Raw genomic sequence first — 72,089 nt, 5'->3', positions numbered from 1 at the left:
ATATTGTGTATTGTTGAGTAAAACTTGATGGTTTCATGTTAATGCCAAATAATTACTGCAAAGAGCCACTTGGCCCAGAAGTGTTTTATTGAGAGCTGTAACATTATTTTACAGGAACGGGAAAAGCTCTGTCAATGAACAAAAAATGCTTGTAATAATCTTAGAGTGCTTGTGAAGGACATTTACCTGTGTAGAGCAGGAGGTAACATAATGTACAAATGGAGTTCATTTTGGCCAGGAGTTGTACATGGACTTCTAAAAAGCATCTTTTCCCAGAGATATGAGTTTAATCAGACACCCTTTCTGAACTGTAGGAATTAGGACAATAATCTTGTGACCTTTAAGGCGGACCTGAACTCAGAACTTCTTCTCTACTCTAAAAGATAAGCAACTGCATAATTACCTTGTTACAGCTTATACTTCCTGGTTTGCTAGGAGCACAAAAAGGGTTAAACTCCTGTATTTACATTTAAACTCTCAACTCAGCTGGGATCTAAAATTACACTAGCTCATTACTTGCAGAAAAGGGAGAATTAAACATGCTGTTCTGTATAAACACATGCAGGTTGGGCACAGAGTTGATTTCTCTGTGGAGTCCTTCTCTCCTGTGCAAGAGTTCAGATCCTTTAAAGAATTGATTTATTCCTTTAAAGAATAAAAATCCAGATTAGAGGGAGTCAGTCAGGCCATACAAACTTGTAGAACTAAAATACATCAACTCAGTAATGTAGTTGTATGAATAACCTTGGAGTAAACATAGCCCAAACTAGGAAGAGAATGCATATAGTACAGATAGAGCTTAATATTACAGAACCTGTTTGCTTACCTGTGCTTTAGGTCTTGTTCGCACTAAACATTAAATAAATATAAAAAAGAGGATATTAGCCTTATCTGGAATATGTATAAACTGTTCTGGAAAAATAATTAATATGTTTCCATAATATATTTAAGCAACTTAACTCTGATGGGAAAAGAAGATGGGTTAATTGTTAAATTGTCCTATGAGTACAACCCCAGTATTTATGCACCAGACAGATAGCACTTTTTAAAGAAAGAACGTTTCGCTAAGAGCATCTTCTGAGGCTAAATGTGTGAAACAGTCATCAAGCTGTGCAGAGCCGGATTAAGGCCAAATGGGGCCCTAAGCAAAGTGGCAGATTTGGGCCCCCCCTCCCTCAACCCCCCCTCCCTCAACCCCCCCATCCCCCCCCCCCCCACCCCTTTGTAGTAAACCCAAGGGAACGCCTTCAGCTGCTCATGGAAGAATAACTTTATGCTGGTAATACACGGCTCAATTCTGAGCCATTTAGATGGCTCGAAAGATAATTTCCGACTTGTCCGATCTCCCGCCCGATCGTTTCCGTGCTCGATTCTGAATTGGGGACAATGGAAAAAGATAAGAAAAACGAGCAGAAGATAGGAGAATCGCCCGCAGAATTGAGCATGGAAAACGATCGGGCGCAGAATTGAGCGGCATAATCAAGCTGTGTATTCCCAGCATTAGTCTGAAGCACCAATGTGCTATATACTTGATTGAAATTATTTGACACCTGCTGACTGTGGCTGTTGTGTTGCCTGTCTCCTCTCACACTGACCTGCGCTGTGCTCTACACCGAGCTGAGGCTGAGCGCTAACTGAGAGGAGGGAGGGCGAGGGGCAATGACGTCAGCAGCAGCTGACATGATGAAGAGGGCGGTATGTACGTACAGGGAGGCATTCGCTGAGGGCTTGACTGGAGAGCGTCTGTTTGCCATAGCAACAGCGATGCTCAGCCAGCAGGGTCGGACTGGGACCTTTGGGGCCTACCAGAGAAATTTCAGTCTAGGGCCCACCCAGCCCATGACTCGGAGGTGAAGCACACATACCCAACCTTAAGCATCAGAACACTGTAACGTGCTGCAGAAGCTGCCAGAGCTATAAAAATACATAAAAGGGTGGGACATTAGACTGCGCCTATTGTAGGGATTAGATTGTGAGGACAGTCAGTGACATGACCATGTATTCTGTACAGTGCTGCAGAAGATGTCAGTGCTATATAAATACGTAATAATTATATGATAGGACACTAGACTATGACTGTGGTAGGATTAGATTGTGAGCTGAGTTCCCCTGAGGACAGTCAGTGACATGACTATGTACTCTGTACAGTGCTGCAGAAGATGTCAGTGCTACATAAGTACATAATAATTAATACATTCAGAGAGGGAAGTTTTGCACAAGATGAGGGTTGGTGGACATAAATATATATTTATTTTATTGTATTGTATTTATAAAGCGCCAACATATTTGGCAGCGCTGAGAGTATAGAATTAGAGAAAGAGAAATGGTGAGCAAAAAGTCCAAGAGTAGATAGAAAGTTTGGTGGACACAGGGAGCTAGAGCAAGAGGTTGCCAATAGCAAGAAAGGAGGACAGCAGGGGTTGGGTCCCCGGGTCTAATTTCAGCTAGGGCACTATCTGCATGGAGTTTGTATGTTCTCCCCGTGTCTGCGTGGGTTTTCTTCCGGGCACTCTGGTTTCCTCCCATATCCCAAAAACATACAGATGAGTTAATTGGCTTCCCCACTGAAAAAAATTGGCCCTAGACTATGATACATACGCTATATGATACATACATAGACATTAGATTGTGAGCACCTCTGATGGACCGATAAGTGACAAAACAATACACGCTGTACAGCGCTGCAGAAGAGGTTGGCGCTATATAAATACTAAATAATAATAAGAGAAGGTTAGAGAGGGACAAAATGTGGAGGGAACACAAGAGAGTGTGAAAAGAGAGCTAGAGGTACAGTGGAAAAAGGCAGAGAGTGGACTGAGAGCAAAGAAGGCTAGAGAGTGTTATGCTTTTATATACTGCAGGGCTAATACAATACTATACCAGGCACAATGCTGCAGAGTATAACAAGCCTGCTTCCCCACCAAATCAACTCCCTGTGCCATTACTCTGTGTGGAAGAGCAGGGTGCTGGGAAGCCTGTCATGGTCATCACTGCACATTCCACACATTCCATCAGAGCAGACGCTGTAATAAAACAATTAAGAGCACACAGAACTCTTAAGGTGGCCATACACTGGTCGATGTGCCATTAGATCGAGCAGCTGACAGATCCCTATCTGATCGAATCTGATCAGATAGGGATCGTATGGCTGCCTTTACTGCAAACAGATTGTGAATCGATTTCAGCCTGAAACCGATCACAATCTGTTCAGCTGCTCCTGCCGCCTGTCCCCCCCCCCCCGTATACATTACCTGAGGCTGGCTCCCGGGCGTCTTCTCCGCACTGCACCGCACCGCTGTTCTTGCTCCATCCCGGCGCTTCCTGTGTTACTCCGTGACCAGGAAGTTCAAATAGAGCGCCCTCTATTTCAACTTCCTGGTCACCGGAGTGACACAGGAAGTATAAGCGTACACTGGGACATGCGGAAATGCGGTGCAGCGAGGAGAAGAGGACCCCGGAGCCAGCTTCAGGTAATGTATACATGCTCGGATCGGGCCCGAATCGTACGCCGCAAGCGACGCGCTCCTACCGCCGGGCGATCGAGGGTAATTTCCCGCACGGCGCGATCGACGGACCGATCCGATTTCGGGAGGGAATCGGATCGGCGGGTGCGTTTAGCGCAAGCGATTGGCAGCAGATTCGATCCCAGGATCGGATCTGCTGTCGAAACGGCCGTGAATCGAGCCAGTGTATGGCCTGCTTTATTTACCTGACTTGGCAGCCAAGTCTGCAAGTATGCTCACTCTCTCCCTGGCTGTCACATAAAGAGCTGTCACTGCACGGTGCCTTCCTTCTCTTCCTCCTCCAGTGACTGCTTCTCACCCCACGCAGCACAGAGGACTGCTCCAGAGTAAGAACACTGACTGCACACAGTGGGCAGCATGTGCAGTCAGTGATGAGCAGGCACATAGGAATCATTATGGACAGAGGATCAGCAGGCATGGCAAGACAGCATTTAGCTGTACACACTGCTCCACACACTTCTCTCCAACGCAGAGCGTAGCTCCTCCCTGCAGTGTGATAGGCTGGAAACAGCAGCACAGTATTGGCTAGAGTGAAGCTAGCGCTGTTTCTATTGGCTAAATTCTCCTGCTCTTTGTCTAGGGCAGGACAATTAGTTCCCCGGAAAGTTCCCCACCGCTCAGTATGAGCCTGTCAGCCAGTCAGCCTCAGTATTCCCCCGGTAACCGAGGCCCGATGACGCAGCAGAGCAGAGCGGGCAGCCGGGCAGGATTAATGCACATACTATTGCTGAGGCCAATTAGCCACACACAGCGCACTGACAGCCTGGGGGATTACATGCTGGGGGGCTCTCAGCAGGGGAGGACTGGCCAGGGGGGAAAGGGGGAGATTTCCCCCCAGGCTGCCTCTCATTTAATGATTTAGGGCTGGTACAGTGCCTGCTGCATTCAGGTTTTTGTATAAGGCAATGTGAAACATTAGGCTGGCTGAGAGAAATAAAGATGCAATTACGGAGCAATTAGAGGACGGGTAAGCTGGTAAATGTACATAGCAAGATGCAGAGCAGAGGCTTGCCTGCAGGGTCCATTGAAAAAAACAACTGTCTGCTTTCACACCATTGCATTTACCATTCCCAACTGTCCCTCTTCTGAAGGGACAGTACCCCTATGGACGTGTGTGTGTGCGTGTGTGCGTAGGGGGCGGGGAGAATCTTGGGGAATTAATATGGCCATACATCTGTTGTAGTGGCGATCAACCAACTGTTTTGATAATTAGTATCGGATTGGGTGAAAATCGGTGCCACCACAAGCATGCCCAATTGACAATTTGACTGATTTTGGTCGGAAATTGGTCGAATCTGAGATGCTGGGAAATCTCAGGCCGATGTGGTTGATTTGGTGCGCAGCGGTAATGACGTGCGATAATCACGAACGACGGACACAATGGAAACCCCTTGCTGTCATCCCTCCAAATGTATTATGTGACTCCCGCTGCCTGTGCAGTTATACTTTACCTGTCACACTGCCCTGGAAGTGTCCTTGCTGTATTTCCACATGGGCGCCCCACATGACTACCAGCATGTAGCACGTGGGGTGCGTGTCTGACATCATTTGGGCTGGGGCTGCCATGGAAACAGGCCTCTAGTTTGTGTTTCCCCCCCAGGCTGAAAGGTCCCAGTCCTCCCCTGGCTCTCAGAGGGGGCCCTCTAGACCACGAATGGGGCCCCAATCAGGTGCTTGAGGTGCCTGGTTGATGGTCCGGCTCTGAAGCTGTGCACCACTGGCAACCACTGTTCATTTAGCAACCAAACAAGCCACAATAAGTATTGTACATGATTGTAGCAATTGATTTGCACTTGTCTTCATACTTCACTGGCAATACATGTTTGAGTAGTGCCAAGCTGCCTTTCTCTTTCCTTTGTTCATGCAACTGTATTTCACTAGCTTTGAGTATACTCACCATTCCAATTGACTACACTGACAGCTTTGAAGTGCCTATAGTTTTTGCTGCCCAGTGAGTTGGGCGCTGGGAGAGCCGAATAAACTCCACCAGCGGTGTTAAATATTATTCTCCCTCCTCGTCATCACAACTCAGAGGGAGGTGTAATTCGAGGTCCAGCAATCACCGGAGCCCTGAATTACTCTCATGCACCCCAAGCAGCATAACATTGCTGCTGTGGGGCGTCTGGTTTTGGTGCCTGGTGCTAAGCGTTGGGCACTGAAACCACCTGCTTCGCAGTCTGAGTGCCTGTCTCCTAACACGTCCTCACCCTTATCCTTTCATTGCTGCAACATCTACATCTACATTTTGGATATATTAGACCTTAGCCCTTTACAATAACGAGCTCTAGGCATCCCTCACAATCCCCCTCCCCTCCTGCCCCTGTCACCACCGCCATCCGCTGCCGCCGCATGTCACTAGTGCACCACGTGTGCACACACCCGCCCCCCTGGCCCTGTCCTCCTCCGGAGGATGCGGGGACACAGGAGTTTTATTGTAATGGATTGTTCTACAATAATAACAGCATGGCATTAGTCAAAAAGTAGTCCACTTCAATATTCATCTGAAATCCTTATTTTTATCACTTGTATCATTTCATTTATGTCATTGGTACGTAGGGGTAAGTGGTGTTGTTGCAAAAGTGTTGTTATGGAAACCAAGGTTCTTTGATGCAGCAGCTGCAACCATCGGCCAAGGTTCAGCATTCTTCAAATCAGGAGGATGTGGTTTCTATCCAGATTGCTGTTATAGTCCTTGCAGCTGTTACATCATAAGGCACAATTCCCAGTCTCGGGTACCAAATACCATCAATAGAGATGGCCCGAACGGTTCGCCGGAGAACTTGTTCACGCGAACTTAGCTGGTTCGAGTTCGCAGTGAACCGCAAACACTTAGCGAGTTCGACCCGCCCCCTATACTACATCATTGGGCTAAACTTTGACCCTCTACATCACAGTCAGCAGACACATGACAGCCAATCAGGCTGCACTCCTTCCTGGAGCCCCCCTCCCACTTATAAAAGGCAGCAGTGTTGGCCATGTTCTCACTCTGTGTGCTGCTGTATTAGTGAGAGAAGGGAGAGACATTGGAGAGATAGGGAAAGCAATAGTTAGGAGGTCTGTTAGCTTGCTTCTTGCTGATATTTGTTGATGAAAAGCATCCCAAAACTGCTCTTTTGAGAGCTAATGTTCTTCTGATGTGTTTTGTGTGTGTGTGTGTGTGTGTGTGTGTGTGTGTGTGTGTGTGTGTGTGTGTGTGTGTGTGTGTGTGTGTGTGTGTGCCACTGACACTGCATTTACAGCCCTGTCTGTCGCAGCTGGCCCTTGCTAATTGCTGTACTGTGTCAGGCCCAGCACATTCAGTGCATACTTTCCACTGCCTCTGTGTGACTGCACTTTGTATTATACCACCAGCAGTCAGGTCAAAAAAGTGTTCAGTACCTCACCTTTATCAAAATGAATGAGGCATGGATCCCGGAGGGCTACTGCCTGCCCGAAGACTAAGTCAATCCTCACACACAGCATCTCAGCTTGCACGCCGTGTGACTGCCTGCCCCAAGACTAAGTCAGTCCGCACACAGCATTTCTGTCTGCCGGCCGCTGCTGCCTGCCCCAAGACTAAGTCGCCCCCCGCACAGCATCTCTGCCTGCAGGCCACTTGACTGCCTTCTCCGCCACCACCAACAGGGTCCAGGACTCCAGGTGGATTCCTGAATTTTTATGGCCGCTGCTGCTAACAGCGGCTGCTACCAAACATAATAATATTTTTTCTGAAGCGTGTACATGCCTAACTTTTTCTGGCTGCACTGCAGCTGCAGCAACAAAACAAAAGGCATGCACATGTGTCAATTCCACTTTGTGATCGTTACCTTGCCGAGATGAAGGGGCTTGCGTATCACAATGAAGCAATGACCGGCTATATGAGTGTGTTGGGGGGCACACCTGACCCAAGATAATAAGGTTGTTGCTTTATTGTGGACAGTTGTTCTGTCATTGTGCTACCTCAGCCTGACCATATGGGCTTGAAATCCGCCATTGCTTGCACTCTCGCCATCGTGCGCACCAGTTCTGCACGGCCATCACTACACAAACAGCTGTTTGCGGTGCATTACACAGTGAGTTTGGTCCTGTCAGTGTGAAGCAGTACACTACTTACACTAACTGCTGATCCATGTATACACACGCAAGGTGTTTTCAATCACTTTAGACTTCCAATTTAGCAATGCAATGTGATTTCTGCCTTTTAGGGATTATAACCTTGGTTTGCGTCGGATCCGTAATTTTCCCTGGGACTTTTGGCATGTATCCCACTCCATCATGCCCCCTCCAGGTGTTAGACTCCTTGAAACATCTTGTCCTTTACTTTTGAGGCCAGAAACAGTGTTTGTAGTTTTTCAAGTTCGCCTGTCCATTGAAGTCTATTGCAGTTTGAAATGTTCGCAGGTTCGTGAACTTTTTGGGAAGTTCGAGTTCAAGGTTCACGAACCCAAAATCGGAGGATCGAGCCATCTCTAACCATCAAATTTATCCTCTGTTTTACTATGTGCACTATTTAAGACTCTAAATCATTTTAACATTTGGCTCTAGACGCACAAAAGGACCTACATCTGTACAGAATCTGAAATGTTTGCTGCATGTGGTAATTTTACTATGGAGTCTTTTATTCTTTGTTAGATGCCATTTTAGGCTAAACGAGGCTTGAAAGGGACATCAGTATTCATCAGTGATCACTGCAGAGGAAAGCAGCAGTGTTGGAAAATATCGCTCTCAACTTTTCCATCTTCATTTAAAAGTCTTCACTATCGATAAGCTCTTGAAACTTTTATACATATAATTACCATCTCTGAATTCTAGATATTATCAAAGGTTTTCAACATGTGCCCATGGAGATCTGGCTTTTCAAGCTGACCAATGTGGCTATCTGAACACAGCATCTTCATCAAAGTTTAGCTGGTGCAGCAGAAATTCATAGTCTCTCTCGTATATTTTACCTGGCAAAATACACTTTTTACTTAAAACATAAATGACTGGAAGTGTGTGCTTGTGTTTTTTCTTTTACAGGTTTAACCCAATTTAGGTACCATAAACTGGTATAAGGGTAATGTGGTCTTTAAAGGCAGTCTGAAGTGAAAATGAAAATAAAAAAAAACAAAAAAAAACAGATACTTACCTAAGGAGAGGGAAGGTGTAACGATTGGTGTCAGCAAGAACAGATTTCTAATTATGAAGTGATCTGCAGTATCACCTATAATCAGATATATACCGGATTATATGGTGATCTGCAGAATCACCAATAATACTGGTATATTGTTAGGGATAGCGGAGACAATGCCGCCACGCCGGGCAGCATGGCGACGGTCTCCGCTTCCCAGCCGGCAGGCTCCGCCGATCACGTGGAGATGCCGGCGCAGGCTGACGAGGCTGCCGCCGCCGCGTCTGGTGACATGGCGGTGGGTCCTGCATTGCGACAGGCGGACGCGGATCCTGGGCCTGGCCTCTCCAATGTCCAGAGGCAAAGGGTCTCATGTGCGCGCGCAAGGAGGAAGGATTTTTACCTGCTACGTAGGAGGGTCAGCTGACTCTCCAGTCAGCTGACCTCCAGAGGTCTCCTGATTGGCTGGGGCTTTGGGGCAGTGCTGAGTAGTCCTCCAGCTACATAAGGACTTGCTGGGCAGTAGCAAGTTGTCTGCTGTCGTGAATACACTCTGTGTGAACGCTCAGACCTTAGTTCAGTGCCCTGGTGTTGATGCTAAGGATTTCACACCTTAGTTAGGATTGTATTTGATATTTACCTGTGTCTTGACTCTGGCTATCCCTGACTACTCTCTCTCTTAACGATTGTGTACCTTGCCTATCTGATTCCTGTTGCCAGCTTTTGCCTGATTACCGATTACTCTTCTGCCTACTGCTCCTGTACTGCTGCCGCCTTCTCTGTTGCCGAACCCTTGCTAGTCTGACCTTTCTCCCTTCAGTGGAATGTCTCCCACTGGAGGGTTTTCTCTGAGGCTTGCCTCTCCGAGACGCCTGCCCCAAGCAGACGATTGCTGCTCGGGGCCGAGATCCCTCTCTCGGCCTGGTTAGAGGATCTCACACACAGGGTTCCCATTCAGAGGTAACCACACCTCTGAGGAATTGTCGTGTGGTGGATATTTCCACGGTATTGTAACGTTACTGTTTATATTTGTTATTCTTGTCCTAGTGTTCAGAGGTTAGTGATATATCTGTATTATTGGTGATTCTGCAGATCATCCATAATCAGGTATATATCTGTATTGCTGGTGATACTGCAGATCATCAACAATCAGATTCTCTCTGTGTGTTGACACCGAACGTTACACGAACGTTACAGAACAGCAGACCATCATTATGGAAGCATTACGCGAACAGATTGAGACTTTAGCCACCTCACTTAATAACCTTATTGAGGTGGTTAATACGCAACAGACTCAGATCGCTCAATTGTCTGGATCTGTGCAGGCCTTACAAACCACTGTCGCGACAATGCAATCCCCTCTGGTGAGTCTGGTCACAGATCTTCGCATGTCAGTTCCTAAGAAGTTTTCAGGGCAGAGATCTGACTTCCAGAACTTCCGTAACCGGGTCTTGTCCTTTTTTGAGCTACGGCCGACCCTATCTGGTTCTGAGCAGCAAAGGGTGACCTTTATCAAGACCTTATTGTCCCGGGACTCCCAAATCTGGGCATACGGTCTCCCTCCCGAAGACACGGCTTTGACCTCTGTTGAGGAATTTTTTAAAGCCATGGCCATAATTTATGATGATCCGGATGCTTCTATCACTGCGGAAAGGAAGCTTTAGACTCTCCGGCAGGGTAGAGATTCGGTTGAGGTCTATGCAGCGGAGTTTAGGAGGTGGGCTGTGTCATCTCGGTGGGGGTCCTATGCTTTATTAGACTGTTTTCTTTCAGGCCTATCAGACGCAGTCTCTGAATTAGAGCTAGGTCACCCGGAACCAAAAATCGGTGGATGACGCCATTTCCCTGGCAGTGCGAGTGGACCGCCGCTTGCGTTACCAGCATCAATCCAGAGGAAGGAATGCCGTAAGGGCACTTTCTTACGCATCCTCCTCGTCTACCCTACCTACTGATGAACCGATGCAAATCGGACATTCTCGGTTAACTCGGGCCGAGAAAGAGCGCAGGAAGGCCGAGAAATTGTGTTTATATTGTGCAGAGGAGGGCCACATTGCTCAAAATTGCCCCAAGAAGTCGGGAAACGCTGCCATCTAGGTGTAGTTAGAGGTAATACCCTAGACGAGCAGAGGTATTGATTACCTCTTAATCAGAGTAATCGGTTGCTCCTCCCGTGTTCCATTTCTTGGGGAAATTTGACCATGAGCACTCAGGCGTTCATAGACTTGGGGTCGGCAGCCAACTTTATAGACTACGAGTTTGTGAAGGGCTTGGGAATCCCAATGCATCCTTTGGATCGACAAATAGTGGTCACGGCAATTGACAATTCCCCATTACAGTACAGACAACCTCTCTATCAGACTCTGATGTTGTCTTGCACTGTAGGTATTTTACACAAAGAAAAGTTACAGTTCCTTGTTCTGCGTATGTCTACATCCACCATTGTCCTCGGAATGCCCTGGTTACAACTTCATTCCCCACAGATAGACTGGGCATCAGGCCAGTTGCTCGCTTGGTCACCTTTGGTCACAGCCATTGTCTAGGAAAAATTGCTATCTGTACCACCAAGCTAGAGGTACACAATACGCCGAGTTTTCCGACATATTCTGTCCTAAGTCAGCTGACAAACTCCCACCTCATCGGAGTTTTGACTGCCCCATAGACTTAAGATCAGGTTGTATGCCCCCTAGAGGGCATCTTTATAATCTATCGGGGACGGAGAAAATAGCTATGCGAGAGTACATTAAGGAAAATTTGGCAAAGGGTTTTATCCGTCCCTCCTGATCTCCGGCTGGGGCCGGATTCTTTTTTGTACAAAAGAAGGATGGTGGCCTTAGACCATGTATTGATTATAGAGGTCTATACAAAATCACTGTAAAAAATTGCTACCCTCTGCCTCTGATAGATGATCTCTTCGCTCAGATAACCAATGCCAGTATCTTCTCAAAATTAGACTTGCGGGCGGCATACAACCTGCTGCGCATCAGAGATGGTGATGAGTGGAAGACGGCCTTCAATACACCCGACGGGCGTTATGAGTATCTGGTGATGCCCTTCGGGTTGTGTAACGCGCCGGCCGTCTTCCAAGAATTAATCAACAAGGTTTTCAGAGAGGTATTGGGGAAATTCGTCTTGGTCTACCTTGACGATATATTGATTTTCTCTCCGAACCTTGGAGAGCATCGTAAGCATGTCAGATATGTACTGAAAAAGCTAAGACAGAACTCACTCTATGCAAAACTAGAGAAGTGTCTCTTTGAGGTCACTCAAGTTCCCTTTTTGGGCTATATCATTTCGACGACAGGTCTCGTGATGGATCCAGAAAAGGTTTCGGCTGTCTTAGAGTGGCCACAACCAGTGGGTTTGAAAGCACTTCAAAGGTTCCTTGGTTTTGCTAACTACTACCAGAGATTTATCAAGGGATTCTCTTCGGTAGTAGCCCCTCTGACTAGCCTTACCAAGAAGGGGGCTGACCCATACCATTGGTCATTGGAAGCTCAGTCAGCCTTCAGTACCCTGAAAAAGATGTTTTGCTCTTCAGCTATACTGAAACATGTTGATGTTTCCCTTCCCTTCATGGTGGAGGTGGATGCCTCAGAGATTGGGGTAGGAGCGGTCCTGTCTCAACGTTCAGGTCCGCAGGGCAAGACACACCCCTGTGCCTACTTCTCACGTAGGTTTTCTCCTGCTGAAAGTAACTACGATGTGGGCAACAGGGAACTCCTTGCCATTAATTTGGCTTTCCAAGAATGGCGTCATTGGCTAGAGGGGGCAGAACACACTATTGTGGTATACACTGACCATAAGAACTTGGAATACCCTCCCTCCTCCGGATCCCTAGACCCCTTGCGTTTCTAAGGACATTCTTTTTAGCTCTCTACCCATTAGGTTGAGGTAACCGAACACTGTACCCTGCTGAACCCCCCCCCTGCCAAACCCTTCCCACCCACTCCCCTTCCCTATCCTATCCTCTCCCCTCTCTCCTCCCTTAGTATATCTATACTGCAATTTTCCGCCCCTACTGGCTTTACTTCCTTTAGTTATATTATAGGATCTATACCAAAGACCTGCTTCTATGAATATAGCACCACATCTTCGTCAATCTCAACAGAACCTTTGGACGCTTCTCATGTAAAGCATCTATATTCTCACCTTTGAAGATAAAAGCAAAGACTCTTCCTCCATTTCCCCATTTAAGCCTCGGGACTTACTCATATGTTGACTTGTGTTAGCATGAAAACTTGTCAGTGTCTGAGACCCCAGACTGAAGAAGTTGATATTTTAGACATCCTTATGTGGTCTGATTGATAATCTCAATGCTATTATCTACACAGCTTATTGTACCCATTCCTATACTTCTCAATAAAAATTAGAGTTACAAAAAAAAAAGAACTTGGAATACATTGAGGGCGCCAAAAGGCTGACTCCCAGACAGGCCCGCTGGTCTTTATTCTTTTCTAGGTTCAGATTCGTAAATACGTATACCCCTGGTAGTAAAAATGTGAAGGCAGATTCTCTCTCCAGGTGTTTTGAGCCCGAAACAGCTCAGCCTACACTTCCAGAGAGTATTATATCCCGTAAAGTAGTGCTAGCTGCCACTGAAACTTGGGAGGATTGGGCTGCTACCTTAGGCTCCTACCAGTTCGATATCCCGGAAGGGAAACCAGAAGGGGTTCTTTTCGTGCCACTTCCCTTCCGGTTACAAATCCTGCAGCTATTTCACGCCCATAAGAACGCAGGTCACCCTGGGGCCGCTTGCACTATGGATTTGCTCACTAGGTGTGTGTGGTTGCCCTCCTTGGCCTCGGACTGTAAGGAGTTTGTCAGAGAGTGTGTGTTGTGTGCCAGGAGCAAGCCTTCCCGCCTGGCTCCAGTAGGTACCCTACAACCCTTGCCAGTACCAAGTGAACCATGGACCCATCTGTCCATGGACTTCATTGGTGAGCTCCCCAGGTCGGAAGACATGACTGTCATTTGGGTAATCGTGGATAGATTCAGCAAAATGGCCCATTTTGTTCCCCTAAAGGGTTTTCCCTCGGCCCAGGAGTTGGCCGATCTCTTCGTGCAACACATCTTCCGCTTGCATGGAATCCCGGAGGATGTGGTTTCCGATAGGGGAGTCCAGTTTGTGTCAAAGTTTTGGAGGGCCTTTTGCCACACATTGGGTATGAACCTGTCGTTTTCTTCGGGGTATCACCCACAGTCCAACGGGCAGACCGAAAGGGTTAACCAGGCTCTGGAACAATTCCTTAGATGCTACGTCGCCGATGCGCAGACCAAGTGGGTCAAATTTTTGCCTTTTGCGGAGTTCGCGCACAACAACCTGAAGAACTCATCAACAGGGTTGTCCCCTTTTCAAGTTGTGTCAGGAAAGTCCCCTAAGTCTTCCCCATTGCCCATGTGTTCCTCCTCCTTCCCAGCCCTGGAAGATTGGCAGGAGGCTTTAAGGGAACTTTGGGGACAGGTAAAGGAAAATTTGGGAGTAGCTTTCCAAAAACAAAAGAAACAGGCTGACAAGAGACGGTCTGTGGAGTGGCACTTTGCCCCAGGAGACAAGGTGTGGGTGTCAACCAAACATTTGGCACTTCGACAACCGTCTACCAAGTTAGGTCCCCGGTTCATAGGGCCTTACCCGGTGGTCAGGAAGATAAATAATGTGTCTTATGTAATTGATCTCCCAACCAGCATGAGATGTGGGAGATCATTCCACGTCTCCTTACTGAAACCGGCAATTTATGTGGATTCCTCGACCCCCCCAGTGGTAGTAGAGGGTCAGAAGGAGTACGAAGTTGAAAGGATTCTGGACTCTCGGGTTGGTGCAGAATTCGGTGCAGTATCTGGTCCATTGGAAGGGGTATGGTGTAGAGGACAGGTCCCGGGTGCCGGAGAATCGTATGCATGCTGAAAGATTGAGGAAGAGGTTTCATCAGTTACATCCCGAGAAACCGGGTAGGAGGTGTCCGGAGTCCACTCCTCAAGGGGGGAGTACTGTTAGGGATAGCGGAGACAACGCCGCCACGCCGGGCAGCATGGCGACGGACTCCGCTTCCCATCCGGCAGGCTCCGCCGATCACGCGGAGATGCTGGAGCAGGCTGACGAGGTCGCCGCTGCCGCGTCTGGTGACATGGTGGCGGGTCCTGCATTGTGACAGGCGGACTTTAGTCCGCGTGCGGACGCGGATTCTGGGCCTGGCCTCTCCAACGTCCAGAGGCAAAGGGTCTCGCGTGCACGCGCAAGGAGGCAGGATTTTTACCTCCTACGTAGGAGGGTCAGCTGACTCTCCAGTCAGCTGACTTCCAGAGGTCTCCTGATTGGCTGGGGCTCTGGGGCGGTGCTGAGTAGTCCTCCAGCTACATACATACATTGCCTCTCCGAGACGCCTGCCCCAAGCAGACGATTGCTGCTCGGGGCCGAGATCCCTCTCTCGGCCTGGTTAGAGGATCTCACACACAGGGTTCCCATTCAGAGGTAACCACACCTCTGAGGAATTGCCGTGTGGTGGATATTTCCATGGTATTGTAACCTTACCGTTTATATTTGTTATCCTTGTCCTAGTGTTCAGAGGTTAGTGATATATCTGTATTATTGGTGATTCTGCAGATCATCCATAATCAGGTATATGTCTGCATTGCTGGTGATATGTACTGATGTGTAACAGGTAAGTAACCACTTTAATGCACAGAGTGTAATGATTGGTGCAACAGTAATTACTGATAGAGTTAACTAAACCTCACCAGAGGAGCTGATGGGCACTATCAGTACAGCACTCCTCACCAGGGACAAGGGCTCCCTGGTGAGTATAGAGAGGTCAGACAGATCGGTTCAGCAACAGACAGACAGAACAGGTACCGAATCATAAGACAGAGACAGAACGTATTTCAGGCAGGGTCGGCAACAGAATCAGATGGGCAGAGGTACAAAATCGGAAGGCAGAGGCAGAACGGTAACAGGCAGGGTTGGCAATAGGATCAGATAGGCAAAGGAACAGAATCACTAAGAGTTAGATAGGTCAGAACTAGCCAGAGTCATACACAAAAAATACAATAATAATATAGCTAACTATAGATAGATGTATATTGCAAACACTGCATATACATCTATCATCCACAGAAACCTCTCTAGGTCTGAGTGCTCACACGAAATATTCGCAACAGCAGACAGTTTGCAAAATAATTCCCCGAGGCTTAAGAAGCGGAGGAGACTCCTCGGCCACGCCCACACCATTCAGCCAATCCGAGCAGCCGAAGGACTCCTCTGACGTCAGCCGACCGGCAGGTCAGCTGACGCGCCTTCTCCCCGCATAAAGATCCTGACGGCGAGTGCGCACATGTGCTAATGTCCCCCTGAGCACAGCAGAGACATGCGTCCCTGGCGTACTAGACGCTCGGGACGCGGAGAACCGAGCAGGCAGGGATCCTGTGATGGCCGCGGTGGACCCCCCGTCCACCGCAGCTGACAAACGAGTACTCCTCATACCCGTCCTTGGCGTGCTAGACGCCCGAGGAGCGGGGAGACTGGCAGGCAGAGAATCATAAGCAGCTGCGGTGGTACTGCTATCCACCGCAGCTGTCAGGTCACTAACCATTACAGAAGGCTGTGAATCTTATAGAGCCTTCCCATTCCTGTCCTCATCTCGTCATTCCTGCTCTGGCTCCCCCGTTACCACGTTCCTGCACTTGGGCTCCCAAAGACAGCGGGCTGCTCCATACTGCGCACGCATGAGCACCCTCTCTCACACACTTGCACTTGTGTAGTACAGAGCCCCTCATCTTCGGGAGCACTCAGGCTCCTGAAGACTTCCGAAGCCTCCTGAGGTGGGTGATTTAAATGGTAGAGCCTGCAGGGGAACGAGGGGACAAGGATAGGAATGGGAAGGCTGTGTAAGACCCAGAGCCTTCCCTTTCCTTAGGTAAGTATCTGTTTTTTTTTGCCTACAGATTCTCTTTGTGGTATCATTGGACTATGACCTCCCTTGTTATAGGTGACATCCAGCATTCTCAGGAAGATGGGGACACTTCAAGTAGTGTGTCAACACAAACCTGCAGGTAGACAAACATTGTTTTTGTTGCTCTTTGAAGAATAGAATGACCAGCTGATCTGTTACTGGAGATACTGAAGGGGAGACAATGAGAACGTCAGATCACTTCAAGGTTATTTTTTTCCTTCTGCATTCCCTTCATTACAGAACACTTTATACATATCTTCCTTCCTGTCCTTAACATGGAAGTCATGGGAACTCCACACCCCAAAATGATGCCCACGCTCTAGCCTGCATTAGCAGGTATACTAGCTGTCTGCATTCTTTCCAAGGCCATACCCCTTGTAATGCCTGAGGCACTAGGTTCTTAGCAGATCTATAGAAATCGAGAAGTCGGAGATAGCCAAAGGTCATACACGTATCCGAAACAGAGGTACTAGGAGTCAGACAAAATCAGAGTCGTTAACAGGCTGAGGTCAGAACCGAGTATCAGATGACTGCAGTACAGGGAGGCTAAGGCAGAGACAGAGTCGTAAACAGGCCGAGGTCAGAACAGAGTATCAGATGTCTGTAGTACAGGAAGTATGAGACTAATCAAAGTGAGGGGCACGCCAGATCATACACAGGATAACAATCGGGAGAATATACAATATGATATACAATATACAAGACTGATCTAACTAGAGTACATATATATTGGCAGGGTCTGCATATATATATAGCTCTGAAAAGCTAGCTGACTTAGGCACAATAACAAGGCAAGGTCCAGCGCTCAGCGTACTGATAGCTATAACGGACAGCGAGTAACTGAATGCCCTGGGCTTATATAGAAGGAATAGATCACAGACCAAGCCCCCAGGAAAATCGGACCAATCAGCAACATCCCTGCAGCAAGTGTCTGCTGACCACAGGAATCAGCTGACACACCTCAGACGCGCCTCCTTAACCTATAAAGGCAGCTCTGAGCTGCGCGTGTCCTCCTAGGGAGACTGCCAGAAACAACGCGCTGACTCACATCTACAGGGGAGCCGGGGATGCGTCTGAACAAAGAGGAAGAGGAAGTTTCTTGCAGCTGTTCAAGATTGTCAGAGCAGCATCCAGAGACAACACCAGATAAGTTTGTTACACCCCTCCCTTTATTGACTAGTGCTAAAGGGAGAGTGCCTGACAAGACACCACACTATCCCTACATTCCCGTATGTTGACTTGGAGAATCCTCTGGAGTAGGGAAAGCAAATGATCCCTATAGCCATATCCTCTTCCATTGCCATCAATGAGTGATCAGTGAGTCATCAGCGAGTGATTGTAATAGCCCAAATCCTCTTCCATAAACAGCAATAGAAAGATGACTGACTGGCGGCATGTGGTACACCCATATCCCAAAAGACGTTGAGCCTCAAAATCACCCACATAATAATACGCATAATATTTACTAGAAAAAACAAATAAGTATGAAGGGTTTTTAAAGGCAGAGAGAAAAAGGAGAAAAAAAGAAGTTCTGGCAATCTAGTATCACTTCAGGAGAGAATGTCTGGTTTGAGAGCCATTTTGTTTTAAGCGGCCAGACTAACATATTACTCATCAGTAAATCTATCATTAGTAATAACTATTTCCTGAGTTTAAAATAAGGACACCTGTGTTGTATAGTAAGTATGCTATCAGTAATGAAATCTTGTGTTTATTTCAGTGATGTGAGTGACAAGTTCACTTTAAGTAAAGAACATTACCCCTCATTTGTTTACCATCCCTTCATAATTATTAATACACACTTCTACTCTGCAGTATTATTTAGATGCAACTAGGATAAAACAGTGAAGAATCCAGCTTAGACTGCCATGTGCCAAGCAGTTTCTGAACATTTCGGAATCTTTCATGTGCAGATAAAGACCAATTCTCAAAGACTCCAGTAAATCTGCAGCTTCATAGCTGTTCGGCACTTCTAACAAGTGCAAAAATATGTCAGAGTGCATTTATATTTGGATTCCAAACTTCACCTGTATACATTTTCTGGGAAACTTAGATCTCAGAGCAGGCTTTAATCATGTACCTGTAAGGAATCCTCTGGAAGGACTTATGATTTAACAGCAAGATTCTGTCAACGCAAGAGTCTTTTTTTAAGTGGTCCCCTTTATGCCTCGCAGGCAATTAATTCACCCTCTGATTAGCCAATCCACCAAATCGTCAAATTAGCATTTTTTTACTTCATGTGCAGCTAGAATTTTGTACTCTCCGAGTACCATATTTCTTTCATGTGTTTGTTATCAGACTCCGACAATCTAGATGTAACCGGCTCAGTCACTAGGAATTAATATTATGGTTCCATCCTGAACCAGACTAACCTTAATCATGACGGCAGTTTCCATGGATTTCAAACTTACAAAAACACTCTTATGTTTTTATTTCTTTTACTGGTGTGCGCAATTTATTCAGACCTTGTTTAACCTCTTATTATGTAATGCCGGCATAAAAAAAATCAGATTGTCAAATCAAAATGTAAAAGATGATTTTTTTTTTTTTTTTTTTGCTAGGAAGTCTGCATCATTCACTCAAAGTAAATTACAAAATCGCTTAACTGCTAAATTCTAAGACTCTGAACGGTGGGGAAAAGGTTTCAAGATGAGATCTTTAGCCTTTAAAATTAGCCGGCAATTATGCCTTTCTGTCGAGTTGTGCGAAAATGATTTGCAGAGTCTCCACGAGTTTGAAGCCTCGTACAATTTTCTGCCTTCAGAAGTGATTCATATGACAATCTCTCAAAAGTAAATCAATCGAGGGCATGTCTGCCATAGGCCATAGTACATTTTCCAAATGGTAGTGCAAACAGAAATGATGATTTGTGATTGCGTGCCAACAAGCTACTGTTTGCCTTGTATGTGAATTTGGGGGAATTTTAGAAGATAAGCCCATTAAATAAGCATCACACTGGTTTATCCACCACAGACCTACTTTGTAGGAATTAGTCCTTTAGACCAGTGATCCCCAACCCAGTCCTTGAGGCCCACCAATACTACATGTTTTGCAGGAAACCACAAACAGCCGCAGGTGAGGTAATTAGTGTCTCAGCAGAGCTGTTTAAAGTGGACCTGAACTCTTGCACAGGACACAAGGAAAACATAACATAAATGCACCCTGTATGTATTTAAAGAGTTTAGCCTGTGTAATCCTCCCTCATTTGTGTCTAATCATTAGTTGTAATTTGATCTCCCCCCTGTGTCACATAGGCAGATAAGCAGATAAGCTCATTCGAAAGTACAGGCTGTAAAGATATGTCTGCTTCCATGAATCAGGAAGTAGAAACTGTGCAGATTTATTTTAGAATTTGTGTCGGCTGTAACAAAGAAATGTTTTTTGTTTAACCGGTTCAGCACCGCAGTGCCGAAAATCTCATGCATCCGAGCAACGTTCACCTCCCATGCATTCGCCTATAACTTTATTGCTACTTATCACAATGAATTGATCTATATCTTGTTTTTCCCGCCACTAATTAGGCTTTCTTTGGGTAGTACATTTTGCTAAGAATTATTTTTTTCTAAATCCATTTTAACAGGAAGATTAAGAAAGAAATAAAAAAAATTCATTATTTCTCAGTTTTTGGCTATTATAGTTTGAAATTAATATACGCTACCGTAATTAAAACCCATGTATTTTATTTGCCCATCTGTCCCGGTTATTACACCGTTTAAACGATGTCCCTATCACAATTTATGGTGCCGATATTTCATTTAGAAATAAAGGTGCATTTTTTCAATTTGCGTCCATCACTATTTATAAGCTTATAATTTTAAATAATATAATAACATACTCTCTTGACATGCATATTTAAAAAGTTTAGACCCTTGGGTAACTATTTATGTTGTTTTTGTTTTGTTTTTTATTGTATTTTTTTTAATTTTTTTTTTAATAAAAAATGTATGTGGGTAATTTTTGGTGTGGGAGGGAAACTGCTTATTTTAAATGTAAAATATTATAATTGTTTAATTTAAAATGTATGTTGGTGCAGTTTACTATTTGGCCACAAGATGGCCACAGTGAAAAAAGTCCTGGATGCGAACGATCTCGCATCCAGGAACTTAAAAGCAGGGGAGATGTTTCCTGGGGGCAGAAATACCGCGCTCTCTGGATAGAAGGCGTCGGTATTTCTGCGGGGAAGTTAGATCGGTGAATGGGAATTATATTCCCATTCACTGATTGGGGGGCTAGCGGCTGGCGGCGGGTGCACGCGCAGGAGCGCACCCGATCGCGCGTACCATGCGGCGGGAGCAGCAGTGCCTATCTGGATGAGGAAGCTCGTCCAGATAGGCCGAACTGGTTAAAGGTTATTATGCTGCTGTGTATCTATTAGAGCAGAGAGGAGTTCTTAGTTCAGGTCTGCTTTAACTACCTCTGTGGATTTCCACAAACCATGCACTGTTGGTGGGCCTTGAGGACAGGGTTGGGGAACACTGTTTTAGAATAGATCACTTAGTAATATACTAAGGGCTTGATTCACTATGCGGTGCTAACCTACTTACGCTAACCAGGGTGCTAAGTAGGTTAGCACCGTTTTTCTCATTCAGATCGCGCGCTAAGTACCGCATGCAAAGTTTTGTGCGCGCAAAGTCCTATGCGCGCACTAAATCCCATAGGCCAATCATAGTATCAAGAGCGCCACTTGACACGCACTAGTCCATATCATAGCGGACCTGATGGGGAACTATTTATACAATATGCAAATATGGGAGCCAGCAAACCAACAATTCATGTCTGAATTGCAGGGTAGCAGTCATGGCAGCCACATCAGCACACATGGTGAGAGGAATGGGCAACAGCATAGATGGAAACCACTCCCCCAGTGTCTGCTGTGAAGCGGACAGGATCAGGAACTGCTGAAGCTCTCACAGAGCGGAGCAGATAAAAATGGCGCAGGATGAGTGCTAATAAAAATGGTGCCACTGTAGGTGGCAATAGTAATCATAGCTTTTACTATTGCTGCTTATGGCGGCAGTGAGTGGGTACAATTAGACCAGGGTAGTTAGGGTTAGGCATGAGGGTGGAGTTGTTAGGGTTGTGCAGCAGGGGTGGAGTGATTCCTTTTAGGCAGCGGTGTTGGAGTGGTTAGGTAGCGGGGGTGGCGTGGTTAGGGTCAGGCACCTGGGTGGTCTTAGTGTTAGGCATAGTTAGAGGGAGGGTAGTGTGAGAGTAGGCAGGGGTGTAGTGATACATTACCTGGTCTTGGGAGATCACATCTCCTCCACCTCCTAGTTAGTTTGAGCTAAAAGGTAATTGTACCAGCGCTAGCTACAGTTGGGTATGGCCCTTTAAAGTGAATTTCACCCTGGTGCTGCTCCTTCAACTGGGTGGTGCCAGAATGCTGATTAGGGAAATACAAAGAGACAAAAAGAGTGCTCCAATGGTGCGTTAACACGCTTAAAATAAATACACTTACAGTGTATGTGCAAGCATTGCACATTTGGGAGGCCACCAGCGAGTCCACCCAGCATCCTGCGCCTGGCCAGGGCTAGCAGGGTTCGTGCGGATGGTAGGCAAGGTGAACCGAAGAAGGCGTGGCTAAGCGTTGAAATGCGTTGTGACGTCAGACGGTTTGCCGAGAGGATTGCGAGCCGGCGGTTGTCCTCCTCTTCACCTGCCTACCATCCGCACGGACCCTGCTAGCCCTGGCCAGGCGCAGGACGCTGAGGGGACTCGCTGCTTGCACATACACTGTAAGTGTATTGATTTTAAGCAGGTTAATTTATTAAAGTGGTAACGCACCATTGGAGCGCTCTTTTTGTCCCTTTGTATTTTCCTAGTTAGTTTGCAGCTGTTCTGCAGTCAGCCTTTTGATATAGTACAATTCCGTGGATTAAGCAAGCTAATTTTTCTCTTGGATTGATCATAATGGTACATGCTAGGCTGGCTTCAGCATGTAGTGTGGTTGGTGGTATTTATAGTGGTTAAATGAGTTACCTACCACACACTGGGTCCTAGGTTCAATTCCCAGCCACGGAATGTAAGCTGGCTTTTGAAATACTACAATTCCCTGGAAGATGAGACCTTCCTCCCTCCGGGAGGAGGGAGGGAGTGAGTGTAAGGATTAACAATCAGTTAGTAACAAACCTATAAGATCCTAACTAAACTCCCTAGCAGAGTCTGTCAGCAGCTGTCCCTTAAATAATTACTGGAGGCAGACGAGTGAGTAAAACGACTGCAGAACCTTGCCTTTTATAAGGGGGGGTGGGGCTCCAAGAGTGAGTGCAGTCTGATTGGTGACAATGTGCCTGCTGACTGTGATGTAGAGGGTCAAAATTCTGCTCAATAGAGCATTATGGGGGAAATCGAACTTCCGGGAAAGTTTGCCTTTGCCCGCGAAGGCGAACCACCCGAAGTTCGCCTGGAACCGTTCGCCTGCGAACCATTCGGCCCATCTCTACACAACATTAGCCTAAGCTGCATAAAGTGCATCCAATCAAGCATGCTCTCTATAGTTGTACAATATAATTAAAACCACCAGAAGTTGGATGTGTAGCTAGGGGTAGTTTTTAGCATGTAGTGTATAGATAAGGGTGTTCAATGGGAGGGTGGTTAGTGTTAGGTATGTAGCTAGGGATTTTCTTGATTGTTAGACATATAGGTAGGTATACTCTAGGGCAGAGGGGTTAGTGTTAGGCATGTAGATAGAGGTATTCTTTAGTGTTAGCCGAATAAATATGGTTCCGCTTTGGGAGGGGAGTTAGTGTTAGGTGAATACAAAGGGATTTGTGGGATTAGTGTTGGAGGATAAGGAAGCAAATAATTGAATATTGGTAATAGTACATTACCAATATTCTAACCATCGGCAATATCCCGTGCCAAACACAACAGACATCCATTCAATATGTACACTGACATGGGGTAGATTTCAATTGGTGCATCTGGAACTGTTTAGCAAATAACAACTTTCAGTATGGTCTAATGTGATCCAGTAGAAGGTTGCAAATGTTTACCCCATTATGGGGTATCTTCACAAAATTGAGATAAAATTGCTTCGGGTTGCCTGCACAATGCCATTTCAAGGTAATTTAGTGTATATACCCCATTAATCACTATAAATACAGTAACTTTAAGAAATGCAGTTCAGGCTTTCAGGAAATCTTTGGTTCTTCTGTGTCCCCATAATCTCCAACTCAGGGGAGTCTTAGTAAATCGGGATTAAAGTCAGCAAGAGAAAAAAAAGGAAAGGACTTTAGTAGGTTTGACATCCTAATTACTGCAAGCAGACTGTGTATAGTCTATCATTTTAATCAGATAATTCCTTCTGAATGACAGTACAAGATCACTGAGTAAGGTAACAGGAGATGAAGAGCCATAAGGGACATGTACCTTCTGATTCACATGAGGTGTGATTTTGGTGACAGACCTCATTAAAGACAGTCCAACAGTTCTTCAGCCTTCACATTCTGTCCTTCTCCTGGACAGACCTGACTCTGGTCTTATGACACATGTGCCTAATCTGTCTGTGTGATAACTAACTTTATGATGAAGAACTGTCATGACATTCCTTTCAGTATGGGAAAATATGCCCAAAATTCTAACTTTCCTGGATTCCATTAACTTTCGATTTGTTTCTCTACTCTATCATCTCAGCATTTAAGTTCAGTTAATTCAACAATGCCTATTAATAAAAATTAAAGCTATTGGATCACTTTTAGTGTAAACAAAATGAACAGCCTTAAAGGGAATCTGAAGTGAAAATAAACGTATGATATAATGAATTGTATGTGTAGTACAGCTAAGAAATAGAGCATTAGTAGCAAAGAAAATAGTCTGATATTGTTTCCAGTAAAGAAAGAGTTAAGAAAGAGCTTCTCTGAGCTCTCCCACCCAACTTGAGTCAGAGACAGTCCTATTTTCTGAAGCATATACAAATCAAAGAAACAGTGAGACACAGCTTCAGATAAGCTTTTACTGTGGGGGAGTTAGAAGGTTCATTAGCTCTGCTCTGTCTCATAGTTTAAAATACAGTGTGTGGTGTGCAATTGCAAATATGATAGAATGATGCAATGTTATACAAAAAAAAAAAAAAACGATATAACTGAATATTAAAATATGGGACATTTCTTTGCTACTAATATTCTATTAATTATCTGTAGTACACATACAATTCATTATATCATAAATTTTTTTCGCTTCAAGGTCACTTTAAATGTTACTTTTCATTACTATGGTAACTGAAAAAAAGGAAGAGTGTTTTCACTATCATTAACATTTGGGGCCATATTCTATTGCCGAACTCGCCAGCGCTAAGCACAGGCGAGTTCTTAACTTAGGCGATGGGGGCATCGCCTAATTTTATAAAACTTTAGACCGCACCCAGTTGGAAAAGAACTTGCTTGGGCAATATAATCGCCCAGCGAGTTCTTAACACCAGAGCCGGATTAAGGCCAAATGGGGCCCTAAGTAAAGTGGCAGATTTGGGCCCCCCCTCACCTCAAACCCCCCCCCCCCCCCCCACCCCTTTGTAGTAAACCCAAGGGAACGCCTTCAGCTGCTCACGGAAGAATAACTTTATGCTGGTAATACACGGCTCAATTCTGAGCCATTTAGATGGCTCGAAAGATAATTTCCGACTTGTCCGATCTCCCGCCCGATCGTTTCCGTGCTCGATTCTGAATTGGGGACAATGGAAAAAGATAAGAAAAACGAGCAGAAGATAAGAGAATCGCCCGCAGAATTGAGCATGGAAAACGATCGGGCGCAGAATTGAGCGGCATAATCAAGCCGTGTATTCCCAGCATTAGTCTGAAGCACCAATGTGCTATATACTTGATTGAAATTATTTGACACCTGCTGACTGTGGCTGTTGTGTTGCCTGTCTCCTCTCACACTGACCTGCGCTGTGCTCTACACCGAGCTGAGGCTGAGCGCTAACTGAGAGGAGGGAGGGCGAGGGGCAATGACGTCAGCAGCAGCTGACATGATGAAGAAGGCGGTATGTACGTACAGGGAGGCATTCGCTGAGGGCTTGACTGTAGAGCGTCTGTTTGCCATAGCAACAGCGATGCTCAGCCAGCAGGGTCGGACTGGGACCTTTGGGGCCTACCAGAGAAATTTCAGTCTAGGGCCCACCCAGCCCATGACTCGGAGGTGAAGCACACATACCCAACCTTAAGCATCAGAACACTGTAACGTGCTGCAGAAGCTGCCAGAGCTATAAAAATACATAAAAGGGTGGGACATTAGACTGCGCCTATTGTAGGGATTAGATTGTGAGGACAGTCAGTGACATGACCATGTATTCTGTACAGTGCTGCAGAAGATGTCAGTGCTATATAAATACGTAATAATTATATGATAGGACACTAGACTATGACTGTGGTAGGATTAGATTGTGAGCTGAGTTCCCCTGAGGACAGTCAGTGACATGACTATGTACTCTGTACAGTGCTGCAGAAGATGTCAGTGCTACATAAGTACATAATAATTAATACATTCAGAGAGGGAAGTTTTGCACAAGATGAGGGTTGGTGGACATAAATATATATTTATTTTATTGTATTGTATTTATAAAGCGCCAACATATTTGGCAGCGCTGAGAGTATAGAATTAGAGAAAGAGAAATGGTGAGCAAAAAGTCCAAGAGTAGATAGAAAGTTTGGTGGACACAGGGAGCTAGAGCAAGAGGTTGCCAATAGCAAGAAAGGAGGACAGCAGGGGTTGGGTCCCCGGGTCTAATTTCAGCTAGGGCACTATCTGCATGGAGTTTGTATGTTCTCCCCGTGTCTGCGTGGGTTTTCTTCCGGGCACTCTGGTTTCCTCCCATATCCCAAAAACATACAGATGAGTTAATTGGCTTCTCCCCTGAAAAAAATTGGCCCTAGACTATGATACATACGCTATATGATACATACATAGACATTAGATTGTGAGCACCTCTGATGGACCGATAAGTGACAAAACAATACACGCTGTACAGCGCTGCAGAAGAGGTTGGCGCTATATAAATACTAAATAATAATAAGAGAAGGTTAGAGAGGGACAAAATGTCTAAGTACTCTTTTATCTGTATGGGATACGTCCTGAATAAATTTGTGGATCGAGGAGGCATTGTGCGGACATTCCTTCATTCGATATTGTGTTTGGGCTGGGCAGCCCCTGTTCCAGCACTGTCTCCCCGTTGTGAGTTGAGCGGTACTTTTCCTTATCTACTAAATAATAATAAGAGAAGGTTAGAGAGGGACAAAATGTGGAGGGAACACAAGAGAGTGTGAAAAGAGAGCTAGAGGTACAGTGGAAAAAGGCAGAGAGTGAACTGAGAGCAAAGAAGGCTAGAGAGTGTTATGCTTTTATATACTGCAGGGCTAATACAATACTATACCAGGCACAATGCTGCAGAGTATAACAAGCCTGCTCCCCCCCCCCCCCAAATCAACTCCCTGTGCCATTACTCTGTGTGGAAGAGCAGGGTGCTGGGAAGCCTGTCATGGTCATCACTGCACATTCCACACATTCCATCAGAGCAGACGCTGTAATAAAACAATTAAGAGCACACAGAACCAGAGCCGGACCATCAACCAGGCACCTCAAGCACCTGATTGGGGCCCCATTCGTGGTCTAGAGGGCCCCCTCTGAGAGCCAGGGGAGGACTGGGACCTTTCAGCCTGGGGGGGAAACACAAACTAGAGGCCTGTTTCCATGGCAGCCCCAGCCCAAATGATGTCAGACACGCACCCCACGTGCTACATGCTGGTAGTCATGTGGGGCGCCCATGTGGAAATACAGCAAGGACACTTCCAGGGCAGTGTGACAGGTAAAGTATAACTGCACAGGCAGCGGGAGTCACATAATACATTTGGAGGGATGACAGCAAGGGGTTTCCATTGTGTCCGTCGTTCGTGATTATCGCACGTCGTTACCGCTGCGCACCAAATCAACCACATCGGCCTGAGATTTCCCAGCATCTCAGATTCGACCAATTTCCGACCAAAATCAGTCAAATTGTCAATTGGGCATGCTTGTGGTGGCACCGATTTTCACCCAATCCGATACTAATTATCAAAACAGTTGGTTGATCGCCACTACAACAGATGTATGGCCATATTAATTCCCCAAGATTCTCCCCGCCCCCCTACGCACACACGCACACACACACACACACACGTCCATAGGGGTACTGTCCCTTCAGAAGAGGGACAGTTGGGAATGGTAAATGGAATGGTGTGAAAGCAGACAGTTGTTTTTTTCAATGGACCCTGCAGGCAAGCCTCTGCTCTGCATCTTGCTGTGTACATTTACCAGCTTACCCGTCCTCTAATTGCTCCGTAATTGCATCTTTATTTCTCTCAGCCAGCCTAATGTTTCACATTGCCTTATACAAAAACCTGAATGCAGCAGGCACTGTACCAGCCCTAAATCATTAAATGAGAGGCAGCCTGGGGGGAAATCTCCCCCTTTCCCCCCTGGCCAGTCCTCCCCTGCTGAGAGCCCCCCAGCATGTAATCCCCCAGGCTGTCAGTGCGCTGTGTGTGGCTAATTGGCCTCAGCAATAGTATGTGCATTAATCCTGCCCGGCTGCCCGCTCTGCTCTGCTGCGTCATCGGGCCTCGGTTACCGGGGGAATACTGAGGCTGACTGGCTGACAGGCTCATACTGAGCGGTGGGGAACTTTCCGGGGAACTAATTGTCCTGCCCTAGACAAAGAGCAGGAGAATTTAGCCAATAGAAACAGCGCTAGCTTCACTCTAGCCAATACTGTGCTGCTGTTTCCAGCCTATCACACTGCAGGGAGGAGCTACGCTCTGCGTTGGAGAGAAGTGTGTGGAGCAGTGTGTACAGCTAAATGCTGTCTTGCCATGCCTGCTGATCCTCTGTCCATAATGATTCCTATGTGCCTGCTCATCACTGACTGCACATGCTGCCCACTGTGTGCAGTCAGTGTTCTTACTCTGGAGCAGTCCTCTGTGCTGCGTGGGGTGAGAAGCAGTCACTGGAGGAGGAAGAGAAGGAAGGCACCGTGCAGTGACAGCTCTTTATGTGACAGCCAGGGAGAGAGTGAGCATACTTGCAGACTTGGCTGCCAAGTCAGGTAAATAAAGCAGGCCATACACTGACTCGATTCACGGCCGTTTCGACAGCAGATCCGATCCTGGGATCGAATCTGCTGCCAATCGCTTGCGCTAAACGCACCCGCCGATCCGATTCCCTCCCGAAATCGGATCGGTCCGTCGATCGCGCCGTGCGGGAAATTACCCTCGATCGCCCGGCGGTAGGAGCGCGTCGCTTGCGGCGTACGATTCGGGCCCGATCCGAGCATGTATACATTACCTGAAGCTGGCTCCGGGGTCCTCTTCTCCTCGCTGCACCGCATTTCCGCATGTCCCAGTGTACGCTTATACTTCCTGTGTCACTCCGGTGACCAGGAAGTTGAAATAGAGGGCGCTCTATTTGAACTTCCTGGTCACGGAGTAACACAGGAAGCGCCGGGATGGAGCAAGAACAGCGGTGCGGTGCAGTGCGGAGAAGACGCCCGGGAGCCAGCCTCAGGTAATGTATACGGGGGGGGGGGGGGGACAGGCGGCAGGAGCAGCTGAACAGATTGTGATCGGTTTCAGGCTGAAATCGATTCACAATCTGTTTGCAGTAAAGGCAGCCATACGATCCCTATCTGATCAGATTCGATCAGATAGGGATCTGTCAGCTGCTCGATCTAATGGCACATCGACCAGTGTATGGCCACCTTAAGAGTTCTGTGTGCTCTTAATTGTTTTATTACAGCGTCTGCTCTGATGGAATGTGTGGAATGTGCAGTGATGACCATGACAGGCTTCCCAGCACCCTGCTCTTCCACACAGAGTAATGGCACAGGGAGTTGATTTGGGGGGGGAGCAGGCTTGTTATACTCTGCAGCATTGTGCCTGGTATAGTATTGTATTAGCCCTGCAGTATATAAAAGCATAACACTCTCTAGCCTTCTTTGCTCTCAGTCCACTCTCTGCCTTTTTCCACTGTACCTCTAGCTCTCTTTTCACACTCTCTTGTGTTCCCTCCACATTTTGTCCCTCTCTAACCTTCTCTTATTATTATTTAGTATTTATATAGCGCCAACCTCTTCTGCAGCGCTGTACAGCGTGTATTGTTTTGTCACTTATCGGTCCATCAGAGGTGCTCACAATCTAATGTCTATGTATGTATCATATAGCGTATGTATCATAGTCTAGGGCCAATTTTTTTCAGTGGGGAAGCCAATTAACTCATCTGTATGTTTTTGGGATATGGGAGGAAACCAGAGTGCCCGGAAGAAAACCCACGCAGACACGGGGAGAACATACAAACTCCATGCAGATAGTGCCCTAGCTGAAATTAGACCCGGGGACCCAACCCCTGCTGTCCTCCTTTCTTGCTATTGGCAACCTCTTGCTCTAGCTCCCTGTGTCCACCAAACTTTCTATCTACTCTTGGACTTTTTGCTCACCATTTCTCTTTCTCTAATTCTATACTCTCAGCGCTGCCAAATATGTTGGCGCTTTATAAATACAATACAATAAAATAAATATATATTTATGTCCACCAACCCTCATCTTGTGCAAAACTTCCCTCTCTGAATGTATTAATTATTATGTACTTATGTAGCACTGACATCTTCTGCAGCACTGTACAGAGTACATAGTCATGTCACTGACTGTCCTCAGGGGAACTCAGCTCACAATCTAATCCTACCACAGTCATAGTCTAGTGTCCTATCATATAATTATCACGTATTTATATAGCACTGACATCTTCTGCAGCACTGTACAGAATACATGGTCATGTCACTGACTGTCCTCACAATCTAATCCCTACAATAGGCGCAGTCTAATGTCCCACCCTTTTATGTATTTTTATAGCTCTGGCAGCTTCTGCAGCACGTTACAGTGTTCTGATGCTTAAGGTTGGGTATGTGTGCTTCACCTCCGAGTCATGGGCTGGGTGGGCCCTAGACTGAAATTTCTCTGGTAGGCCCCAAAGGTCCCAGTCCGACCCTGCTGGCTGAGCATCGCTGTTGCTATGGCAAACAGACGCTCTCCAGTCAAGCCCTCAGCGAATGCCTCCCTGTACGTACATACCGCCCTCTTCATCATGTCAGCTGCTGCTGACGTCATTGCCCCTCGCCCTCCCTCCTCTCAGTTAGCGCTCAGCCTCAGCTCGGTGTAGAGCACAGCGCAGGTCAGTGTGAGAGGAGACAGGCAACACAACAGCCACAGTCAGCAGGTGTCAAATAATTTCAATCAAGTATATAGCACATTGGTGCTTCAGACTAATGCTGGGAATACACAGCTTGATTATGCCGCTCAATTCTGCGCCCGATCGTTTTCCATGCTCAATTCTGCGGGCGATTCTCTTATCTTCTGCTCGTTTTTCTTATCTTTTTCCATTGTCCCCAATTCAGAATCGAGCACGGAAACGATCGGGCGGGAGATCGGACAAGTCGGAAATTATCTTTCGAGCCATCTAAATGGCTCAGAATTGAGCCGTGTATTACCAGCATAAAGTTATTCTTCCATGAGCAGCTGAAGGCGTTCCCTTGGGTTTACTACAAAGGGGTGGGGGGGGGATGGGAGGGTTGAGGGAGGGGGGGTTGAGGGAGGGGGGGCCCAAATCTGCCACTTTGCTTAGGGCCCCATTTGGCCTTAATCCGGCTCTGCACAGAACTCTTATTTACCTGACTTGGCAGCCAAGTCTGCAAGTATGCTCACTCTCTCCCTGGCTGTCACATAAAGAGCTGTCACTGCACGGTGCCTTCCTTCTCTTCCTCCTCCAGTGACTGCTTCTCACCCCACGCAGCACAGAGGACTGCTCCAGAGTAAGAACACTGACTGCACACAGTGGGCAGCATGTGCAGTCAGTGATGAGCAGGCACATAGGAATCATTATGGACAGAGGATCAGCAGGCATGGCAAGACAGCATTTAGCTGTACACACTGCTCCACACACTTCTCTCCAACGCAGAGCGTAGCTCCTCCCTGCAGTGTGATAGGCTGGAAACAGCAGCACAGTATTGGCTTGAGTGAAGCTAGCGCTGTTTCTATTGGCTAAATTCTCCTGCTCTTTGTCTAGGGCAGGACAATTAGTTCCCCGGAAAGTTCCCCACCGCTCAGTATGAGCCTGTCAGCCAGTCAGCCTCAGTATTCCCCCGGTAACCGAGGCCCGATGACGCAGCAGAGCAGAGCGGGCAGCCGGGCAGGATTAATGCACATACTATTGCTGAGGCCAATTAGCCACACACAGCGCACTGACAGCCTGGGGGATTACATGCTGGGGGGCTCTCAGAGGGGGCCCTCTAGACCACGAATGGGGCCCCAATCAGGTGCTTGAGGTGCCTGGTTGATGGTCCGGCTCTGCTTAACACGTTATCCAAATACGATACTTCCCGGCAGACATGAGCAAAAATCAGGTCTAAACTGGCTAGCGCACGTCGCCGCCGCAGCATCTGGGGGTCTCCTTTAATATGGAGACCCCCAGAGCTCCCCGTCGGGTCGCCACACACTGTAGAAGCACCCCATGTAGCTGCACCGGCACCCCTGCATACATACCGCCGCAGATCACCTGACGCCTCTCGCCGGAAAATCCGTTGTGTAATTACAGTGTATCTGACACTGTAATTACTGGTACTGTGCGCATAGAAGGAGCCCGGGCAAAGCATCTTTGAATCTGTAGCCTTGGTCCGCTGTCTGAACCAATAAAATGGCTCACACAGCGGACCAATGGGGAGCCCAGGCTGCAGATTCAAAGATGCTTTGCCCGGGCTCCTTCTATGCGCACAGTAACAGTAATTACAGTGTCAGATACACTGTAATTACACGACGGATTTTGTGGCGAGAGGCGTCGGGTGATCTGCGGCGGTATGTATGCAGGGGTGTCGGTGCAGCTACATGGGGGGCTTCTACAGTGTGAGGCTACCCGACGGGGAGCTCTGGGGGTCTCCTTATTAAAGGAGACCCCCAGATGCTGCGACGGAAGATGTCGGCAATGTTCGGCGGGCGAGTGCGCATGTGTGGGGAGTGAGGCCGTGGTGCTGATGGACAGCACCACAGCGTAAACCTCACTCCCCATTGCCCGGTAATAGGGAGCATCGCTCAGGCTTTCGCCTGAGTAATGCTCTTTAACGGTCGGCCATCGCGCGAAGGATATGGGCAATAGGATTTGCCGGTAATCCTTGCGCGGTGGCAAGGTGATAAGTAGCTCGCATCTGCAAGTTACTTATCACCTTGAATAGGATATGGCCCTTAGGGTCCACCATTGACCTCTCCCCCTCCCCCCCATACAAGATAAACTTTATAGTATCCAAAACTGAAGTACTGTCTGTACCCCCTCAAACCTGTAGTGAAATGGAAGTAGAGGCTGCCATTTTTATTTTAAAAATATCAGTTGCCTGGCTGCCATGCCAATGGTTTTAGATCTAGTAGTTTCTGAGTCGTACGCGCTAAGAACCAGCATATTGCTAGTTAAGTCAGACTAGTTAAAGGGATATTGTAGGGGGGTCGGGGGAAAATTAGCTGAACTTACCCGGGGCTTCTAATGGTCCCCCGCAGACATCCTGTGTTGGCGCAGTCACTCCCCGATGCTCCGGCCCCGCCTCCAGTTCACTTCTGGAATTTCTGACTTTAAAGTCAGAAAACCACTGCGCCTGCACGCCCGTGTCCTCGCTCCCGCTGATGTCACTAGGAGTGTACTGCGCAGACACAGACCATACTGGGCCTGCGCTGTGCGCTCTTGATGAAATCAACGGGATCGAGGACACGGCAACGCAGTGGTTTTCAGACTTTAAAGTCTGAAATTCTAGAAGTGAACCGGAGGCGGGGCCGGAGCATCGGTGAGTGGCTGTGCCAACACAGGATGTCTGCGGGGAAACGTTAGAAGCCCCGGGTAAGTTCAACTCATTTTCCCCTGACCCCCCTACAGTATCCCTTTAAGTCTGAAATGATCTGTGTATTTGTGTATTTGATGTAAGTCAGAGGTTCACATGTTGGAGGTGGAAATTGATAACACCCAGGCAAGAACCTAAAAGTAGAAGCCTCCATGTTCCTTTCATTTCAGGTTTCCATTAACTGATAGAGTGTGTGGACTTACACATTTTACTACTATATTTTTATACAGCATTAATGTTGAAAATCAATGGTAGGATTTAAAAGACCACTCCAGCAAAAAGCAGTTGAAATCTGCAGTTGAAATCTGACAGAACCTCATGGGGGATTCTCAGGGTTTTTGTTTGTTTTTTGTTTGTTTTCAAACCCATTAACTGAATGGCAGTTTAACTTCCAAAATAGTAAGATACCAGCCAGCCTCCCTACTTACTTGCACACTGTTTTTTCAGGTAGACTTGGCAACTGCCATTTAAGAAATGCTTCTAACAACAAAATAAACCTTGGAATTTCCCATAAGGAGATGGACAAGTCCAAAATCTGTCAGTTCTGTCAGATTTTAACTGCTTACTTTTTTTTTTTGCTGGAGTGGTCATTTAACTCATGCAACATACTGTACAATGTGTGGATTTGTAACATTAATTTAATCCCCATGAATTACTTTATTGTCTAACGCATTTCCAAGTGAAATGTAAGTTTCTGCAAGTGTGCATGCAGCTGCAACCACATATGCCCTACGTTACTGACCTTTCAGCCAATCTGGATTTTTGGTTTTCATACCTTTGCTACCTACAGTAACATATTATCCAGCAAGTTCAAGGTGAACCAGAACTTCTAGGAGTGAGTAAGGGGCTAAAAAAAAGACCAAAAAGCCCTCTTACTAAAATGTTATACAAAACAGCTACAGACAGTATTAATTTCAAATCCAGTCTAGTTTTGCAAGTTTGTTGGTCTTCCCCACTGATCTCCAAATGACAAAGTCCTAGTAATTAGTATCAATGTTCGTAAAGAATGCTTGATCTATATGCTAATGCAGTACACTACCACTTATATATCACAGCATATCATTATACATATGTTTAAAGTGAACACTTTCTTTATTTTAAGCATGTTTTTATTGAAGAAAAACTTTTCACAGTTAGCAACTCAAAAAGTCCATTCGCATAAGGGTCATCCAGGGTTTTTTTTACATTTCTCATTGATTGCACTGTAAAGACTTCCTGGGCTCTTCAAATAGACAAAACTGCAGAGGTAGTCTAAGGTGCAGTAAACAGTGAGTTTAATCCAAAGAGAAAATTCTATGATATTGATTGTTCCTAAATAGGCCCTTGAGATTTGTACCTACAGTTCAGCAATTCCGCTTGTTACTGTAAACATTTTTTCTGCTTGTCCCGGTGTAACATTATTAGTTTGCAGTTAGTCTAGAAACCTTTAGACTGGTGGTAGCAGCTTAAAGAGACTCCGTAACAAAAATTACATCCTGTTTTTTATCATCCTACAAGTTCCAAAAGCTATTCTAATGTGTTCTGGCTTACTGCAGCACGTTCTACTATCACCATCTCTGTAATAAATCAACTTATCTCTCTATTGTCAGACTTGTCAGCCTGTGTCTGGAAGGCTGCCAAGTTCTTCAGTGTTGTGGTTCTGTGATGCATCTCCCCCCTCCTGGCCCCTCTCTGCACACTGCTGTGTGTTATTTAGATTAGTGCAGCTTCTCTCTGCTCTATTATCTTTTACAAGCTGGATAAATCCATCTCTGAGCTGGCTGGGCTTTCACATACTGAGGAATTACATACAGACAGAGCTGTCTGCACTCTGCAGGAAGAAACAGTCTGACACTTCAGTGGAAGATAGCTGCAGGGGAAAGAAACACACAAATGATCTCTTGAGATTCAAAAGGAAGGGTGTATACAGCCTGCTTGTGTATGAATGTATTTTCTATGTGTGGACATACTGTACATCAATCTACTTCCTGTTTTGGTGGCCATTTTGTTTGTTTATAAACAAACTTTTTAAAACTGTTTTTAACCACTTTTAATGCGGCGAGGAGCGGCGAAATTGTGACAGAGGGTAATAGGAGATGTCCCCTAACGCACTGGTATGTTTACTTTTGTGCGATTTTAACAATACAGATTCTCTTTAAGTCATGCTATTTGTAGAGACACATTTTATATGGCATGTGATCATTGGGTTACAGTTGTGGCAGAAACATGGCCTCAAAGTACAGGAGCATTTGTTGACTGCCTCTTGCTATAACACACTACTATAACTAACTGGGAATTGGGTTTTTTGAATCTGCCAAGCTGCAAGGGACGCATAGAAATTTGACAATGTGTACAATATTTATTTGGCATGAGGACCATATAGGATCATTATTAGCATCTATTTCAACGTCCACTCTCACCTTGTAATTACTGTTTATGACTTATTGTATTAGCTATGCTTTTAACATTAAGCATCAAGCTTAAAGTAAACCTGAAATGAAAATGAAAAGTCAGAATTAACATACACATGTCATACTTACCTCCCGAGCAGTCTACTCATCAATTTCTTTTTCCTCTCCTGCTTCCTTTTTGTTAATTGTGATCAATGGAATTCTCAGTCCTCCAATTTAAAAATGGCTATTATCCCATAACAGATTTCTGGTCAGCGCACTGTTAAACTGTAGGATCGCCCACTTGAGCCATAGGGAAACATGGACATTAGCTTGCACATCAGTTGGCCTTTCAGTGATAACTGACAGCAACTGATATATAACTGACAGAAACTGATATATTTCAGTTCTGACAAAATCTTGTCAGAACTGGAAGGGATCACAGTAAGAAGAAAATGGTGAGCTTCTGAGAGGAACTGACAGTGAAGTTAGTATGTCATATTCATTTGCAGGTACATCATGTGTTTACTTTAAATAATTTTACTCAGTTCAGGTCTGCTTTAAGCCTTAAGACCTCTAATACACCTGGGAACAGGAGCAGAGTAGTATGACATAACGTTATATATTTTTGTTAAGGAACTTTCTTTTCTTTTCTTTTTTATTTTATTTAAATGTTTTTATTTAACTGTATTTGTTTGACTTTTTATTAGATAAACACGTATGTCCATAACCTGAACAATTCCAGCTCACTTGGTCTTTGACATTTTGGGGTATGCATCCCGCTGCAGAGCACCCTTGTCCAATGTCAAGGCCAAGGGGCTCAGTTCCACGTAGGGTGCCCAGGAAGAGATGGAGGTAATAGTGTGGTATGGAGTTATAGTGTAATTTGGAAACCTTCTTTATTAAGGGACCTTTGGGTATCTACCTCCACCCAGAAGACGTAGTAGAAGGGCACATTAGTACTCCTTACTTATTCCCACAACTATTTTATATTACAACCGTTGACAAACTGATTTTTAAAAATTAAAAAAATGGTGTTTGGAGGTATTTTTTTTAACAAAAGCTGTATGGAGAAATCCATGCTGTCCCTATTACACAGCTGATAATAGGAATATTCATTTTTTTCTAAAGTGCTAGTTTTAATAGCTTGACTATACCTGTAGGGTGATTGATGGAAGGGACTGACAGTAAATTCTCATGGATCCAGATATTACTTGCAGGAGACAGAGAACAGCCATAGTCCACAAGCCGGACGGAGCCACCTGCTGTTGGGCAGTAAAAGTCAACACAGTTCAAATGCACACCGCCACCAGCAGAAATACAAATGAAAGGCACTGTTCCTAACCCATGCCAGAATATCAGCAGAGGCAGTCACAACCACCCATTTTGGTCTGAGAATCATCTAGCTTGTGCACAAAAATTGTATGCAGTGGTACAGAGGCGCCAGTAGTGTAAAACATTGATAAAAGGTTTAAAAAGAGGGTGGCTAGTGGTGGACTTACCTTCCCGAGGCCCCTTTCTTCTGAACTACAGAGAGTGACTTCTTATTCTTGAGTGGGGACAGGTCTAATTCTCCCCACCTGCCTACATAGTGGTTACCTGGACGGTAACCCAGACTTGTGAGTATAAATCTTACAACCACTTTTCTCACTCCACATAAACCAGTACATACAACACTATACCGGGTTCTCTGTGTCCCCATCCCTTGTTTAGCTTGTGTATAAAGCTACAGTATATACTAGCACTAGGAGGAGATGTGTGTTGCTGAAGACATCTCAACAGAAGCAATGGAAATCAAATACTGTACTAAAATGCAGCATCCTAATACTTAAAGAGGAACTTCAGCCTAAACAAACATACTGTCATTAAGTTACGTTAGTTATGTTAATTAAAATAGCTAGGTAATATAATCTCTTACCCACCCTGTTTTAAAAGAACAGGCAAAGGTTTGATTTCATGAGGGCAGCCATCTTTTTGGTTGAAAGGAGGTGACAGAGAGCATGAGACAGAGTTCCAACTGTCCTGTGTGCTGATCTCCCCTCCCAGTTGCTAGGCAACATGAATAACAACATAGGAAATCCCATTATGTTTTGCACAGCATCAGGGAAAAAAAAGCCCGGGCACTTTTCTTTGATGGGTTGAGCTTAGCTAAAAATGCAGCTAAAAATGATGCTTTGGTAAGAAAAACAAAGTTCTGATGCTGGGAAACTGTTAAAGAAACACCAAGCCTTTTCAGTTCTGCTGAGTAGATTTTTAGTCCGGAGGCTCACTTTAAGATTATTGTTTCAGTGCACAGGATGAATTGTTTTGCACTGGCATTGCAAGCTTTAAATAAGCAGATGAATCAACTGCTAAAGTGTGTGTGATGTGGCCCAATAGTTTACTCACATTAGAAATGTTTTTTACTCGTTGAATTGAATTAGGCTCTAAGTCTATTGAAATGCTTTCTTCATTACTACAATATTTGCATAATGCTTCCACAGTTAAGTCTTCTCTTTTTCAGTAAACAAATTTTCATCTGTTAGATGAATGCAGTTTATAGTGTGCTGGTTACAAGCAAATTAGCTTGCTTAATCACTTAAGTACCAGCGGTCTCTGCCCCCTTAAGGACCAGAGACCCCTGATAGCAGAAACCGCTGTATACCAACGAATTGCCGCAGATATCGGTGCCTCTGAGTGTTGTTTGTTTTGCTAGATGCTGTAACTCCTTTTTCTATTGCCTGAGGAAGCAGGCACAGACCCGTGAAACACATTGCTTTGTTTTATCTGGAGTTCGTTAATAAATAGACTGAATGTACAGTCGTGTTGTGTCTGCTTGGAGAAGGCACACCCATAGACCTGAGGAAGCGGCTCGGCCACGAAACGCATTGTCACTTGTGCCCCAATAAAGCTTGAAAAACTTCAACTACTACTGTGCGTATGAGTCCTACTGTGTTAAGGTAGGAAATTTAGTACCTTATTCTAATTACTACTAAACTTACAGTTATGAGTCCACGGGCGCCTCCTACCCTTCTCCCAGGTCACCCAGAACAGGAAGACTGTAGGTCCTCTCCACACATGCATAGGCCTACAGGCTTCTTGCCATTCCCTCCTTTTGTGCATCCTATTGCCATGCATGCGCAGAGTGCAGGAAGAAGCCTGTAAGCATGCGCAGAGAGAACCCGCCATCTTCCTGTTCTGGGTCACAGCACAACTTTCTTTCAGAGTTGCCTATCCAATGTAATTTATAATGGCGAGACCGGGAGGAAAAGAGCTTACATAAGGGGTCAGTGAGTGTCTCCTCAATACCAAATAGATATGGGTATGCATAAAGGCATATCCACAGCCTCTGTTAAGTTTTGAGCACCAGGCAATATACCCACAGTATCTCTGGTAAAGCCTGCTAAAATAGAGTTGTAGCACACAAGTTATACTTTAATACATATTTCATTTAATTACAGTAGATCTGCAACAATACCTACTGCCTCTGCAGTGCACCATCCTACTGCCTCTGTAAACACTCACAAATGTTTATTAACAATTCATATCCAGATGCTGCGTTATACTCTCCTATCCACATATTATTGTTTAGTAATTCATGGCATATTTTATTACATAACTTTACAGTATAACAAACTTTCAATTTAAATACAACAGGATGGCTAGATGCTGTTGGAGAAGAGTATCTTATAATATACTGGTTGGACTCGATGGACGTATGTCTTTTTTCAACCAAAATAACTATGTAATTGTAAACCAGACCTGAACTCAGAACTTCCTCTTTGTTACATTTGATACAAATCTTGCAATAAATTTGCACTGTGTCTACTTACCGCTTTCATGGAAGTAGACATTTATCTTGATAAACAGGCTACAGGAATACTGCGGCATTGATGGCATAGTTCTTCAGTGGTTCCAATCCTTCTTGAGTGGCAGAACCCACAAAGTGTCTATGGGGCCCTTCCTGTCCACCCCTGTATCACTTAAGTATGGGGTGCCCCAGGGCTCAATCCTCTCTCCCCTGCTTTTCACGATTTACATGTTACCGCTGGGAAAACTAATCCAAAAACATGGCCTGACATACCACTGCTATGCAGACGACACCCAACTATATCTTTCCTTCAAGCCTGGTGTGACAGACCCAACTTTAACTATAAACGCCTGCTTACGTGAACTACAGCAATGGATGAATGACAACTGGCTGAAACTAAATGCAAACAAAACTGAAGTCCTTCTGATAGGAGGGCAGAGCATGATAACAAAACAACTTAACTTGCAGTCTTCACCACTGGAAATAGGAGGCACGGATCTGCGCAGCTCTGATCATGTGCGTAGCCTGGGAGTTCTAATTGATTGGGATTTAAGCTTCAGAACTCAAATCTCTGCTGTGGTGAAATCATCCTATTTTCACCTGAAGAACATTGCAAAAATCAAGCACCTCATTCCCCCAGAAGATCTGCCAACCTTAGTCCACGCCTTCATCACATCCCGACTGGACTACTGCAATGCTCTCTACACTGGCCTTCCAAAAAAGGACTTGTACCGACTACAGCTGATACAGAATACTGCTGCCAGACTGCTAACCAACCAACCCCGTCACTGCCACATAACGCCAGTCCTGCATTCCCTTCACTGGCTACCTATAGAATGGAGGGTCCTATTCAAGATCGGCCTACTGACATTTAAATCCCTGAATAATTTAGGCCCTGGATACATGAAAGATATGTTGCAGCTGCGTAGCAATCCCCGCATTCTCAGATCAACAGGTTCTAATAATCTAGTCATACCCAGAGTCCACTTGGAAACTTTTGGTCCCAGAGCCTTCTGTCATGCTGCCCCTACGTTTTGGAACTCCTTACCTCAACAGATCAGGACAGCTCCATCCCTGGACATGTTTAAATCCAGACTGAAAACCCACCTGTTTAGTTTGGCATTTGCAGAAATATAACTTTTGTTGTGTGAATACTTCATCCTACTAATTACTGAATCTGAGAGAGCCTAAGCGCTTTGAGTCCTATGGGAGAAAAGCGCTATACAAATGTTATTGTATATTGTATATTGTATTGTATTGTTAACATCCTGTGTTTACAAATTAGCTGCTCTGCCGGGGCAGAGGAGATTACTGAGCTGACACAGCTGAGAGATGAAATTGAAGTGGTTATTAGAACCAGATGAGGGGGCATTAGACAGGCTAAACTCTCTTAATACGCACAGGGTGCATTTCTCTATGTTTTCCTTCTGTCCTGGACAAGAGTTCAAGTCCACTTTAACGTGTGCAGAAGTTGCTAAACACTTTCTCAAAGTTTATTTGAACTCCCAGGAACTAAAGAGCTTGTTTTTGCTAATCCTTCAAATCAGATGCGGAAAAGTATTTGAAAAATGAATTGCAATAAGTGCTGTAGTTTGAAGAATACATTTATTTAACACCTCCAGGAGTTCTGTGTTTAGTTGTTTTCGAGAAATAAGCTTATGTGTGTTAGACTGGTCTCTCATGGTCCTACCAACATCCATCCACAGGCATGGCCAAGTTGCTTATCTCTGCCTTCCTGGATGCCTGCTCTCCTACACAAACCTCCTAACAATTCCTATTTATGCAGATTACAGTCTATGTTCTTTTATTCACATTAAGAATACATTCATTTGAGACATTATGCCGAATCTTGTGAGACTTAAATCATGCATTCAGATGTTCTGGAAATCATTGGTAATATATTCCATGTGACTCTCAAGTTGACTGGCTTATAAATTCCGGGGAGACAGCATTTAACCCATCGCTTACTAGAAAGACCTTCAACACAAGTGTTTCTCCTTGAGGTACTATTAATCCTCTTTATAGGTTAACTAATTGGCAGTCGCTTCTTGTCTGTGCGAGAACTATAATGGCGAGCTGGCAGAATATATTGGCTTGGTTCTGCTCCCTCCTCATTCATCATGGTGTTTATTAACATATATCTCGCCGTGTTCATTATAAAATAGTTCTGAGCAGACTGGATAACACAAAAGACAGGACGTATTCATTATACTTATTTATATAAACTGACTTTGTATCAGATAATAAAACTAATAACCGGGCAAACACAGACTAGCAGATAACATTGTGAGCTGTTCAATGGCAGCGTGTAGAAGAAAAACACCTCTGTAATTATATGTGTGATGTAATGATATCATTAATATCCTATCTGCAATTTTATTTTGTTACCAAAGCTAATTAATTATTTTTTTTTTATCCCCAGTCTGCAACCTTGCGCTGGGAAACTATACAAAAGACAGAGGATTGAAGAGACATTGACCTAATTCCAGACACAAAGCCCTTTATTTTGCAGCTTCTCTTCTGAAAGCAAAGCCATCAAAAGCTCAGAAAAGAACGAGGCTGTAACTTTTTTCTTCTGTCTTGTCATGTTTATTTTTAAAAAAAAGAGGAGTAAACAAGATAAGTGAATTCCATTTGGCAAAAAATAAATTAATAAACAAGTGTCCCAGTAGGATATTAGCAAATGAAAATAAGATAATGTGAGATCAAACATTTCCAGAGATGGAGATCAGTGTTTGGCTAGATCTGGACTTCTGTCAGGAGGTTAGGTTAGGAGATTTGTAGTCAACTCTTGATGGAACAACAACCTAAAAATCTAAAAAAAAAAAAAAAAAGTGCTCAAATGTAGTTAACAATATAACAGTACAACATATCACATTACTATGCCAATAAAATAGATTAAAATGGAGCAACCTCATGCCATGGAACAACTAAATGGCATGGCTTAGTTTTCTTCTTAAAGGAAGCATCAATTAAATAATGCTTACCTGTGGCTTCCTCTAGCCCCTTGCAGCCGCCAAGTTCCACACAGCATCTCCGCTCGCAGCTGCAGGCCCATGGGTCCTCTACTGCGCCTGCACGAGCGCTGCTGTCAATCAAGTCTACGTGTACTGTGCAGACGCAGTAGTTTTGCACCTGCGCAGTACAACGTGGGCTTGATTGAAAGCAGCGCTCATGCAGGCGCACTAGAGATGACCTTGAAGGTCGCCCTTTGTATCGGCGGGGCCGATGCCGGCGGCTGGGCGTGGAGATGCTGCTTGGGACATGTCAGCTGCAAGGGGCTGGAGGAAGCCCCAGGTAAGTATATCATAGACTCACACTTTACCCAAAGGGGCTAAAGCCAATATGTACTGAAATTGGTTACAGTTGATAACCTGAACCTCTTAGATGAAAGGGTACACAAGTCTGTGCTACCCCATGTCTGAGATACTAATTCTAAAAACACATAAAAGACTCATATGTTATCATGCAATCAATGTGGTAAGATAGTGTGAGGGAAAAGGGTCTTTGCTGATCCCCCCCCCCCACCTGATAGTTAGTAGGGTGTAGCTATATCCTCCCAACACACTCCACAAACTATGATTTGAGTACTGTATATAAGTCGAAAGAAAAGGGTGCATACAGTGTATATACGATACTATGGTGGCACCTTATTATTGTATATACACTGTATGGACCCTTTTCTTGTCCTTTTGTGATTATACCCCAATATACCTTCCGTGAAGGAGTGTTACCTATAATGTTTGACCCCTATGGGGTCCCTATTTGGCTACAATACAAATTTTCCTCGGACACACGCACCGCATTATTACTATATAGTGTGTTTATTGAGGATCCTAGCCTTCTATTATAAGTATAGGTACCATTAATACTTAGACTTATATACAGTACTCAAATCATAGTTTGTGGAGTGATGTTGGGAGGAGATAGCTACACCCCACTAACTATCAGGCGGGGGGGATCAGCAAAGACCCTTTTCCCTCACAATATCTTACCACACCATTTATTGCATGATAACGTATGAGTCTTTTATGTGTTTTTAGAATTAGTATCTCAGACATGGGGTAAGCACAGACTTGTGCACCCTTTCATCTATGAGGTTCAGGTCAGTGCTGCTCGGATACCACTTTTCACTATCTGGATCTAATTTGGATCCCGGATACCCAGATATCCGATCCGGGTCGGATATCAGAGTTTAAAATTTTCCAATCTGGATCCGAATCGGATATCCGACTTCAGTATCCGGACAGATTCGAATATCTGGATAGAAAATCGGAAGTAACCTGAAAATGGCTTAAAATGCTTCCAAAAGTCTCTTCAAATGGCCAAAATCCCTTTCAGAGGTCTCTCTCTCTCTCTCTCTCTCTCTCTCTCTCCCCCCCAAAATCTTGTTGAGCACTACTGGTTCAGGTTATCAACCGTAACCAATTTCAGTACATATTGGCTTTAGCCCCTTTGGATAAAGTGTTAGTGTATCTGTTTTGCCAGTACTATTTCTGGTCGTATAATATAAGTATATCATAGGGCAGCATTATTTGATTGATGTTTCCTTTAAATAAATAAAGAATCCATCTTATGTACATAGTGTCTGGCTGTAAAGCAATTTTTATTTATCGAGCAGCAACCAATCAGCTGCTCTTCCATGTATTGTTACCAGGGCAGATTAGAATGTAATTGGGGGACTCTAGCTGCTAGTCAAGGAGAACAATTTTGTCATGGCTAAGGGCTCCGCCTTTGCCACTGAAGACATGGATTTGAATCTCAGTACTTCCTGTTCAGTAAGCCAGCACTTATTCAGTAAGGAGTCCTTGGGCTAGACTCCCTTAGACTGCTACTGCCTACTGAGCGCACCCTAGTGACTTCAGCTAAAGCACTTTGAGTCCGCCAGGAGAAAATCGCAATATAATTGTTATTTGTCTTGTCTTATTAAAGCAGAAGGGTTTTCCATTACTGTTTTATATTATGAAGTTGCTCATCTATAAATGTGCCACTATCCAGTAAGTATTTCTTCCATAACTTAGTTGCCAATTTCCCACATGAAAACTTCCCTGGATGTAAAGCATCTACTCTGTGGGACATTTCCACTGTCATACTGGCAATTACAGATGATCTTTGGGGGAGGGCTGTGTAAATATCTTTACCTGCTCTGGCTGACGAGTACATGACATGTATCAGGAGTTGGGCATGCAGCAGAGTGTGCCGCCCAGGACTCTGGAGGAGAAACCATGGAATGGGAGCAGGTAAGCATTTTTACACAGTGCTCTGCTGTGCTTGGTCTGCATAAGAAGAGGCACGAGGAGGAGCAGGCCAACATAGCTCTGGGTGGGAACGGCAAGCAGGGTTTGCGGTGTTGCAGGAGGCCCCATGATGGACTGTTTGCTGGGGAGCAAAGAGGTGTGTTGTTTGCCCTATGAATCTATGTTTTCCCATTGTAAAACCTTATCTCATCCAGAATAATGTCTTCAGTTGGGGCTTTACTGAGACTTTCCTGTGGCCCCAAACCTTCTCAATGCCTCAACGAGAGAACTGGAGTGCTGGATCATATCAGCTGAGGGAATTGTTCTCCACATTGCCAACTCCCCCCACACACACTTACTTTGTCATGCTCCATGTTTTGTCCCTCCTCCTCTCCTCCTCACCACTCCGTAATGACAGTATGTGTCGTTATCCTAAAGTTCTGTACAGCACCCAACCCAGAATTGTTGCCCAAAGGATCAAGTACTGGCCACAGCAGACGACTGTACTCGCGCATGTGTATGCACCTTTACTGCTTGCAAGGTGAATCACTGTGTAATATTCTATTTTCCCCTCTGTGGAGTAAGCAGGAACATCACATGATCCCCCAGTGTGCCCTGGGAGGAAGACTGTGTGACATCAAAGCCTGTCCTGTGTTACATACTAATATATAGTAATTTATAGATATCAGTGTTTCTGAAGCTGAAACCAGGATAATCAAGGTAAAAATGTGTATGTTGAATAATTTATTTTATTCTACTATATGTCATTATGATTCCTCTGTAGCTGGCTTTCTGAACAACTGATTGGCTAATCATGGTCACACAGGAGGTCAAAGAGGCAGAGAGGACACACGCTTCCTGTTTTATTCACAGACAGGAGAAGTCACACAACAAACATGTTTATCTTTACTTGATGATGTTGAAGGAATGAATGGTCTAACCCAAATACAAATACCTCCTACAAGCACCAGAAAATAGCTGAAATATCTAATTCATTCACTACAGTAATAGTTTTCTAAGTCTTTATTAGTGTAAATATCAAAGCATATTCACCTAGCTAATGTATAAAGATCATAAAGAGATGTGCATTTGTCCAAAAACAAAATACATTATAAATGAATAAATGTACCCGTCACTTACAGTGGAGACAATTAATCTGATGGCTCTGAATATCCTGCCAACAGATTTTGGATTAGCCGATCTCCTCATGGGGGATTCAATTTAATGCGCTTTCTAAAGCACCCTGGCAAAGACCTATACAAAGATGCCAGTTGGCCTGGCTATTCATGGCACACTATTAGGCAGTCGGACTATGCCTCTGGCATTCAGGGAGTGCTTTTGAAGAAAAAGGAAACACTGAGAATCTCGTATAAGGAGATGTTCTATTTCAAAACCTACCAGAAAGAGGTGTACAATACAGAATATATTTCAACTGTGAGTGAAAGCTCCATCGATTCCCTGTTCGATTCCACAGGTGATTCTCTTATCTTCCACTTGTTTTTCTTATCTTTTTCCATTGTGGTCAATGCGGAGTTGAGCGGCGAAACGATTGGGCGTGAGATCGGGCGTGTCGGAAATTATCTATTGAGCCATCTAAACAGTGCTGGTCGTAATGGAAAAATCTACGCTTACGGATCATTACGCGTAATTTTACGCTATTACGCATTACGCAATTACGGTTACGGCGTAGGAAATTATCTACGGTACATCACTGTAATTACGCGTAAACTTACGCAATTACGCGTAAGGATACCGTAATGAAGGCGCTTACACTACAATGTTACGCGTAGTGCCGTAATGCCCATTAATGCGTATTTTTTTACGCATGCGGACGATATGTACGCAATAGCCGTCAATGTGACAGTTATTGCGTACATATCATTCGTATGCGTCAAAACGTACGCTTATACTGAAGGGCGGGAGAAGATACTATTGGTTGCTTAGGATGTTGACTGATTGGCTACTCTTAGAAAATGGGAGATTTTACATTAGTAATTACGCGTAAAATTACGCGTAAGTGTTCGTAAAATTACGCATGCCTAGCAATTACGGTAGGCAGTGTAATTACGATACCACTTACGGTCTTACGCGTAAATAATTACGCGTAAGACCGTAAGTTACACGTAACGCTTACGCGTAAATTTACATTGAATTACTATGCGTAATTACGCTCATGCGTAATTTCGGCCCAGCACTGCATCTAAATGGCTCAGAATCGAGCCGTGTATTCCCAGCCTTAAAGGGAACCTGAAATGAGAAGAATTATGGAAGCTAACATATGTTTTTCCTTTTTAAAAATACAAATAGTCTGGCTGTCCTGCTGATCCTCTGCCTCTAAAACATTTAGACATAGACCCTAAACAATAATGTAGATCAATTGTTCTGACTGAAGTCTGATTGGATTAGTCAAATGCTTGTTTCAAGTGTGTGATGCAGATACTACTGACCCGAAAGATCACAAGGACTGCCAGGCAACTGCTATTGTTTAAAAGGAAGTCAGTATGGTAGTCTCCACAGAGCTACATAATGCTGCTATTCTACAAGCTGCAATTTGCAGCAAAGAAGGTAAAAGTTGGCACCCTGAGGGGCCGCCATGCACCCAAATTTCCCTTTCATGCCGCGACATGTGGCTTTTATTATAGGCACCTGTGGTGGTGCTGTTTTTTCCAAAAGAGCTCCTGCACCCTTTTCTCCTGCTTCTACATATGGGACCCCAGTGCTGAATCATGGTGAAATAAACTGAGTCATTCCTCTGTTAATATAGGACTTCTGTAGTGCCACAAATGATTCTGTGTGTGGAAATTGGCAGATTAGGGGTAGGTGACTTGATGTCACATTGAAAGAGAATTGAAATAGATGTTTTGGTAAATGCCTTGAACACAACCAATTCAGACTGAGCCTACACATTAAGCCCCCCACCCCTCCCTGGGGGCGGATTTCAATGTTTGCCATTGGCTCTGATTTCCCTAGATACGCCTCTGTGTCTTTTATCCCTCTGTTGTATTCTGTGCTCCCATTCTGTGGCAATTGTTTTTTTTATCTCTCTTTCCCTCTGCTGCACTTTTATTCTCTAACTTTGTTAACTTTGCAAAACGTTGTTTCATTCTGTGGCATTGTGCTCTCGGTGAATGGTATTTTATACCTTTTAATGTCATGGCACTTTTTGTTCTCTCATGCTGGTTCTTTCTCACTCTGGAGAATTTTGAACAATATTTCTCACTCTGCTATCCGTTTTCTCTCTTTGCCACCTTGAGCTCTTTGGTTTTCTCTCTACCATCTTGCATTCTTTCTCCCTGCCACAACAATGCAATTCCTCTGAATCACAAATGCACTGCAGCCTACATTTTGGGGAAAATGTGTTTTTCATCCAGGGGTGTAACTAGGGGAGAGCAGCCCCCGTGACTGCAGTGGGGGCCCAGAGGTGTGTGTGTGTGTGGGGGGGGGGGGGGCAACTACTAACCTTCCCTTTCTTTGATACTCCAGATCCGGTGTTTTTGTGGCTACACTTGTTATGGGTGTGACAATCCTGATAGCCACACTTGTTTTATGACCATTGTATGATGAACCCCCATGCTGCGAGAGTCACCAAGGAGAGGCAAAGGCAGGGTTGTGAGCATTAAGGGGGTCCCATCAAAATTTTGCTTGGAGGCCCCATGATTTTGTAGTTATGCCCATTTTCATCCCATTCTGAACAATGAAATTAGAGTTGCAAGCACAACAAAGATCACTTAGCAATCGCATAGGAAAAACAATTCCAATTGCCATTGGAAACACAGCCTTCGAACAGGAGCTATTGTGGGTGCAGGATTATGTGTGTAGGTTTTTATTTCCTTAGGTGCACCTTGTTTTAATTTCCCCCCTTATAAACTGAATTATCAACAAAGGGTCAAATGCTGAAAGCAAAGATAAATGAAACTGCAGCATAAAATCCTCAGCTGCTCAGAGATGGCACTCTTGGATGTTGAAAAATGTTACAGCCTTACATTGATGGCAGGATTGCGGTGATCAAGTGGTTCGCACTTTGCACTTCCAGACAGCTGCTGGCTCTGCAGAGCATGTAGCATCCTCTCCTGCAGGGAATCTGCTTAACATTCACAAGGCCTGGGATCAACCGCATGCATATTCATTCAACCTTCAGCTCCCCCACAGCACCTATTTCATTACACACCCAGGGAGCTGAATAGAGAATACAAGTAGAGACAGGCTTCCTCCACCGACTGTCAACTTATAATCTGACCATATTGTCACTTTCCCTCTGAAAACTTCTGTTGTGTTTATTAACTAAATAAAGTCTTTATGTAGGTTTACAGAAGCAGATAGAGAGGATTTTTTTTCTAATCAATATTACCATACATTTTACATTGTATTGTGTATTGATTATTTGTTAGTTTTGTTATTGCATGTGAACTGACGATTAGCATATAGATGAAGTATGTTCATCCTTGCCTCTCTGCGGCTCTGATAAACTTGTTTTTTTGCCTGGTTATTCATGAATGGTGAAGGTCTGATAAGAACTCAGGCACAGTCGGATGTCCCTGGGATGACCTTTCTGTTACAGACAGAGATCTGTCTTTCTCTGTTGCAAGCACAAACACAAGTTCAGAATGGGCCTGACCTGCAGTCCTTGTCTCTAGTTAATACAATATCTTTAGCAGTCTCCGGAGATGATGTGTGAGTTTTAGACATCTGTAATACGTGTATTCAAAGCATGGCAGAACCTTTACTGTTTTATAAAAGAAAGCTGAAACCACTTCCAGTTAGCAGTGAAATATTTATTACATTTTTCTTCATTCCCCTAGGGGTTCTATGCGAATGTGTCTGTTCAATGGTTATTATAGAATAGGTAATTATATTTACTTATCTCATTAGTACTTTCATTTAGGGGCTGTACGTAAATTCTGATTTCCACCCAACAATGTGGACTGGACTGGAGGATGGGCAGCTGCGATGGTCTGGCCGCTATTCGGTGGACTGGTTTGTAACTTACATTGATGGGTTATGAAGGATATACATTTTTGTTAAAGTTATTAGGTGAAGACAAGAAAGACAGAAGACAGAGGAAAGGAGGAAATACGAAGTCCAGAGGGGCCTCATTAAGGAAAAAAAAGCAGGAGCTATAGTTATGCATTTTTCTATAGCCGTTAATAAAGTATTTTGCATAAAAGCACAAGAGAAAAGATGTTCAGATACCTTTCCTGACCCTGGATGACTACTAGATGGTCTCCCTGGCAGTCATTTATTCATAGGCAATATATTCCAGCTGTCATCCTTACAGTACATGCGGGGCCTATTTACAAATGTGGCCATCTGATAAAAGCTCTCCACATTTTTGAAAAATCTAATGTAGGCAAGGGAGGCTGGGGGAGGGGGACCTAGAAAATCACTTGTTAAGTGTCCTACCTAAAGTGCCAACATGGCTGGAAATTGTTGCACAGTAGTGATAACAACCCCCCCCCCCCCCCCAATCACACACACAAACACAAACACCTACTGCCCAGCCCCGGCCACTCTATTACTGCACTGATCAGAACAACTGGGCTGGTAGGTGGCATCCATTGCTAGGCACTATGTGTCAGCTGGACACCACAACCTACTTTGCAATCCCAACAGTATAGTGCTGCTGCTGGGAATCCTGTGGATGGACAGCCTGGGTCATTGAGCAACTTGCCAGTAGGGTCTGATAGGGCATGGCAGAGCAAGTGATGGGGGAATGACTGAAGCTAGTCAAGGACTATGAGGGGAGGGGTGGCACACTTAATCATCTCTCCTAGAGGACCTTGTCCTGACCCTAGTCAGTTCTATAACATTTATGAAAGTGGGAGCAAGTTTTGTTTCTTGGTGATCAGCCTTTCAAGAGTGTAGAGCCACGGTGTCAGAATTTACAAGTACTGATAATGAGAAACGCCATTCACTTGCATTAGCATATGGTGAACAATGGCACTTGCATCTTCTAGTAATCACCACTGTCATGTCATGATGATGTACAGTTTAGCAAACATGGACCCAGTTGTACTAAGCTGAAGAACTTCACACAAGCATATAATAATTGCATAGATTGTTTTACTACTGCTTCTACTATTCTGACATTATCAGGGTTCTTCTCCTGGTTCCTGTCTCCTTCATCAGCAACCTTGATTACAGTATGGCTCATGTCTCGTTAATAGAAACCTTTGCATGTATTGCTTGCATTCTCCTATCTTGCTTGAAGAAAGTCAGGACTCAGGAGGAGGTTGGTCCTTGAGCTCCTCCAACAGACGTCTACTGTCTCCTTTACAGACTCCACTGCTGATTGGTGCAGGCCTCTGTTTGAAGGAGAGAGGGCAGGCTCTTTCTTTGCTGCCTTTTCACACATTCAGCACCATGGACAGCCTCTCATACAGCCACAGCTGAACAAGAACATTCTGCCAGCCAAAGCACATAACTAGTGGTGCATGAAGCACCAGCTCCCAAGTGAGCAAACTCTATAGTGAATCAAGCCTGCATGCGTTTGCGAGGTATGTTAACCAACAGTAATGTATATATTGGCTATAGGAGCCTTTAGCAGCCTTCCTGAAGTTTAGTGCACCACACCTATCTTTTTCTACCCTTTATTTGCACAATAGTCTTAGCAACCAATTAGTCCCTTTTTATGACTATAGCTCCCCTGATATATCAACAGCAGGAGTTATAGTGAAAGCTGTTGATGAAAATCTATCCATGGTGACATGGAGGGTTAATATGAGCGGTTATTTCCAGTCATTTCACTTTAACTATATATTTGCATCTTCCCCTTATCTTGAGAAAGGGCATAGGATGCTTGTAATTGCAATTGTGTTTCCAGGATGCCTAAAATTGCTCTTTTATTTCCTGCACTATGTGCTAGATCCACCCACATTGTTACTTTTATTGCACAGAAATAACTGCATATGCGATTAATAAGCCATTTTAGGAAACTTTCCGTAAAAACAGAACGTTTTCTTTTTTTTCCATTCTCAAGGATTAATTTCAGGTAATTAATCTTACAAAATATCATAAACCACCACGCTGTATTCTCAAATGACTCATTTCCTAAAATTAATTGTACGTGCTGAAAATGACCCAACTTGCCGTATATTCTACCTCAAAATTCGGAGCAGTATTTCCATAGCGACGTCGCTATTCTTACAGCTTACATTAGATAATAGGGCTTTCCACCTCTCCAAAATCCCCTAATAAAGGATAAACTTCAGATGAAAAGTACTTGAACAGAAAGCTTATGGTCACAGCTGTCTGATGTGTGCACAGGTGCTGCTAATGTCATGACCACCTTGGTTGGGGAAAAAAAAGCCATGGTACATTATATTCCCTGATGAATAGAACAGTTCCAAATGTGACACCTTGCTCTTGCTGATCTCCTCTCCTCCAACACAGTGACTAAGCACCTTGCCAAGCTCAGTGTTCTGTGCCATAGCTATACTCATAAGCTGCAGCGCCCTAAAGGCTGTACTGTACTGTAATCATGAAGTCACAACCTGCTGGATCTTTGACTGAGAAAAGCTACAGTGACCTGTGAAGCTTATTACCAGTTTAGCTGAAACTGTTTCAAAATGTTCTGTAGTTTAGCTGGTTAGGTTATGCTGCGCAGAAGGTAAAGACAGATAAGACGTATTGGAGGTGGAAGCATGGGCGCAGCAATCATCCCTGCGACCCCTGCCATCGCAGGGGGGCCCAGAGGCTTTGAGGGGCCCTCCTTATCCCTCTCCCCAACCGCAAATGCAGCCAATTAGAAAAAGGCGTCCCGGTACCTCCTCCCGCCATGCAGAGTAGCGGGAGCGTCTGTAATTTTTTCCTGCTTCCAGACGCTACTTCAGAGAAGAACACTCTCTGTTGCCATTCGGTGACTCCCGATCATGTGACTCTCATGAGGCCAGGGACCAAGGGGGCCCCATGCTATAAATTTTGCAGGGGGGGCCTATTAAGTCTAGTTACACCCCTGGGTGAAAGTAAAATATTTGTATTAACTGTGATGCTCATGCCATGGGCTCATCTTATTCAACTGCATCCAGACTATAGGGCTCTATTCACAAAACTTCTCAGAAATGACTTATCACCTAATTGATAAAAATAACCTTTCAGCACATTTACAAGCAAAATAATCACTCAAAATAAGTTGTTCCCGATTAACTTTATTTCAATATTACTTTTCTTACCTCTATATATATTATATTTTTGCTCTTTGGGTGCTTAACCACTTCAGGCCCACAGGCTTTATCCCCCCCCCCCCCAAAGACCAGGCCATTTTTTGTGAAATAGGCCACTGCAGATTTAAGGCCAAGCTGCAGGGCCGCATGACACAGCACACAGGTGAACCCCCCCCCTCTTTTCTCCCCACCAACAGGGCTCTCTGTTGGTGGGGTCTGATCTCTCTCCCAGTGTTTGTTTGTTTTTAATCAATATTTATATGTTTATTTTTGTAATAAAAATGTCTTTTCTTATATTTTTATCCTCCCCTCTCCCTCCCTCTGCCAGCCAATCTTTGTTATCAGCTATCATAAGCTTCAGCCTTTGACAGTCGATCACCTCCGAGCACACAGAGGGGACAGCCGCGTCACATGGCTGTCCCCAGTACAACAATGCTGCAGATCGCAGCGCTGTACTTAGTAAAAAAGACGGCGGTTTCGCTGCTCGGAGACTGAAGGTGGGGTGGGGAGGAGCTCCGCCTCCCAAGCAGGAGATGTGTGCACAGCCTGCACGATCTCCTGCAGTAGCCGGCCCCAGGACTTGATGCCAATTGGCGTTAGGCGAACCTTGTTCTGCCGCCGCGGTCATGCCCATTGGCGTGCCACGGTCTTGAGGTGGTTAGAAATATAATATAGATAAGGTGAAAACAGAGGAAAGCAGGTGAAAAAGCCTTGTGAATCATGCCCTATGTTGTAAGGGCAGGGAAGGACTGCTACATAGCTTTGCAGATTCTTATTTCAGTATTCACTATCACTCTGTCATTGCTCTGTGGTGCGTTTTTCAAAGGCAGTTGCTATCGGTATATCAGGCATGGCTAGGAAGGGGGCTTATTCAACTGCAGGTAGGGTTGAGGACAGGCTGCTACAGATTTTTGTGGTGTTTTTCAATGTGTACTGTCATTGAATCTTTTTTGTGCTGGGACAACACTTATTCTATCTCAGAACAGTACTGATGGTTACATGAACTTCATTACAGACCAGGCGAGAAGAAACTGCTAAAAATGTTCAACTGTTGCTGTGTGACTGCTGTATGCATTTCATGCATTTAAAACCCTAACCCAGGGGGCAAAAGCTCTAGTTTATGGTTGAAATGGCAGATGCTATGAACTCCATTTCTGCTTTTACCATAGTGCCTCATGGCTGATGGAGCTGGACAGAACTGTCCTAGGTGATACTTTACGTCTTCAATAAAATGCCTTTTAAGCCACCAGCAAGCAAGAAAATACTCAGAATAATATTGACAGAAATGTTTTTACTACTTTTTTTTTAATTGCAAAGTGCTGAAAAGGTATTTAAACAGTAGATGAAAAATTATCTCCTAGGAGAAAAAGTAAGTTGGATCAGGCCCCACAGCTATATTCATCATGCACATGCACTGGCTAGCTCTATGAGTTATAATTGTCAAGCAATTCAAATAGATGTGCACACACAGCACACATACATTTTACCAGCATGTATGCAAATGAGGTAACTGGTATTGTGCAAGAAGCTATGCTATGTACACAATAAACACATAATGTGCGCAGATACATTTTACTGTTGTTTCACGAAATTGCACTTCTTTCATGAGACTTGTCAGCTGTCTCTTTGTTATTGTATTCTGATATCTCTATCTTTCTTTTTTGAAATCTTCAACCTTTGTATCTGGCTACAGAAAGTCTGCATCTGAGTTATTTAGTATTTGTGAGAATAAATAATAGTTCCTGAGACTATGTTTTTTTTGTTTTTGTTTATGTTGTTCTGAAAACCAAATAGCAAATTTGACTGTTTATTATGGGCAACAATAAGGTGGGTGCACGCACGCAATTCTAGATCACATAGGCGACTGTTCAGGCCAATTTATATACAGATGTGAAGGAAAAAACTTTAGGGAAGGCAAAAGTAGTGGATGCACATTCCAAGTAATAACACAAATAAAATATTTTATTTAATAAAATATATATTTTTTTTAATTATAGAGAATCAATATCATATCAGACATACATATGTGTCACAAGGCTATGTCCTTAGTATCCATCCTTATAAACCTCTGCACTCTCCAAATAGAATCAAACATATAAAAAGGTTCTTGCAGCCACCAGTGCTCATTAAACAGGTGACAGTGACCAGGAAAAAGTTAAAACAGAGAGTGCTTAAGCTATTATGGGCCCCTATGACAAGGACCGAAAAAGTTGTTATCGCCTTGAGTGTACCAAAGCACACACATTCATTAGCAGGTAACAGGAATATGCCCAGTCTCTCCTTCCCTACTAGTTTTGGTGTTGTGCCATCATCAGGGGATACATCCTCTCGCCGATCCAGTTTTCTCTCGGCACTAACAACTGCAGATCTACAGCAGACTCGGTTAAGTTAATCAAATATGCTGACAACACCACCATTGTTGGCCTTGTAGCCAAGAATGAGAAGCAGGCCTAGTGCCAGCAGGTTGATAGAATATGCCTCTGGTGCAGAGAGAAAGGGCTGGTCCTCAATACAGCCAAAACCAATAAGATGTTCATCATCTTCAGGAAGCATGCACCCACCCCACCTCTACATTGACGGCACTGAAGTTGAAAGGGTATCCTGCATCTGCCTCCTAGGTATGTACATCTTACATGACCTGAGCTGGAAGAACAATACTGCCTCAACCCAAAGGAAGGCTCAGCAAAGACTATTCTTTGCACACTAAGGAAGTTCAGTATGGCTCAGGAGCATCTGTCAAGCTTCTACACTGCAACCATGTTATCTGTCCTCTGTTCATCTATCCTGGTTTGGTATGTTGGCTCCTCAGTCAGTGACAGATATAAGATACACAGGGTCGTGAGATCAGTGGAGAGAATCTGCTATCGCTACGAGAGAAACCCCTACACCCACTCAACCATCTCTACAACTCCAGACTGTGCTCCAGAGCATTGAAGATCAACAACAACCCATCACAACCAGGCCACTGCTTCTACAGTCAGGTCCCATCTGGGCGGAGGTCTCAGGCCATCTCCACCAGGACCACCAGGCAGATGCTCCTGACAGACTGACTACTGAAACTCTGTATCTTGTCATGGAACGTATCTTGTTAAAGTTGCTGCTATTGTGTTTCTGTGTCATTATTTCTTGTCAAAGCTGCTATTATTATTGTTTTCTCGTCTACTACTTATAATTATTTCCTTTATTTATGTTATGAGCTGTATTATGTGCCAAACCCAATTTCGGGCACGACCCAGTCATGCTTGACGAATAAATCTCATTCTGATTCCGAATTAAAACTAGCTGAAGTGATGGAACTTGATCTACATTCACAACCAAACACACACACCATTTTCATAACCACAGGGTTATTTTCAGTGGCGTAGCAATAGGCAATGCAGAGGTTGTGTCCACACAGGGGCCCTTGGGCTCGAGATGCCCCAAGGGGCCCTCCCTCCACTGCAGTATTAGCTCTTTATGTGTCCTGTGCTGGTATTAATCACTTCTATACATGCTTGGAATAGTAGTAATTATTAACAAATTGTTCCCATCTCCTTCTTGCACCTCTGACACTGTAGTCCTTGGCAGGTTTGGGTGCAACCTATCAATTGTTATGTATAGAGTGCTTGGGGGCCCCATGTAAAACTTGCAGTGGGGCACAGAGCTTCTTAGCTATGCCTTTGGTTATTGTATCTGGATCTGTAAAATAAGATTACCCTTGAATTCACTGTGAATCACCCATCCATATAGTGTAAGGAATGGGTTAACGGCTTACTGAAGGCAACATGATCAGATGCAAGCCTATGCAAAAGAAAAATGTTAGGGCACAGAATGAGCAGTCCACAGCATATAGCGGCAATACTTGAACAACTGTATAGCGAGTTGCACCATATGACCATAATCAGACACTGTATGCAGATTAGTTAATGGGGGCTAGTGTAGCTGACAATGCTTAGCAAGCAGCAGTAAGCAGTTAATTAGACAATTGAGTGCATACAGTACCAGATACCTGGTCTCTGCCAAGAGGGTCAAGGAGTTTGTGACATATTGCTGGAGGTGGAGCAACAATGTCCCATGAGCTTGTGTAACATGGATGTAAATCTCAGATACCATTGGCTAATCCTTTGTGCCACAGAAGGTTAGAGCCTAGAGTAGGCTCACATCAATCCACGATGGTGATCACAGGAAATGGTGGGCAGAAGAAAAGTGTGAGCAAATGGGGCATGCAGGTCAGTGTCACTGTCAAGCCTTGCCTGTAATACTTTGATGTACTGATGTATCGCTTATCTAGAGGCTAGCAGAGTCCCACTGTTGCTGTGACAAAAATGCAGTGCATGATGGAGTGGGAGAAGTAAGTAGGAGAACAATTGCCTTGGCCTGCACTTGAATAAGATGCTTCGGCTGTCACATTAGAGTCACATAAACTAGGGGTGATCAAAGGCATGCAAATTGTTCTAAATTGATGCAAATGTATGCACATTTTTATGCAAATATATGCAACTTGAAAATGGACCAATCAATTTAAACCTGGATTTAAATTAATTGGACCATTTTCAAACTGCATATATCTCCATAAAAATTTGCATAAGTTCGGAAAAAATTTTCATCCTTAACATAAACACACTAGATTCTCAGCACAGTGTTCAAGGCTTTAGAGACCAAGGACAGTTTTCGTGTAGATGTGTAGTTCTAAGTTAAAGAGGTATTGTAATCTAACGTTTCATTCTCTGTGTTGTATTTACTTGCAAAATCCGACATGTGAAATTAGTTTTCCATCAGAGTGGAGATCTAAACCTGTTTTTACTAAATACAAATGTAGAATAGGAAAAAAAAAAAACTACCAAAAAGCAAGGTTATCAACAGTCATTCTCACATGAGAAACTCATCATCAGCAACACTTTTCTTTTGACTATACACAAGTGTCAGATATCACACACACAATTTAAAATATCTACAAACCAGTGAAACCACAGTAAAAAAAAAAAAAAAAAAAAACCAGACAGCAGACAACTTCCTAATACCACCCACTAAATCTGTACATTTAGTATCTTTTTCTGTCAATAACTTACTCTTAGATCTCATTTATGCCACATATTACCTCACTACCTCTTGCTACCTGCCTCAAAAATATGTATTGTCCCTTTCTTACACAAGAGCCTACTAAATGCTTTGAGATGGCCTAGTCATATCCTGTCTCAATTACTGCAACATTCTATTCTGTGGCCTACAAAAACACAGAATAGCAGAGTTAGCAGGGCTATGAAGCGGGTACAAAAATAATCAGACTCCAACTCAGACTCAGTTTATTAAAGTACCGACTCCGACTCCAGGTATTCAAATATTGCTCCGACTCCTGGACTCCACAGACCTGGCTATAATTATGAAGTTAACAACAACATATAAATTATTCCAAAGCAGGGATGCTCACCTGGATTCCGGATATCCGGGTAACCCGGATATCTGACCTATTTTCAGCTATTCGACCTCTGATCCGGATTCCGGATACCTGGGCAAATCCGGATAGCTATCTGCGGATAGTTGGCTGGCCTATGCAGATATCCGCGGATACCGCGAATATCCATGGATATCTGACCATTGAAATACTGTCAGAGGTCCAGGACGGGCTGGGAGCCAATCAGAGGGCTCCCAGCAGAAGCCCCAGCAACCAATCACAGAGGGGAACCCTGGCCAGCCCCACCTGACCTCATTGAGAAAATCAGAGGACTCTCAGCCTAAACCCTGGCACCCAATCACAGGAAGGAACACTGGCCAGTCCCCCTGTATAATAAGGAGGGCTGCCATGATGAGACAGATCGTCCTAGCTTGCTGAATGCTTCCTAAGAGACATGCTCCAATGCTGCTGGCCTACAAAGGACTGTGCACAGTGATAAACCTAAGCTGTTCAGTGATTACCCTCTTCACTATCACTACACCATTGTTAAATCGTTAATTACCTTGATTTCATTATGTGACAGACAGTCAGAGTGTGCCGGGCCGGGCCGAGGCATAGGCTGGAGAGGCTCCAGCCTCAGGGCGCAGTGTAGGAGGGGGCGCAGAATTCATTCAGCTGTCATTCCTAATTGTGTTTGAAGCAGAAAGAAATAAGAAAAGGGGATACATGGCAGTGACTGCAAGGCAGATAACTAGATATTAAGGTGTTGGGGAGGTTGTGGGCCCTGTGGTGCCTCTTAGTCTAATAGCAAGAAGTTTTAAATCAGGATGATACCATTTATTGGCTAACTACAAATGAATAAGAATAAACAAGCTTTCGGCCTTGCAGCCTTCGTCAGGTTTATATCATGTTAGTTTGCAAGCTGGTGGTACAGACAGCTTATATACATGCAACATCAAAAGGAAAAACAGATATTTTTTTCAAGCATAAATACATCATTAAGATGCCTTAATACAAACAGACCATCTAAATGGGGTAAGATAAGGATCCTTGTTTACTTTATTGCTCATGCTCACAGACCTGGTATTAGGATTGACACAGAGGTATCGTAAATTCTTAGTTCACAAGTTCAGCTAGGGTGGCTGAGACAGTTCATATATCATCAATCTCATACCAATATAGAAAGTTGTTGTCCTTATTCAGACCCTTCTGCACAGCTTTGAAACAATTTATGCTATTAGTCTAATAGCAATCAGTGTGTGATGGCTGGGGTGGCAGGGATGGAGGGGAGCACTTTGGTGTCTCAGCCTTGGGCGCTGGAGGACCTTGTCCCGCCTCTGAGAATGTGTGCTGTGCTGCTGCAGCTGCTATGTGTCTGTTTGTGTTCTGTGCACAGACCAGGCCAGCTGCTACCTGCTGGCCAGCTATTAGCCTTAGCTAGCTACAGTTTAGGTTAGGTTAGGGATTAGGGAATAGGAACACGTGCACAGTGCAAAGTGCCAGGTGCAAACACATACAAAGTGCAAAGTGCCATGTGCAAAGTGCCAAGTGCAAAGTGCCACGTGCAAACACGTGCAAAGTGCCACATGCAAAGTGCCAAGTACAAAGTGCCAGGTGCAAACACGTGCAAAGTGCAAAGTGCCATGTGCAAAGTGCCAAGTGCCAAGTGCAAAGTGCCAAGTGCAAAGTGCCATGTGCAAACACGTGCAAAGTGCGAAGTGCAAAGTGCCATGTGCAAATTGTCAAGTGCAAAGTGTGAAATGCCACATGCACACCCGTGCAAAGTGCACAGTGGCTTGTGCAAAGTGCCAGGTGCAAAGTACAAGTGCCACATGCAAAGTGCAAAGTGCCATGCGCAAAGTGCCAAGTGCAAATTGCAAAGTGCCAAGTGCCACGTGCAAACACGTGCAAAGTGCCACGTGCAAAGTGCCACGTGCCACTTTGCATGTGGCACTTTTCACATGGCACTTTGCACTTTGCACTTGGCACTTTGCACGTGGCACTTTGCACGTGGCACTTTGCACTTTGAACGTGTTTGCATGTGGCACTTGGCATGTTGCACGTGGCACTTTGCACATGGCACTTTGCACTTGTTTGCATGTGGCACTTCGCACATTGCACGTGGCACTTTGCACGTCGCACTTTGCACGTGGCACTTTGCACGTGGCACGTTGCACTTTGCACATGTTTGCACGTGACACTTGGCACTTTGCACATGGCACTTTGCACTTGGCAATTTGCACTTTGCACGTGGCACTTTTCACGTGCCAAGTGCCACATGCCAAGTGCCACATGCCAAGTGCCAAGTGCCACCTGCTGCTGCTGCATTGCCCTGTTCATGCTGCCTGTGCTGCTCACACCCCCAGGGTGCCGCAGGCCACTGCTGCTGTGCTGATACCACCTATATTTAACTCAAAACACAATTGCTGCATAATTTTTTGGCGGTGTCTGGCCTGAAAACTGCCATCATGTCCCAGTTGTGCGGTTGGAATTTGGACACAATGTGGGCTGCACGACCTCTGTCTGGAACCTAGGCCTGATGTTAATTGGGGGGGGGGGGATTTTAAGTCCCCACATCATCAATTATTGTTTCCCTTTAAAAAATAATGATGCTACATGCCTCATTTACCATCAAAAACATTTTTAAAGCAGTTTAAAGGGCCACTTCCTGGTTTTCTACCCGGATATCCGAGTTTGCCCAGATACCCCGGATAGTAGGATGGGATATCCGATTCTATTTGGATACCCAACAGTTCGGATCCAGATATCCGGTCGAGATCCGGATATCTGGGTATCCAGATCCGGGTCAACCTGGATTTTGAAAAGGGGTATCCGAGCACCCCTGTTCCACAGGCCTCTCATCTCTGCATTTATTGCAATGTTTCAAAAGACTGCACAAAATAGCAAGTAAAATTTCCCACATCTATAAATACTCTAGTTTTACTTCTAAGACATCCATAACCCTGCTAGTCCCCAGGTATGCTGGCTATGAGTATGCATCAACTGAAGTAATTGCTCTAATCTCAACAGCAGGTGGTGGCAATGCTAAGCAGCTATTGTAGTGAACAAATGCAAACCTTCAAAGTAGTGATCAGAGTACACTAAGCACAAATATTGCATGACAAAGTCAGTGGTGAGGCACCACTTACTTTGTCTTGTGTTTAGATGGGATGTATGTTGCATCAAGCTTCTGGCGCTTTCTGTGGTAAGCAGCTCCAGTCCAGAGGCTGTATTTGGACTTCGCTGATGTGGGTTTGCATTAGCCAAGTCCTGCTCTGGGTCTGGAGCTAGCCGGGAGTAGTGCAGGGTAAGCGCTTCTGGCTGCCGAATCCTGGGTGGATCCACCAGCAGGGGCTTAGCTAGATTTGACTGGGCCCCATAGCATTTTTTTCTGGCTTCAAAGGGCTCATCAGCAGAGTACCAGCTCCTTCCTGAGCACACACAGCCCTGCAGAGCATGTCTGTTTTATCACTCTGACATGCTATAACAAAGAGACCAGGACGGGTGTTTGTGATGCCCTGAACTGCAATGTTTCCTGAACTAACAACTAATGCTTTGCTGGAACAGAGAGCTATCCATCCGCAGTGAGTTGGAAGGTGAAAATATAGTCCCCTTTCACCTGCCTGCCTCTGTGCACAGGATCAATTATGGTCTTCACAGGTGGGGGTTGGGGGGGCTCAAATACTAACATAAAACAAAAAAGGGTCGGCCCCCCCTCTTGGCTAGGGCCCCATAACAGTTGCTATGCCTGCTATGGTGATCCCTACGCCACTGTTCACTGGATTTTCTGCTGTGCGCCTGCTATTGCTCATTTGCTAATGTTTACTCAGCAGGCTAGTGTGCAGATAAAGAGTGTGAGGAGTCAGACTGAAAGAGTGTCAGAAGTTGCGGTCTACTGTATGTGGAGGATTCTGCAGTCAGAAATGCTAGCTGTGTTTGATTTGGAGGACTTTTCTGTTCACTATTTGTTGCACTGTTTGCTACACTAAGTAAGCACTATTTTTGTTTTGCTGCACTGTGTTTTGTTTGTTTTCAGTTTGCCACAATAAAGCACCCTATGTTTCGGAGGTACTGTGCCTGAGTCTGTCTATAACACTGTCCAAGCTCCATCCTGAAAGCTAATCCCTCACAGTTGGTATGCCTGTCCTGAACTGTTTGTTTGAATACTTGAAATGTATAGATACTTTATGATTTATTTTTGTTTGTTTTGTTTTTTTTATTTTGTTTTTTTCCTTGAGGGAAAATGGAAGTATGTTTTAAAGATGTCTGGGATGGCCGAAGAGGAGGGACAGACATCATCCTTCTTGCACACTGTTTGTTTCCATTTGGAAGACCCTTCCAGTGGTTGTGAAATAATTAAGTGAAAATGCAATTCCAAGACAAACCGACACAAGTCTTCCGTCAAGATGAAGGACAAACATAAATGGAAGACAGATAATGATGTAATCCCAGAAGAAAGCAGTAAGGATCACCAAAGGAAACAGTCAATAATGAAGTGATGTAGTGATCTAATAACACCTCAGCTAAAAAAAAGAAGAAAAAAAAGCCCAGACAGATGCAATCCATAACCAGGCAATGGAAAGCATGGCTTGTGTACATCTGAGGGCGAAGACATTATTGTGATGAATAGTCTGCACGGAATTAGAAATAAACAGCTTAAAACTAAATAACGTAACTCAATTTCCTAATCTCATTTAAGCATTTAGAAGGAATTTATTACTGTACAACTTGAAATCCATTCTGGTATACTGGACCTGTCTGTGTAATGGCACATTTATACAGCTGCAGAGTGTACTGGGTTCAGTGCTAATGGTGCATGTGTAAATGCTGTCTGTTGCACTGTTACTATGCTATTGCTATGCTATTGCTTCCTACCCTGTGAGCATTGCCATACTAAGCAATTTACATTCCATGACCATACACAATAACCCTCCCTATGTTTTACAGTACAACAACGTCATACATTATCTTTTCCTTGTTGCTTAATACAGGTTGGTGCATGAGAGACTGGTCTGTCTTCCTCCCAAGAGCATGAGTATAAAGGCAGACACTGGCCTGGCCACTTACTCTATCCCTACAGGGTGTGTCCTTCCCACCTTTATCAAAGCAGGTGTCACCTGTACTTTCTATATGAAAGTGTTACCCATATTTATTATTATTTAGTATATATAGCGCCAACATATTACGCAGCATATATTATTTAGTTATATAGCGCCAACATATTACGCAGCACTGTACAGAGTATATATATATATATATATATATATATATATATATATATATATATATATATATTATCTTGTCACTAACTGTCCCTCAAAGGAGCTCACAATCTAATCCCTACCATTGCCATATGTCTATATTATGTAGTGTAAGTACTGTAGTCTAGGGCCAATTTTAGGGGGAGCCAATTAACTTATCCGTATGTTTTGGAATGTGGGAGGAAACCGGAGTGCCCGGAGGAAACCCACGCAGACACGGCGAGAACATACAAACTCTTTGCAGATAGTGACCTGGCTTGGATGCGAACCAGGGACCCAGCGCTGCAAGGCGAGAGAGCTAACCACTATGCCACCGTGCTGCCCATTATATGGCAGCAAATGCAGGGGAAACAGGCTTCAATAAAGCTGGGGAGGACACACACAACAGGCATAGAATAAGAGGTGCACATGGACAAGCCGGCATCTGCCTGGGAGGCAGCAGGTGGGCCGGTCTTTCATGCGCCACCCTGTATATAGAGAAAGTTTAACAACCCTGGTAATGTTTATGCTGATCCTGTCTAGGCTCTTATTAGGCTATTTACAAGATATACAATATGTGTGTGTATTTTTATTTTCATTATTATTGTTATTATTTTATGACAACTATAATTTGTAGAAGGGAAGTGTTTAACCACAGATAGAGATGGCCAGTTCGCCGGCGAGCAATATTCTGCAAAGATCAGGTATTCGTGCCTGCCGCGAGTGGTGAGCAGTCATGGCGCTATTCAACCGGCCCCATACATCATCATTGGGCTAAACTTTGACCTCTAACATCACAGTCTGCTGGCACATGGCAGTCAATCAGCTTGCACTCCCTCACGGACCCCCCCCCCCTCCTTTTAAAAACGCTGCAGAGCCCGCCATGTTCCAGTCTGTCTTCGGGTGGAATAGCGAGAGGAAGGGACAGAGCTTGCTGGAGATAGGGAAAGCGTTAGCTAGGCTTGTTTATTTTGATCCTTGCTGGCTGATTTGCTTTTTAATCACCCCAAACACTACTTCGTCCTTCTGCTTTTTGATTTTTTGTGTGTGTGCAACACTCCACAGTCCACAGGCACCCATTATTGTTCCCAATGCTCACTAGCACAATAGTGCTCCAGGGCCTCTGTTATCACTAAATTGTGTTTGAACTGTTGCAGCATATTCTCAGTGTCTGCACAGACAGAGTCCGCTGGCATTGACCCGCACCTGTGCTCACTTGTAGTGATATTATTTAATTGTGTGCCACACATTTGGTCTGTTAGTGTGAAGCAGGCATAACCCTTACATTACCACTCTGGACATTTCAAAGCAGCCCTTTATTCCTCAAATGTAGGAATGTACTGTGATTTCTGCCCTTTAGGGATTAAAACCCGACTCAACTCCGTAATTTTTGGTGTAACTTTTGGCATGGATCTCCCTCCACTATGCCCCTGTCCGGGTGTTAGAGCCTTTGAAACTAGTTTTCCATCACTTTTGTGGCCAGAAACAGTCTTTGTAGTTGGTGAAATTCACCAGCCCATTGAAGTCTATGGAGGTTTGCCCAGTACGCGCAAATCCAAACTTTTCCTGGATGTTTGGATTCAACGTAACCCTAATGAGGCCTCCCCATCCTTATCAGCAGCCCTAATCCAGCACTGGCCCCCTGTGAGAAACTGACACTACAATATTGACATCTGTGCTCCTTGCGCCAGGTGCACACTGTTCCAAGGACGCAGTGATGGAAGCCGTAGTGTGTCTGCATGAATTGCCAAAAAGCCCTTGATGGCAGACTTTCCAGGGAGCCAGCACTGGATTGGAGGTGTTGAGGAGGACAAGGGAAGTCTCATTAGTATCCAAAGGTTTCCCCCTCCTGAGGTAAGTACCCCCTGGGGCACTTATTTTACTACAGGTACTCGATAAATAAAGTGTTTTTCTTTGTATTTTTATTAAAATATATAAGATATATAAGTAGATAAATACTTGTTCTACTTAACCACTTCACCACTGAGGGGTTTTACCCCTGAGCACCAGAGCAATTTTCACCTTTCAGCGCTCCTTCCATTCATTCGTCTATAACTTTATCATTACTTATCGCAATGAAATGAACTATATCTTGTTTTTTCCGCCACCAATTAGGCTTTCTTTAGGTGGGACATTATGTCAAGAATTATTTTTTTCTAAATGTGTTTTAATGGGAAAATAGGAAAAATGTGGGGAAAAAAATAATTATTTTTCAGTTTTCGGCCATTATAGTTTTTAAATAATGCATGCTACTGTAATTAAAACCCATGAAATTTATTTGCTCTTTTGTCCCGGTTATAAAACCATTTAAATTATGTCCCTATCACAATGTTTGGCGCCAATATTTTATTTGGAAATAAAGGTGCATTTTTTTCAGTTTTGCGTCCATCCCTAATTACAAGCCCATAGTTTATAAAGTAACAGTGTTATACCCTCTCGACATAAATATTTAAAAAGTTCAGTCCCTAAGGTAACTATTTATGTATTTTTTTTAATTGTAAATTTTTGAATTTTTTTTTAATTACAAAAAAAATGGGGAGTGTGGGAGGTAATGAGTTAATTTTTTGTGTAAAAATCATTTATTTGTATGTGAAAAATTGTGTAGGGTGTAGTTTACTATTTGGCCACAAGATGGCCACAGTAACTTTTTGTTTTAATGCGACCTCCAAGCTTCCTTCCGGAAGCTTGGAGGAAGTATAAGGAGGCTGGACACGTGAGTTGTTTCTCACAATGATCGCGCTGCCCATAGGAGAGCAGCGGATCATTGTGGGGCTTAGATCAACGAACGGGAATGGATTTTCCCGTTCATTGATCTCCGGGCGAGCGGGCGGCAGCGTGTTTACTAGCGGCGGGCGGCGTGTTTATGAGCGGGAGCGCGGACAGCGTCGGGAACGCGGCAAGTACGGATTTCTCCGTCCCTGGGGGTTAAAGGATGGAAAAAGGGACGGAGAAATTCGTACGGGCGGGGGTAAAGTGGTTAAATAACGTATGTATTGTACTGTCCACATTTTGATTTCAGTGAATTTTATATAGTAAATAAAGAGAAAACATTTGTATTCCCTCTAAATGAAGCCAATCCAGATGTAATTTCCTCCCTTACTCTTTTTTTTTCTCCTAGTAACTACACTGTCATATCTAGCTTGCTTTGTAAACACATGTGAGCACAGAATAGATCATATTCAGCAGCTCACTGAACTGCCCTCAACCAATCATTGAGGAGCAGGAATGTGGGAGGGGTGATGACATGCTTCCAGAATAAAATACACATTTTTCCTTTCCTATGTCTGAGAGGCTTTGGACTAGTTCAGCTCCTCATGGGAATTATTTGTATTTTTTTTTTTTTTACAAAACCACTTACTGAATTGCGTTTGCTTTAAAAGTCTGTAATACAAATTCCACTTTAAGTCTTACTAGTCAGTACTAGTATGAAGACTGTGGGAACAGGCAGATGAACAGGCAGTGTGTCACCTGCCCATAAGTTAACATTTTTGTGACTCAATACCTGACCTCATGTAACTTCAAGAAGGGAAAGGGTGGTGTTTCTGTTTGCTTTGCAGAAAGTTGTCAATTATCTTTGTGGCATACTATATTGTTTTAATGGTTGGGATGATTTACTGTTGACTCTCATTGTCTATCCTTACCTAAGCACCACATTTATAATCACTGTTAAACTTTTTTTTATTTATTTAAGTTTTTTGCTTCCTCAGCAAAAAAAAAAAAAAAAACTCAACAAGTAATTTACTTTATTCTGCCATCCTTGGGTACCTAATGACAGAAGGAAAGATGTACAGATAGGTTGAAAGTTTTTGACAAGCCTAAGCATTGCTTGATTTCTCTGTTCAGCTGAAGATGAACATATTGTACTGTGTTACATTAAGCATTGCTCTTGTTACAGAAAAAAATGAATATTTGATTATATGCACTTGGTAATTTATTTTCTAAAATTGCTTTAGCAAAATGAAAAATTGAGTGCTCATAAAGTAGAAACTGGAATAAGATTCTGATTTCTGCCTTACTTTGTATTGTAAGATCTTACTTTTACAAAAGAACCACCTAGTCTGCACCTACGCAATTTGATAAGGACTACAGAGATGAGTTTTCCGTTTTCTATGTAAAATGCAATGAAGTTTATAGCACAAATGTTCTGCCTACTCCATGTAGCCGGCACACATTGTAGCCAGTAGCCATTGCTGAATATTTGTACCTGCTTCTTTATATCCCTGCTTTCCTGCTTCTTTTATATAAAGTGTGCTGGACAGTGAGAATCTGGATAGGAGAGCAAGAGAACAACACAGGAATACCGGGAGATTAGTCTTGTGTAGTATATCACTGATAAAGTGAAGAGAATAGAATTTTAGATGACACGATACTCACAAATCTGGGTGCAAAACACATGAGAAGCAAATGCTCACTCCCAGCCAGCTATCTGCCATTTTATATGGTCCACAAAAAGCCTGTCATCCAATTAAGTGCAATGATATACCCCCGTGTCTGCAGTACCAAATCTAGCTGTAATAGCAGAAGTTCATGCAAAATCCAAGTAAGATGGTTCGGTTGGACGTAATCGTAAACTATTTCACCAGCAGGAAGCACCATTATTATTGTTATTATCATCATTATTTAGTACTTAAATAGCGCTGACATCTTACGCATCGCTGTACAGCGTATATATCGTCTTGTCACTTAACTGTCCCTCAGAGGAGCTTGCAATCTAATCCCTACCATAGTCTTATGTCTATATATAAATAGTGTAGATATCGTAATCTAGGGCAAATTTAGGGGTAAGCCATTTCCTACCTTTATTTGGTCAGCAAGTGCCAGTCAGCCAATCAGGTGTACTATTATACTCCCTTTGCCTGCCGTACCAAATCTAGCAGGAATTGCATAAATTAGGTAGCATTCAGGTGGGAGGCTTCTGTTGGACATAATCGTAGATTACATTGTTTGCCTGCACGGGACGACCCTGCAAACGATTTAATCTACGATTACATCCAACCAAAGCCTCCCACCTGAATACTACCTAATTTATACAATTCCTGCTGGATTTGGTACGGCAGGCAAAGGGAGTATAATAGTACACCTGATTGGCTGACTGGCACCTGCTGATCAAATAAAGGTAGGAAATTGCATTAGCTGGGAGTGAGCAATTGTGTGTGTTGCAGTTAGCATTCAGTTCAGAGGCAGTGGGGGTGAATTCCCTGGTGGTGAGAGTTCCAGGGCCCACCCGCACCTCCCTATAGGTATTGCATTGTGGTTTGGGGGCCCCGGTCAGTGAGAGAGCCTGGGGCCTCCAGCTGTCATGCGAACCAGTGTTTGTGATTTCAAATTTAGGGGAAGTCAATTAACTTATCTGTATAATTTTAGGATGTGGGAGGAAACAGAAGAGCCCGGAGGAAAACCAAGCAGACGCAGGGAGAACATACAAACTCCTTGCAGATGTTGACCTGGCTGGGATACAAACAAGGGACTCAGTGTTGCAAGGCGAGAGCACTAACCACTACTCCACCATGCTGCCCTGTACAATGTGCAGGTATACCTTCTCAATCACTTACCAGATTCTGCATACAGGAAGCTGCAAAAAAGAAATTTACAAACACTGGTGCACATGGCAGAAGGGAGCCCCAGATTCTTCCACTGCCTGAGAACCCCAAATTCCCATGCAATACCAAGCAGAGGTGTAGCTAGGCTTTTCAGCACCCAGGGACAAAGACAGTTTTTGAGCCCCCCTCCTGGACAAATTGGGCATGGCCATGCATCAGAATGTGGGAGTGGTCATAGGTGGAGCCAAATGTAAAAATGTTGTTTAGATAGCCATATGTGCACCTCTTCCCCCCGTTTAGATAGCCAAATGTGCCCACCTTTAGATATCCAGATGTGCCTCCCTTCCCCACATTTAGATAGCCAGATGTAACCCCTATAGTTATCCAGATATGCTCCCCTTGTTCTGCCGCTGTTAACACTTATACCCGCCTCTGTTGAGGGAGGGAGAGAAGCAGGGGCACTTTGGGCAGCCAGATAGCTGCCTCTCACTCACTTGGGGGTGCAGTGGCCATGCTCTGCGCCCCCTTACAGTGCTGCGCCCAGGGACATGTGTCCCCCCTTGCCCACCCATAGCTACGCCTCTGATACCAAGAGGGGGAGTGCAGGCAAGCCCCGGTACAAATCTGAATTGCTCGGATAAGCAGCCACTTAAGAAGGCATGTGTGGAATAACCATCCTCACTTGGCCTTGTAGCTAGTTGTGGCCTTATCGCCCAAAAAAAATAAATAAATAAATAAAGAACTTGATGCGCAAACATTAAATTCAAAACCCCCCAACAGGAGTTAAACTATAACAGTGGGCAGGAAGAATATTCTTTCCCTATGTCTAATAATAATACTTCTTCCACTACTACCATACCAAAACTTGCTACTACAATTTCTATTACTACCACTACTAAGCAGTGTTGCTTGCAAATTTTTCGCCAAAGTCATTTTTGCATCGCAAAGGCTATTTTCAACTTCACAAATATATTTGCAAAAATACATTGTATTAAAGAATATCGGCATTTTCAAACATCACTGCTACTACTATTACTACTAATAATAATGTTTTATAATTCTATAATGCATACATGTGCTTTAAATGGATAGTCGTACACATTAATACATTAATATATTGCTTTGAAAATACAAGTACGGGACTGTTCTGACAGTAGGCGGTATCTATCATGCTTCATGTGCTAAATCACTAATGAAGGAACTGCCCAACAGTGTGATTCCTGTTATGCAAAATGATGTAGCATTTATGGAAATACAGTTGATGGACAGGTCTCCCAGCAGCATGGAGGAGCTAGCTATACATAATTACTATGCTGACAGGGGAAACACAAATTATCATGCAGAAGTTTCATAGAGAAATGAAAAAGGCATTTATTTTATTTTCAAGGTGGGACATCAGTCAAACAATAACCTCTAGTGTCCATATTAAACATTAATCTACAATGTGCTCATCAAAAATACACTAATGTAAAAAACATGAGGACAGACTTGATCAACAATATGGGGGATAACTAAACTTTGGTACACTGACTAAGGAGTACAGAGGTGATTTCAACTATGCGGTCTTCCGAGACCCAATCATGTACAAAGAAGTGTGTGTGTTCTTAAACAGCGGTTGTCAGCCCCAAAATCAAATGTCATTTACCCACTGTTCTGTGTTTATTGTGCAGCCTGCAACCATACCCTCTATTCCAAACGTTCCAATCTATTCATAAATGTTTCTGCTGTAATAAATCTTATCGTAGTCAGCCTGGCTCTATTTGGTACATTGCAAACGAGAAGGAGGCTTGCCATCACCCCTCCTACATTCCTGCTCCTCACCGATTGGCTGAGGCCAATTCAGTGAGAAAATGCTGAAATCGGATCTATGCTGTGCTGCTCACATGTGTTTACAAAGCAAGTTAGCTATGGTAGTACAGTTTCTAGGAGGGAAAAAAAGCAAGGAAGGAAATTACATCAGGATTGGCTTCAACCAGAGGGAGAAAATGTTTTATTTATTGTATAAAATTCACTGAACTCAAAACGTGGACAGTACAATGCATATGTTATGTAAGTAGAACAAGTATTTATCTACTTATATACAGTATGTGTTTTTTTAGTATAGTAATGCTGTTCCTGCTGCTTCAAACTGCTTGCATATGGCTGACATAAGGATATTTGTAGTGTGCAAAGCATCACTTCACTGCACTTCTTCTTTCTTAAATCCATCTCAGTTTTTCTGTAAATATGTGTTCTTCTGTTTTGTTCCGTTCACAATCACAATGGCATATTCAGCAATGACAGCTTCAGTACAAAAAAGGAATAGGTAAAACAGAAGATTTTATAAGGAACATGTTATCTGTCAGAGCTGAGATTCTCATCCGAGTGTTAGCTGCCTTCTGGAAGTGGCACTGCTTAGAGATAGAATATTGCTCTGCAGCACCATGGACAGCGATGCTCCTGCTCTGAAGTCAGGCCAGTGCAGATTATTCATCATTGCATTTTGCACTTAAAGAGAATCTGTATTGATAAAATCGCACAAAAGTTAACATACCAGTGCGTTAGGGGACATCTCCCATTACCCTCTGTCACAATTTCGCCGCTCCCCGCCGCATTAAAAGTGGTTAACAACAGTTTTAGAAAGTTTGTTTGTAAACAAACAAAATGGCCACCAAAACAGGAAGTAGGTTGATGTACACATAGAAAATACATCCATACACAAGCAGGCTGTATACAGCCTTCCTTTTTAATCTCAAGAGATCATTTGTGTGTTTCTTTCCCTCTGCAGCTATCTTCCACTGAAGTGTCAGGCTGTTTCTTCCTGCAGAGTGCAGACAGCTCTGCCTGTATGTAATTCTTCAGTATGTGAAAGCCCAGCCAGCTCAGAGGAGGATTTATCCAGCTTGTAAAAGATAATAGAGCAGAGAGAAGCTGCACTAATCTAAATAATACACAGG

Source organism: Hyperolius riggenbachi, chromosome 1, assembly GCF_040937935.1.
Source record: "Hyperolius riggenbachi isolate aHypRig1 chromosome 1, aHypRig1.pri, whole genome shotgun sequence".
NCBI lineage: Eukaryota > Metazoa > Chordata > Amphibia > Anura > Hyperoliidae > Hyperolius > Hyperolius riggenbachi.
Note: the sequence above shows the minus strand (reverse complement) of the source record.